The 71,146-nt window shown below is 45.8% G+C and overlaps 6 protein-coding genes across 7 annotated transcripts; 2 read left to right on the plus strand and 4 right to left on the minus strand.

The window, feature by feature from the left end:
* Positions 1–11,531: 11,531 nt before the first annotated feature.
* On the minus strand, positions 11,532–13,238 carry KPRP (keratinocyte proline rich protein). Of its 2 annotated transcripts, XM_087827980.1 has the most exons (2): positions 13,026–13,238; positions 11,532–12,986 (listed from the first exon to the last, which is right to left on the minus strand). In XM_087827980.1, the coding sequence occupies exons 1-2, from the start codon at positions 13,236–13,238 to the stop codon at positions 11,532–11,534; spliced, it is 1,668 nt and encodes a 555-aa protein (XP_087684106.1). The 2 variants fall into 2 exon arrangements, with proteins under 2 accessions (XP_087684106.1, XP_016075612.2); XM_016220126.2 differs by having other exon boundaries at positions 11,532–13,238.
* Positions 13,239–27,795: 14,557 nt separating this feature from the next.
* KPLCE (KPRP N-terminal and LCE C-terminal like protein) lies at positions 27,796–28,596 on the minus strand. Its single transcript, XM_016220133.1, has one exon. The coding sequence runs from the start codon at positions 28,594–28,596 to the stop codon at positions 27,796–27,798; it is 801 nt and encodes a 266-aa protein (XP_016075619.1).
* A 10,619-nt stretch (positions 28,597–39,215) lies between these two features.
* LOC107542701 (late cornified envelope protein 3D-like) lies at positions 39,216–39,515 on the minus strand. Its single transcript, XM_016220136.2, has one exon. It carries the CDS (start codon positions 39,513–39,515, stop codon positions 39,216–39,218), a length of 300 nt encoding a protein of 99 aa, XP_016075622.2.
* Positions 39,516–46,224: 6,709 nt separating this feature from the next.
* Positions 46,225–46,524, plus strand: LOC107542702 (late cornified envelope protein 3D-like). Its single transcript, XM_016220137.2, has one exon. It carries the CDS (start codon positions 46,225–46,227, stop codon positions 46,522–46,524), a length of 300 nt encoding a protein of 99 aa, XP_016075623.1.
* Positions 46,525–50,954: 4,430 nt separating this feature from the next.
* Positions 50,955–51,254, minus strand: LOC148090860 (late cornified envelope protein 3D-like). Its single transcript, XM_087828072.1, has one exon. The coding sequence runs from the start codon at positions 51,252–51,254 to the stop codon at positions 50,955–50,957; it is 300 nt and encodes a 99-aa protein (XP_087684198.1).
* An 8,194-nt stretch (positions 51,255–59,448) lies between these two features.
* Positions 59,449–59,748, plus strand: LOC148090861 (late cornified envelope protein 3D-like). Its single transcript, XM_087828073.1, has one exon. It carries the CDS (start codon positions 59,449–59,451, stop codon positions 59,746–59,748), a length of 300 nt encoding a protein of 99 aa, XP_087684199.1.
* Positions 59,749–71,146: the final 11,398 nt, after the last annotated feature.

The following is a 71,146-nucleotide window of genomic DNA, read 5'->3' on the forward strand; positions in this document are numbered from 1 at the left end:
ACTCTACAATCCATTCCAGCATAATCTAGTGATCAGTGTTTTTATTCCCTAAACCAAAGAAACACATCCAGCAACTGAAAACAATTTAGTTTCTGTAAACCTCTAGCACTAGCCACACAAATCTTCCCAGTTACTCATGGTCTCTCTCATCCATTGCACCCTTGTCCTTCTCCTTCAGATTTTCTGGGCCCTCACCCTTGCCAACCACAACTCTGGCCCCCAAAATCCTGCCCACCAGCCCTCCTGCTCTGGTCTGAGCTTCCCACTGTGCAAGGCCCTGCTCCATTCCCAGTGGATACTTACTGGGTATACAAGCAGCACCGGGTTCGTCAGGAGCAAGTGGATGGAGGTGTTCTGGTCCCAAGGCCCTTTTATGCTGGGCTTGGGCTTTGCCCCAGCATGTGAGACAGGTCCTGGGCATGAGAAGACTGCCTCTTGCCACCCACATGGTCCTGTGACAGGTGATGACTGGCCGCTCCTCCCCTGCTTCCATCCATGGGGTTCAGGGCAGCTGCTCTTAGCTAAAAAAGTACCTGCTTAAAATGGAGGATTGTGGTGAGTAGAAATGGACATCATCGATCCTCTGTTGCCTTATTTTCTATGAAAGATGGTTCTCCATTCACACTAATGGACCCTGGTCACACAACTCCTTCTTTCCTGCCATCCTAGGTATTAATTTTCCATCTAGAACTTTAAATCTAGATGGCTTGATGTGAAAATCTGTATGTCTAAAGTGTGTGTGTGTAGCATAGAAGTAGAGGAAAGAATCCTTGATGACCTCAACAAAGTAGTCAACTTCTTTGAACCTCAGCATTCTGACTTTTTAAATGCTGATCATAGAAATGTCCTCTTTGCAGGATCTACAAATTAAGATGGCAAATGGGAAGTAGGCAAGATAATATGCAGCATTTGTAGCCATTCAAGAGATAGATAGATGATAGATGATAGATAGATAGATGATAGATTAGACAGATAGATAGATGATAGATAGATAGATAGATAGATAGATAGATAGATAGATAGATAGATAGATATAGATGATAGATGATAGATAGAGATAGATAGATAGATAGATAGATAGATAGATAGATAGATAGATAGATAGAGTAATGGGTGCAGGCATGGGTTTTTAATAGACAGTTGGCTTTTTTTAAGCCACAGCCACCTTTTAAAGTAGGTGGAACTAAATGCCATTTTTCTCTCCTATATACGTCAATGAGTTTGGCTTTATAAAGGTAGATCAAGAATGAGTATAGGAAAATGGGACTAAAGATAGGCATATTGCCCTGAATTATAGCCTGAAAATAATTTACAGTCTTCTGGGGCAAATTTGAAGGGGTGAGGTAGAATAAGCACAAAAAGGGTTAAGAGAAGAGAATGGCTGAAGAGGTGGCCTTAAAAAGTGGGTTCAAGTGGTGTTGCTGGCATACTTAACAGACATATTGAATATTCAAATTTAACTTGTTTGCACTGTTGCAATATAAATTCCCCATGTTTCCCATGTTCAAAAGTAACCAAATGGAAATTCTAAAAATGAAAAACACAATATTTGAAAAAATAAATGTGTCAAAATTAAATATAATGTTAAAATTCATTGGATTGTCTTAGCAGATAGATGATCATTTTAGTAAACTACAAGAGAACAGGTTGGTGAAGTTGAACTTGAAGAAAATTATTCAAACTGAACTGAATAGGGGGGAGAAATATTGAAGAAAATATACAGATGATTGATAATTTGTTGAGCAATAGCTAATAGTCTAACATTCATGTATTCGAACTCCCAGAAGGAGGGAATGAATAGAATGGAGGAGAAAACATATTTTAAAATATTGGTCAAATTTTTTCCAAATTTCATGAAAACTATCAACCCATAGAACCAAAACATTAATAAATAAAACAGGATAAATAAAAAGAAAGCCAATAAGTGGTACAACATGTCCAGAGGGATAGTACAAGTTAGTCTTGGAAAATAAATGAATGAGAAGGGAGTTCTGAGGAAGGGCGTCTGAGAAAAATTTGTCAAAGATGTCTGCTAGAACATAGCCTTCAAAAGGTGGTGAGATTTTGCCCTGTGGAGACAGTGGGTGAAGGAAGGAGGACATCAGTAGAGAAGCTATGTGGGAATCTGTATGGGCCAGGGGAATGCAGGTGGTCTTTTGTGAGCAGTGAGTGGCGCAACCTGACTGGAAGGTAGGGCATGTGTAATGGAGTGGGGAGAGACAGTGAGAGTCAGGATGAGGCTGAGAATAAGATTGGGTCCAGATTGTGGGGAGACTATTGCCATGGCCCATTACTGCGTTTTATTGAATGTTCACCAGAAATCCCTTGAAAGTCTTAGTTTAATTTTAGTACTGTTACTTGCAGGATCAGGATAATTACATTAATGTTGGATCCTAATATGGAAGGGGACTGAGTGGGAAATCTTGGAACAGAAGACAACAGCAATCAGGAATAGGATGCGACAATACTGTCACCAGATGTGGTAGACTCTTTGATTTGAATTCCTTAGTGTTGAGGTTGGACATGACCTACTCTGAAGTATACCTGTAGCATTGCTAATACATTCTATTAACTGTACTGTTGAATCTGAATCCAAGGTTCAACTGCCTGCCACCACAAAAGCCAAACTCATAAGACAGCTGCTGGTGAAAAAGAAAAAAGGTTTATTCAAGTGCTGGTAACCTGAGAGGATGGGAGACTCTCATCCCAAAGCCCAGTAACTCCTGCTACTTAGAGTTTCCCTGACTTCTTTTAGTCATTCTTGTATTTAAAACCAAGTAAGTGGCTCCAGTGTCAACTGAGAAATCAATCAATTTGTTCCCCACTGTCAGCTGTACCCAGGGCTCATGTAGAGAAATAACAATTCATTTTGGAATATCAAGAAGAGCTCCTGGGCCTCTTCCTTCATCATCAGTCACCATTCTTCATTTCACCATCTGCCTATGTGCCTCTTTTTATTAATTTCTTTTTTTTCTCATGCTTGTTGTTAGTATAAAGCTTTTATTCCCTGTTATACTTCCTTCCTTTAAAAAAGTTCCAAAAAATAATAATAATAAAAAAATAAAAAAGTTCTAAATTTCATATGGCACCAAGGATTTCAGGTAAGGGATTATGGTCTCTGGTTTATATATATCCTTGGGTCACTAGGGGAACACAGAAATCTAACATTTTTCAGTAATATCAACTTATCTATAATAACACTACTTTGCAGATAGTACATTGCTGTACCAGTCTGCGCAAATTTAGAGTTGAGCAAGCCTCCCCATTTTTAACTGACACCTCAAGATTTTTCTTACTCAGTCATACCACCCACCTTAATCCATAATTCATTCATATAAGGTGTGTTTTCTTTGCTTATTCTCAATTATTCCACTGTATTCAGTGGGGGACCCAAAAGAACAGAAGTATGGACACTCTAATTGAAGGCCCTCCTAAGCTCTTGTGCATTTTCCTCTCTCTTACTGGGGACCAAGACAGGCTGCCCCCATATATCCACATATTGATTAAACTAACTGACCAGCAGCCAGTGCCAGAAGGGTACCTTGACCCTCCCTTTTCTCCCTGAATGCAGGAAATAAATCTCCCATGTGAAAGATGTCCTCCCAGCACCTGGAAGACACCCCCTTATTGCTAGAGATAAACAACTCAGAGTCTAAGAAGAGTCTGTGTAATCAAATCTTACTGCCTCTTTTCTAATTTACTACTTTGTTTCAATTCCTCACTAACAAAGACTCAAACCTTGCTTAGATTCCTTTCTAAGGAGCAGTACTTTTCTTTGTCTTGTCAATTTCTCACAAATCTATTATTTCTCTGTCTAAAACATATAAAAAGGTGTTTGGTTCAATCATTTCTCTGAGCCTCATTTCATATGGTGATCATCCCGTGCATGCATATTAAATTGGTTTTTTTCCTGTTAATGCAGTCTTGTGCTAACTTATTAGTCCAGTCATAAGAACTAAAGAAAGGTACAGGAGGAAATTCTCTCCCTCCCCAAAACTGCTTTTACCTATAAACCCTATTGATCGTCGATACAAATTTCTTCTCTTTGTCCTATGTTATGATTTTTCAAGACAATGGAAATTCTTGCTTATACTTTTTTTCAGGTTGCCACAGACTTTTCTGTGCAGAGTTAGAAAGGGAGTATGCTGAACTATTGGCTAAGTTTGCCAAATAATTACAATAAAAAGTTGTAGATAACCTATCAGTCATAATAGTCATAATAGCCAAGATAACCTACCCTTCCTTAATCAGTACTCAGTTCCTTCAAAAAAAAATAATAATAAGTTTACATTAGATCCGTAAAAGCTGGAATCTCTGGCCTGTGTTTACCTGTGCTCCTGCCTTACATCCTAGAGCATTTTCATTGCTCATGGATGAGAATCTCTGTTGGATTGGGAGTGCCCTGAGGGCAAGGCCTGAGCTTCTTTCCTCTAACTCAGTGGCTATCAAAGACAGAAGGTGAGTGGGTTTGGCACACCCCACCCCCAGGGAGAACATTTGACAATCTGGAGACAGGCTTAGTCCTCACAGCTAAGGGGGAGGGGGTTGTGTTTGATACAGTCATCTAGTGATTAGAGGCCAGGGATGCTGCTCACACCATACACTGCACAAGACAGTGCTCCCAAAACAAAGAATTATCCAGCCCAAAATATCACTAGTGCTGAGGGTGAGAAACCTTGTTTTGTTATAGGAGGATTAAGACTGTGCTCATTGGAAACAGCTCTTGCATTTCTGATGGCACCAAACAACCCTCTGAATAATGCTGATGAGTGCTGTGGAAATAACTGCTTAATTAAATGATTGCTAATCCAGCCTTTTCATCTAGGCTAGGTGAGGTCAAAAGGTCTTGCAATGACTAAGGGCCCAACCCAATTTAAGCCTAAAAGATATTTCTGATTGACTAAGAGCCTCCCCTTCCTGGTATTCCCTGTCCCTCAGACCGATCCAAGGAGCCATGCCAATGGCAAACCGGATGGGTAGCATCCATACCAATGACCATTTGTGATAACTGTTCACTTCACTATCCTTAAACATTCGTCCTGATGCCTGAGCTTCCTGTCCCCCAAGTCTTATAATCCTTCTAGATTCAGGATTTTGCCTGAGCCATTTTCCCCACCAATCACCCAGTCAATCTCCTGTCTGCCATTCCTTGTCCCTTCACTCCTTCAATTCCTCCTCCGTCAAGCCTTCCTCACTTGCCCCAGGTGATCACATTTATTTCTATTTGTGCTTCTCTTCCACTTTTCTGGCCTCTGCTTGGGCCTTGACTTGACCTGCCTCTGTGACCCAACCTGCTCATCAAATGGGCAGTTCCTCAGGGTTGAGCATCATCTTTTCCCTCTACTCCTGTCCTTGGGGATGAAGACCTCACTGCCAAAACCAAATATACTTACCGTGTTTTATAATTTATAAAGTGTTTTTAAATAACTTATCTAATTTAACCTTTAATGTGACCCTTGAACAGCACAGGGGTCAGGGGTGTAGAGCCCTGACAACACAGTAAAAAATCCACACATGACTTTTGGTTCCCCAGAGCTTAACTACTAGTAGCCAACTATTGACTGGAAGCTTTACCAATAACATAAACAGTTGGTTAACTAACATATTTTGTATGTGATGTGTATTATATACTGTATTCTTACAATAAAGTAAGCTAGAGAAAAAAAACATTATTAAGAAAATCATAAGAAAAAGACAATACATTTACAATATTTATTGAAAAAAATCTGCAAATAAGTGAACCCATGCAGTTCAAATTTCAACTGTATTTTTTAGTTAACCACATTTTATAGATGAAGGAACAAAGTGTCAAGGAATTGCCTAAATTAGTAAGTGGTGGACCTGGGGTCAAACTCACACCTCATGACACCTCTCCTATGCCCTTTCTATTCCTGCACTTGGGTTCAAGATATCACACTTTCTTGGGCCCCTTTCTTCCACACACAGAGCTCAGTCCCCCTGCCCTTCTTATGCTGTCTGGGATGCCTGCCCACACCATCACCATTGCTATGTTTGTTCTTATTTTCAAAGTAGTTTTTATATTTAAATATGTTCTAAGTTTTTTTAAAAATGTCAAATTTTTTCCTCTGCTAGAATATCATCTCTGTGAACACAGGGGTCTTTGTTTTACTCACTGATATAACCCAAGCATCCAGAATAGTGTCTGGTACATACTACAAACTGAATTAATGTTCGAATAAATATTTGTTGAATGTGTGGGTAAACAGTACATTCTATTTTCACAAAGTTCTATTAATTCTTTTCTTTATTTCTAGCCAGAATCTTTGTTTTATGGTTTTCATTCATGGGACTTCTTAAGCTCTTGAGTTTTACCTGTTCTTAAAGAAAACCTTTCAAATAATGCAAGGAAGCAACTCCTTTTAAAACACAACATTACTCTTCCTTCCAGATGAAGGTATACCAGGTTTGGGAGCAAAATAAGCCTGGGTTTGGATTCTAGCATTATCAGGTCTTAGATGTATGACCAGATTAGTTAACCTCATGAGATTTTTTTTTGGTGTTTGTGTATGACACTATATATAAATTGGGACAGATAATAGGACCTTTTCAAATTGTGAGTATGAGGAAGGATGTGGGGTTCCTGCTTCATTTGGTGACTGGCGCACAGTAGGTCGTCATCCTATAGCCTCACTCCCATTTTACCTGAGCTGAACATGCTGCCTGGGTGTGCATTGTCTGGGCCAAGCAGAGCAACACTATTGTGCCTGTTAAGAGCAAGAGTTCATCACCATTTGCCACAGACAAGCTCACTCTTGACCCATTTTAACCAACTAAGCTTTCTTCACAAATGTGGCTAAATACACACCCACTCACCTTAAATTCAGAACTTCACGTTTATCTTAATTACATTTTATCATGTCAGATTAAGTCCATTGTTCTCATCCATGTTGAATTAGACCTCTAGTCTTCAATTTTCCCTTAAGTTGAGGCCGCCTTAAATTCAGGTCAGTTTCTTATCAAGTCTTCCTCTAAGATGTTGGTAAGAAAGTTCATTAGAGCAAGACAAGGATGGATTCCTGGGACCATACAAGTGTTAGGAACCAGGAAGGATGGTCAAGTGAGGAGGAAATACCCCGCCTGGGGCTGACCGTTATTATGTCCATTATGTTGACATTATACCTGCTGTTCTCTGCCAGGACCACTCTGCTCTTTCCTCCATTCATTAAATAACTCCCCCTTATTTTTCATATCTTTGATGTAGTTGCCTACTCTAGGCCCCTGACCCTCTCAGGCATCTTTTCTATGGGCTTCCATGATACCTTGTGCCTCCCATGTGGAAGCTCTCACAGACTCTGTTGTCCCTCAGACTTTATGCAAGCAAAACAGTGCCTGCCTAGCTCACCACTGTGTTTCCAGAACCAAGCACACCCAGTTCCTACAGAGTGTCAAATAAATGGATGTGTTGATACAAGTTGATGAGTGGTTTTCTTCCTGACAGATAGAGCACTAGAGAACAGAGGGAAGGTGTGAACCCATCTCAAGGCTCCTATGACTAGATGTGGTGATGAACGTGATGGGTGGCTTTGGCACAGCTTGGGTAATTCCTAGGCTTCTAGATACTTCTAGTTTAGTCTTCTAAGTCAGGAAGCTTCATCTTTTGGAGGAATGAGTTTGATCGGCCTTGATGATAGGGAAGCACATGGATCGTCACATGAATGTGAAGTGCATCACCCTGTCTGTCTCCCTAACTAGTCTTAGGCCACAGGCATGTGGATCCTCTGGGATGTCCAACCATGCCAGAAATCAGGAGTATGCTAGTCCTGTTCGAAGTCTTGGTCACCACCTGACTATTCTTCTATACGTCAGGGAAGTGTCCACATGTGTACTGCCTGGCTTCTGATTTCCTCTGTCCACCTATCTGTTCCATTGTTAACAGCTGAGCTACTCCCTTATGCATGACAGTTCCATTTGCTTGCTCATCAGGGCTGCTCCAGTCTGTAGGACAAACTATGAGATGTGGAATGTCTCCCTCTTAATGCTTGGGTAATGCCTAGATAAAGGAGAGATATACCAAAACTAGGGAGTAAGGTGGGAGTGGAAGGGATGACTGAGAAGGGTCAGTATTGAAGGACTGGAGGGTATCCTAAACCATGCTCCTGAGGTCACAGTCCCCATTGTCAAATGCATTTTAAAACTCCCAAGCTTTTAAAGCAGACAGACATAAAGAGCAGTCACATAGACACACACAAAGAAACATGGAAAGCCCACAGAAGGACATGCAGATGCACACACTCCTGGATACCCATTTCCTCTGAACTGCTACAAATAGGCTGTAACTTTTCACTGTGGGCCTGTCTGGAGGCTCAGGACTGGGCATTCTGCCTGAGGAAATGGAGGACCTTCAAGGCCAATCAGACTAGCCCCAGGGGAGATGAACGTGGGCCCAGAGCTTCTCTGGCTTCAGAGATGGCACTGAGTCTGGCTCTCCCTGTGAGGAGCACCAGCTCATCTGGGGTTCCCTGGCTCAGTCCCAGCCTGATTCACCCAGAAACTTCTCTATTCCCCCATCATTCAACCCCTTTCCAGGCCTAGCTATCCCTGCGACCAGAGTGTATCCTCGGAGGTCAATGCAGGTCACCGGATCATTACAATAAAGAGCCTGTTCCCTGTCCCAGGGTTAGGGGGATGGGGGTGGGGTTTGGCTTCTTAGGTGTGAATGTCCCTCTCTCACAGCTAGGGCTGTGTTTCTTCTGTACCTGGAGGAGGTGGACTGCTTTCCGCTCATCCTCCAGACAAGAGGGTCTTTGTCCAGGGGTGTGTTCAAGAGAACAGAGGGAGAGACCTAATGAGAATCTGGGGCTTCCCAGCCTCTCACCATCCTGTTCTCTCCACATCCACCCAGGAACCTGGACAATGGAAACCTAGGAATATCCTGTGGGAGCCATTTGGGCCCTGCCAAGCCCCTGGGGCATGTGCCACAGAGCAGATACAGTCCCAGAGCAACCTGGGTTCTCAGGAGGAGGCAAGTGTAATGCTGGTGAAATTAATCTGTTCAGTAAATGAGATAACTCCCAAACTGTGTTAGAAAAATGGCTGGATTAATGGCTGTGTGGCTTTGGCAAGTCACAAATATCCTGTGTTCTTAGGTTTCCAGCTGTGCAAAATGGCAAGATAATGCCAGTGTGCTGGGCTCTTGTAGACACTGGAGGATATGTGTATATGCGTGTGTGTGTGTGTGTGTGTGTGTGTGTATCTGTGTGTGTATATTTACTTATTTATACAGTTGACCCTTGAACAACATTGGTTTGAACTATGGAGGTCCACCTACATGTGGCATGTGGATTTTTTCAGTACTATAAATGTACCACTTCCTTCTGACTTTCTCAATAACATTTTCTTTTCTCGAGCTTAATTTATTGTAAGAATACAGTATATAAAATAAAGAACATACAAAATGCATGTTCGTGGACTGTTTATGCTATTGGTAACGCTTCCAGTCAACAGTAGGCTCTTAGTAGTTAAGTTGTGGAGTGAGTCAAAAGTTATTTGCAGATTTTGACTGCAAATGAATCAGCACCCCTAACTTTCACAGTGTTCAAGAGTCAAATATATATGTAAAATGTTCATATTCTACTTGTGTAAGATATTTTACTAAACTAGTTACAACCAACTATTACTGGGCATCAGAAATACTTGGAGGACAGGCCAAAACAGCTTTCTGAGTCTCACTCCCAAAGACTCTGTGTCAGTAGGTCTGGGGTGATGCATTTGTATTTCTCACAAGGCCCTAGGTGATGCTGATGCTGCTGGACCAGGTACCACACTTTGAGAACCAGTGTGCAAGGCCGCAAGCTCTCAGAGGCTTCTGTCTGTCCCTTTTACCAGTGCCTTCCTAGCGAGTAAGCAGTGAGTATTTGTGAATCAATAAATAAATGAGTGGATTTCACTTGAAGAGCCTCAGTTTTTCTTTATACAACACAGGGTTTACCAGGTGGTCTCTTGGGTTCTCTGCCACTGATATTACAGTACTAGATCCCTGGGGCAAGGGAAAGACAAATTCAGAGCCAGCCCTGGGGCTATGTTGCACAGTGATGGTGCTGGAGCTGTGGGACCCTCTGGGGTTATGGACCTTGAGGAGGAGGGCACTGAATCAGACCTTCAGGGCCCAGACTAGAGCTGCCTCCCCTCCATCCTGGTGGCCTCAGGCACTCTTTCCCTCTGGGGCAGGGATCTCTGCAGGAACACTAGTTCCTCAGCCAGCACTTATCTCATCTGGGGGGGAGTGGAAGGAAGAAACACCCCTGGCTCTACTACCCCTCCAAGCCCCACCTTCATGCTGCCAAGACTCACATGCCTAATGGGATTTGGGAGCAATAGAGGAATTCAGAGTCAGCCCCAGATGTTCCCTTTTCTAGTATGTCCAAAAAAAAAGTGCAAATAGTTTCCTCTGAAATAAAGGAAAGTGTATCCTGTGCTGTGTGTCCCAGACAGCCTAGGAGGGATCCCTTCTCTTCTCCTCTGACTCCACGGCAGTGACTATGCCCCCAGAGCAGAGCTGGGTGACCTGACCAACACAGGCCTGATGACTTTTGCCCTTAGACTGAGGAGCAGGACTTATCTTCCCTGCTCCCTCATTCCGTGTGCCTTTTCATCCATCCTTTCCCAGCAGGGGCCAGGGACACTGAAGAGAGACAGAAAACACAAAGCAGCCCACCTGGGCTAGTCTAAGGAAAATTTAGCCGTAGGTAACAATAAACCCAAGAAGAAAAATAATAAAGGAAACAAATAAAAGCTCATCCAGGGAATCAGGAAGGAGTAACAAACAGGTATCACATAAGACTCAGGATCTGAGTGTAGCATCATCTTTATTGTTACATGGACTCCTCTTGTCCTAGCCTTGGGGTTGCCCATCAAGACAGATTGTGGCTCAAGCTGCCAACCCACAGGCCTTGCTGAGTAGCTGCCTGCCCCGGGAGAAACAAGGGAATTAAGGGACATTCTGACTCCACTCAAATGGGAGTTCACAACCTAGTTAGGCAGGTAAGACAGACACACCTGAAAAATAAAATAGTTCAGGAGAGATGTTGCAAGGCACTTCCCAAGCGGATGGTGTGGACGATTCAGTGAGTTCTAGGAGGTCAGAACAGACTTCTGTGAGTAGAAACAAGCAGAAAAGATTCCGAGGAAGAGGTCTTGAAAGGGGTTGGATTTCAGATGCTGGGAGTAGCAAAGCAGTGGCCCCGGGATGGGGGGAGGGGTGGTGAACAGAGACCGAGAGGCAGGGACGTCTAAGGTATGTCCTGGGGAACACCCAGGACGTGTCCGGGTGGTGAGACTGGTCTGGCTAGAACTGAGGATGCACAGGGGAGAGGAGTCGGATGTGAGGCTGCAGAGGTTCTGAGACCCAGGCGTGGGTCCCATGATGACATGCAAAGGAGTTTGGACACCACTCCTGCAGCAGGGAGCCTCCGACTACCTTTGGAGTGCTGTAAACAAGAACACAGACATTGCGGCTGCTGGGAAAGGAGCATTTTCGGGGCAGGAGGCGGGAATGTTTCAGCCAGCTGCCTTTAAAAATAGGCGCTCTTGGTTCCAGCATAGGCCCCGCCTTTCACTCCAACAGAGGCGCCTCCTTGGTCTCCTTTAGCACCCTGACCCCGCGGCTCGGGAAACACATCGCAAGGTCCATAGCTGGCACCGCTCTCTCCGCACGGGTAGTAAGCAGCTGGGCCACAGCTGGGGGCCTCGATGTCCAGGCGGCCCGGGCGGGACTCACGACAGCCTAGGTCTCCTGAGCGTGGCATTGGATGTGGGCCGGAGCACGGGCTGGGACAGCGCCCAGGCTGCGCACACGGCTCTGGGCTGGAGCAGGGCGCTGGCAGGGGGATGGGCTCCGGACAAGGCTCTGGGCGCTCGCAGGCCTGTGGATGTGGCTCTGGAAACTCACGCTGCATGGGGCGCGGCTGCGGGACTGGCCGCGGGGCTGGCCGTGGTTCGGGACTCAGCGGCCGAGGGGGCGAACACCGGCGGCGCTCGGGACTGGCGCAGGGCGCGGGGCGCGGGTATGGGCGCGGGGCAGGAATCGGACATCGCGGCTGCGGCGGCTCCGGACATCGGTCAAAACTCCGCGGTGGACAGAAGCTTGGCAGCGGACGTGGCTCTGCGCGTGGTCTCAGCTCCGGGCAGGAGGAGCCCCAGGAGGGCCGCGGAGCACAGCTCCCAGAGCAGCGTCGGATGGGAGGGATCTGAACGGGACACCGCTGGGGGGGCACCTGCCTGGGGCAGCAGGGCGAGGAGATCTCTATGCGACACCTGGGGCCGCGTCTCTGAGAGCAGCTTGCAGCCGGACGCCGAGCACAGCCACTGTTATAGATGGGCTCCGAGCGGCGGGGTGGGGTGCAGTAGTTATAGGAACCCGAAGCGCATCTTGAGGGCTCGCAGCTGCTGTAGTAGGGGGGGGAACAGCTGCGGTAAGAAGGCCGCATCTGGCGCGGCGGGGAACAGCTGCGGTAAGAAGGCCGCATCTGGCGCGGCGGGGAACAGCTGCGGTAAGAAGGCCGCACCTGGCGAGGAGGGGGGCATCTGCTGGCGCTCCTGGCGCGGCGCTGCGCGGGGCAGCCGCCGTAAGAGCCCTGGGCCTGGCCCTGGGGCGCAGAAGTGCAGTAGGAAGCCCGGGACTGACGCTGGGGGGCGCAGCTGCTGAAGGAGCCCTGATACTGGCACTGGGTGGAGAACCTTCCCTGAGCCTGGCATGCAGGGGCATACGGGATGAAAGTCTGGACAGGCTGGGGAGCTGGATAGGATAGGTAGGTTTGGACTGGGCATTCCACATAGCGCGTTTGCGTATAACACGCTGGAGCACATTCTACGTAGCAGGTCTGAACAGGGCATGGGGCTTCACACTGCACGTAGCACACCTCAGTCTGGCACGGAGCCTGGCAGTTCACCTGTGTGGTCTGGGACTGGCATGGAGCCTGGCAGTTCACCTGTGTGGTCTGGGACTGGCATGGAGCCTGGCAGTTCACCTTGGTGGTCTTAGACTGGCTTGGAGCCTGGCCTTTCACCTGCGTGGTCTGGGACTGGCAGGGAGCCTGGCACTTCACCTGGGAAACTTGAACTGGGCATGGTGCAGGACACTCCACAATTTGCATCCCACAAGGGGCTTGAACTACCACCTGGCCCTGGGGACAGGGGGACGGGGCAGGGCAGAAGGAGGAACCCTTCACACAGCACTGGGGGAGCGGCATGCAATACTGAATCTGCTGCTGGTCACACATGGTTCCGATGCAGAAGGGTCAGCAGACCTGAGGGTAGAAAGACAAGCTTTAGGAGGGTGAGAGTGGGGAGGAGGGGCCAGGACCAAGAGGAAGACACCCTGCTTCTTCCCTGACCTTTCCTCCCCTACCCTCGACCTTCATTCGAGAAGACTTACTAAGTTGTCTGGACCCAAGATTAGTGACTATTGCCCAAGAGGACTCCCTTGCATCTGCCAAACTACCTGACAGAGGTCCTGATCTGAGATAACTTCAACAGCACAGTCAGGGTTGCAGGTGCCCGGGCTCTTTCCCTGGAGGGTGGGCATCCAGTGTCCAGCACAAGAAGATGCTAATAACAAGAGGGTTCCTATCACCTCCTGGGGTCCTAAGTGGTGGGAGGGAGCTCTATGGAAGTAGAGGTAACCCGTGCTCCCAAGGCTGTTGTCCAAAGTGGGGACTCCACACCATAGGAACTTGAATTTCCTCACACATTTACTGTGCAAACATGAAAAAATGCATATATGAGAACAAGCCTCGTCTGCAATAAAGCATCCACTGGAAGGTAAAGAATCCAATTAGTAACCGGGCAGCTCAAACTCAACATAAAACGTCTGTTTCTCTATATTCAATCTTTTTTAGGTGAATTTGTTTAAACTGGCCCTTGTGGGCATACACAAAACACGCACATACAAAACATCAGCCTTGGAAAGGCTCGGGACCAACAACTTGCCCTGGAGGGTTGCTGCCAGCTTCAGAAAGGTCACTCTCCAGCCCCTCTGAAAGGCAGGTGGAATCACTTAAGAGGGGTAACCTCCTGATTAGGAGACTGACACTCAGCCACACTTAAAGCCCATGCAGCAGGAGCATGACAAATGTGACGTGGGGGACACAGGCACACGGTCCAACACCACACCCAGCCAGGGAGAAACAGAGGGCAGTTCCCCCACCCTCCCCAAATCCACCTGTTCATATACCGGCAGCCCTGTGATCAGCACAGCAGGGAGGCTGGTTTGACAATCGGCTCACCCAACCAAACCCTTCTCAGTAAGCTCCTGAAATACTGAAATGCTTCCCGTGAAGGGCAAAGCCTTCCATTCTCCATGTATAGAGAACATCTAAATACATATGCCCTTGGGGAAGGTAACCCTCCTACACCCAGCTCTGCTCATGGGATGCGATTACTAATGCATTTTTTCCAGGGAGAGAGGTCCTGAAGACGGAAAATGGTCCCCAAGGATGAGGCCAGAGTTATCGAAGGTAAATAGAGTTCAGTGCCCCATTTCTTCACACAGACTCCACAGATATTCTTCTCATGTCCCCTAACAGTCCACCGGACTTTTCTCCTCGGGCTGCTCTCCCGCTCTTCCTTTGCTCCCAGCGTCTCCCCTCACTATGCCTCACCCCTGTGAATCTGAGCACCCCCTGAGCATCACCCCCACCCCAATTCCAGGGCCCAGCCCCCAGACCTACCTTCTTCAAGGCAAGCAGTCATTCAGGCTGAGGCGTCTGGACAGAGGGCTGTCTTTATATAAAGGGCTCTGGGCCTGGCTCAGACCATGAGACAATTGGTTGGCATCTGCCTGGCTCATCACCCAGGTTGGCATTCCAGCAGCTGGTCCCCTCCCTGTGTGCCTGTCCTTGCAGTCACCTACAGGAGTGGGAGTGTCTGGCCTCAGTGCCAGGGCTGCTGGGCAACGGAGGAGCAGGTTCTTGTTTTCTCTCTCTTCTCTCGTCCTGTCTGTTTCCTCCACCCTGACAAGGGCTAGTGGTGAGGGTGATGGGGGTGACAGAGGTATCTCTTCTCCTGGACGATGGCTCCAGGCCCCTGTCTCCTTCCTTGTCTGACGCTCTGACCAGATGGAAATAAAAGGAGAAAAGCTCCCTAACTGGAAGCAGTTAGAATCACCTCGAAGGTATAGAGAGAAAAGGTTGGGTCGGAGCCGATCCTGACATCCCAGGTTGGCTACTTTAGCTGTGTGCCCTTTATAACTGATTTGAGTATTAATTTGCTCATCTGCAAAGTGCAGATATGAAACCTTTGCTGAGCTGTTGTGAGGATTAAGGCAGCTATTTTATGCAAAAGCATCTAGACAAGAATGATATTCACAATAGCTCACATCCACGCAGAGGAGCTGGAGACCAAGCAGCAGTCAGGGCTGGGTGGCTGGCTGCCTGTGGTGTCGCGGTCCTCGGCTGGACAGCCTGAAGTCGTCACAGAAGGTGCACAGCTAGTGCTATGGGGTAGCCCTTCAAGAGAGCAGCACCGTGCAGGACACAAATAATGAACTGGCATCTTGTGAGCCAGATACAGTCCAGATGGATATCTTCTTATGTTTCACCTAAATCATTTTTGCTTACATAATTTTGTAAGTAATCATTAATATTTAGAAACAAAGAGATTTTTTTGAAAGATGATAGACATCCAGTTTTCTGTTCAAATCAAAATATCTGGCATACGTGGGTCCACCTGACCTCAACTTCATTAACATCTGCCGCTCTTAGGTAGGTCATATACTTTGATGTTCTGTAAATGTCCATCTATTTTTTACTGTATCCATGATGCAATGCAAAGGATAAACTTCCTTTTATTATTTTACCTGTGTTCTTTTCTTTGGTGAAATTAAAACGGAAGTGAAATAATTCTTCCACCTGGATAATTTCATTCATTTGTGTAACTGTCCAGGCCCTATAGGCATTTCAGATTCTGACCAAGCTCATGAGCAGAGACTTTAGACTTAGAGAGGTTTGGGTTGAACCTGAGCTCTAGTACTTGCTAACGGCTAAAGCCTACTTAACTTTCATGAGCCTCGGGCTCCTTACTTATAAGACAGAAGAAAATTAAGGAGGGGAAGGAAGAGAAAGAGGAAAGAAAGAAGAAATAGAAAAGTCATAGGATTATTGTGTAAATTAAATGAAATGAGTAACCTAAAGGACTTAGCATTTAATTAACCATTTTGCACTTTGGGCTTTAGTTTCCTTGCAGAACGATGGGAGTGAAGACACTTCAACAGGTCCTCACGAAGTTAGAATCTGACAACGGGAATGAAAGTGCTTTGGGACCTAGGTGCACATGCCAATTACATTGATGAAATCCCTCCCATGAGGAAGCCTCTGTCCAAATCAGCCTGATTTCAGAATCTAAGTTCTGGATCCCACCACTCATTACAAAAGGGTGTCCAGATACCATCCCAACTTGAGTAGGATCAGAGATTTTCAGAATGCCAGAGCAGCAGGGACCACCAGGAATTATCTGGCCACATTCTGTCACTCTCAAGATGAGGATTCTGAAGCCCAGAGAGAGATGAATCTATGTGGAGACCTAAAGCTAATGACTGCCTTGGAGGAAGCAGATCCTAGGTAGCTCTAATCCCAGACAAAGACTCTTTCCACTACAACAGAGAAGTTATTTCTTGGATCACACAATTTGCCAAGGGGCTGTACTTGGATAGCCCTGGGGCTTGATGCTGGCCTAGAAGCTAATCATGAAAGCAGTGAAATAGGAAAGCTGAGAACATAGACCAGCTGGCCCAACCAGAATGTGAATTACTGAATCCTAATGGCTGTATCTCTCCTACTCATCTCTTGATAGAATATGCAGTTCTTGGAGGAGGAATCTCTATCTTATGCAACTTAATATCTCTAGATTGCTCACTTAATATGAATCTGTTAATTGATGGGTAGATAGATGAATGGAAAGATGGCAGAAATGGGCTCGGTCCATGTATCTTAAACCACTGGAGAATGAATTAATATTGTTCAACCCAAAGACTGAAGAGCCCTGCAACTCCTGTTACTTCCTGTTTCTTGCTCCTGCCAAAGAGAAGGGGGGGGGGGGGAGTGTTAAATTTTGCAGCTGGCAGTGAGGCTAGGTGATAAAGTTTTCAACCGTATGATTATGACTTTAGAGCCTAGTCTCCAGGCCAAAAAACAAAACATCTAACTCCTGATGTTCTTCCTTCTTTGATATGAAAAGTCCTAGAATTGGACAGTTGTCATTGGTTAAAGATGGAATTAGTACTGAGATTTACTAAAGGCAGCGGTAGATATAGTATATTCTCTTGTTTCCCCAGGGAGGTTTAAAACTCTTACAAAGGACATTCCTTATTTGGAGATATCTTCAAACTAAAGTGTCCCTTTAGATGAGCTTTAGTGTGGCATTATAATTTCAGAGCCTATATATGTTTTTAGGCTTTTTGCTTTTGGCTTTAACGAGCTCAATGTGGGCAAAAATAAGTCATTGTCTCCCTTTATAAATATCCTCCTCCTAAATCTAGAAATCTTGGAGTCACCCTTGATCTTCCTTCTAACTCACCGCAACATATAATCCCACACACTGTTCATTCCGCTTCATAATTGCTCTCAACTATATCCCTATGTCCATACCCACTGTCCCTGCTGTATCTCAAGCCTTCATGATCTCCTGTATGGACTGGTGCAATAGTCTTCACAGTTTTCTCTGCCTCTTGTCTTCCCTTCTTCCATGTAACTTTAAAAATAACCAATAAGTGATCTTTAAAAAATGGTCCCAATCTTCGACACCCCACACAACATCAAAAAAATATATCAAATGAAGCCATATTATGGTTTCACTCTCCAGGCATGTCTTGTTATTGACTACAACAGACCTTTGCAAATGTCATTTCCTCTTTCTGGGATGTCCTTTCATCTCTCCTTCACACATGGGACTGTTGCTCATCCTTTGAAACAACTCCAATGTCATTTCTTTTGTAATGTTTCCTGACTCCCCAAAGCCATGACTCACTTTAGACACGCCCCATCATTAGAGCTATAATGTGTTCTCTGATTATTTACATTCCTGTCTTCCACTCAACCTATGAGTCCCTCCAGGAAAAGAACTCATGGTGTATATATCCTTATATTCCAGAAACAGGCACTGTCCCAGTGCATAGTTTTCATTTCACCTTGTTGATTAAATAATTTAATTTTCATGCAAGCAAATACACACACCCATGCACACTCATGCATACATATAAGTCTAATGTATGTATATATTATACTGCATTTTATAAATTAATTTGTCTCATCTACTGAAATGTAATAAATGGATATATGATAATATAAAAGCCACATTAAAAGTTGCAATGAGGAGAAAAAGAGATAGAGAATTAGAGATGGTAGGTAAATAGATGATGATAGATGATAGATGATGATAGATAGATAGATAGATAGATAGATAGATAGATAGATAGATAGATAGATAGATAGATAGATAGATAGATGATAGATAGATAGATGATAGGTAGACAGACAGAAAAGATGTGCTAAAGGCAGCAGCTATCTCCAAAGAGAGGTCATTACTTTTAGGGAAAGATATAAAGGCTATTTAGATAGATGGAGCTATTAGAATAGCAATGTAGGGCAAAATATAAATGGTTAGAAATATAATGATATAAATCTAGGAATATGTGATATAGAGATTTACAAAAGTGATATAAAGATATCAAGAGAGCTGAATATATAGTTATCTATAAAATTATAAAAATAGAGATATATAATTATAATAAAATATAGAGCAAAAGATAAATATTAAGTTATAGGTTGTGGGTTTTTTTAAATACAGAAGTGTAAATGGTACAAGTTGGGAGTGGGATGGATCATGTGAAAGAGACATAGAGGAGCAGGGATAGCGGTCCATGTGGACACATTAATAAAAACAGATGGAGGCAACTTGAAAGCACACATAAATCTAGCGATGACTCATTGAGCACTTGATATATAATTGTCGCTTGGCTGAGAATTTGGCATATGTTAACTCTCTTAATCTTTAAAATAGCCCTGTGGGAGTACATATTATTATCATTATTTTATAACTGAGAAAAGAAAAGTTTGAAAAGGAAGTAATTTGTTGTATGTCACAAGCTTAGAAATGGCAGAACCAGGAACTTAAAGCCAAGGCGCCTAGAGGAAGAGGCCGTGGGGAGTAAATATAAAATGAGATAAAGTTACTGTGAGTTACGGATACACAGAGATGCACTCTACGTCTTACTAAACTCTGAGACCTTTCTCAGGAGTTACAATCCTTTGGGGCCCTGGCTTGCTGAGCCTTAAAAGAGTTTACCATTGTCTCAGGGATGCCTTGGTCCTGAGAACTAAGACATTCACATTTACCCTCGGTTTGCAAAGATGTGTGTTTCCAACAGATTCAATAAGACTCTTCTAGCTTTGGATCATTTCACAAGCTTCTTTTCAGTTTAGTTCCCCTCATATCACTATAATAGCCGGAGGTAAGAAAACATATCCCTGAAAGGGATATAAATTCTTAGTATCTTATGATCTCCACCCTCAAGAATGGAAGTACTCAGGGTTTTTCCTTGGCACAGGGTACCACTGGGTGTTTTTCCTTAAGCCCAGTTTCAACAGACCTGATGTGTATTCAAACCACAGAGTACCTATGTGTCAACTAGGGTAAAGGTAATGGCATAAAATACTATCACAGATTGTCACCATGTGGCTGTTTAATCAATGAAGAAAGAAGGACACCTAAAGGCTATGTCAGGGAGAACAAAGAAATGTTAATACTAAACAGAGCACACAGTGACACAAAACAGAGCGAGATATATCTTCTGTAAGTGTTTTAGGCATTTTGCAAATTTGATAATGTTGCCTCAGTTATATAGAAATATATATTCATTGCTAGGATAAAAACTAGGCTAGGCAAGTTGTAATCTGTTGTACAGAGAATTTGGGGTTTTTGAAAGGTTTTCTGACTACCTTGCAATACTGATAAAATTTTAAGACAAGTACAGAACTAAACCAACTACTTTTTAAATCATAGTAAACTCTTAATCATCAAGGTAGCAAATGGAAATTCCTGCTTAACCAGATCCTCAGCTTCATGGAATGTGACCAATATAGCACACTGGGTTATCGATATCCAATGATCTAGAACACAGTAAAGGGGACCCATTGGCAAAGCTACATCAAACACTAATCTTCTTTGGTTACTGAGAAACCTTCAGCTGCATCTTAACTCCTCACCGTCGCTCCCAGTGTAGTCTGGTGTTTCATTTCACTGTCTTTTTTCAGAATTCTTTCCTCTGCTCAGAATACTCTCTCCTGCCCCTCTCTCCTGCCCCTCTCTCCCCACCCATCTCTATTCCTAGTGTATGCCAAACATCTCCTAATATTTCCCATATTAATATTGAGCTAAAGATCACATTTAGCTCAAACACTATTGTCTCCATCAGTCTTACCTGGTTCTCCTCACACCACTGTCTCAGGTGAAATGGGTCACCTTTGGGTCCCCAACATCTCTTTTTATAAAACCTACAAATACTGCACTTCTTTGCTGATGTGTCGGGTTTCTTCACTAGATAATGAGCATCTTGGTGGCAGAAGACGGTGCCCAGCAAAAAGCCAGGTCCCTAGAAAGTGCAGTTCACGCACCTTAAATGTGCGTTGAATGTGTTATGTTATGTGTTATGTGTTAAATGTTTGTTGAAGGTTTTATGTAAATCAGTCTAGCAATAAGTCCTAGGGGCCAATTAAAAGATTTGGTTGTCTGATAAGATACCAGGAAAGACTTCGGCAGGGTTGACTAGAAAGATGAGATTCATTTATTAAATTGTAAGTAAAGATAGAGGTTAAACTTTTACGTTTGAATTATTTGTTTTCTATGGATTTCAAAGGTAAACTACTTTCCAGTTTAGAGATTTGATAGCTTATTAAATATATATTTGACCTAAATTTAATCCTGAGGTTTATTTATTCATACATAGTAACTCATCTAATCCTCACAACTACCCTATGACTTATGTGATTGTGTTAGCTTTTTTGACAGAAGAGAGCACTGAGAACAGAAAAGTTAACAACTTAAGGATACAAACTAGAATTTCATTGAGATGATACATGTCTCTAATGCATATACAGCAACAATGAGAGATTATTCTCAATAATGTAAAAAAACACGTAAAATTATCTACTTAAAGTGAAATAATCAGTATTTCCTAAAAAACATTCTTGAACATTGCCTGAGTATCATTTATTTTAATGACATGTCAGCCTTTCCTTAGCCAGTAAACACCCAAGAGATGGGGGATGGGATCACAAGAAACAGAATAAGACCAAACCGTTTCAGGTTCTCAACTAGGCAGATAAAGATGCTGTTCACCAAGTTGAAATTCCACAGGGAGGTGGTTTAATGAATGAAGGGCTGGAGAATGGTGGTTTATTTTACTTTGAATTTGAGATGAGAATGGAACTGATGAAACTTGAAAGGCAGCTAAATGAAGCACTTGGAGGCTCAGAAAACACACAGGGACTTAAATATTGACCTGAGAGCTATGTAGCCAGAACATATTTTTCATGCAACCCCAAGATTCCGTTCTGGATGCTAAAGAGAGGACACTGGGCAAGGTAACGAGGTTTGGAATCTCATGAAGTTTACATTCAAGTGGGAAGAGAAAGACACAGGAAAGGTAAATAAATAAGAGGCCCTTGGTTGGTGATTAGTGAAACGGAGAAAACAAAGCAGTGACGTGTTTGAGTGAGTGCTTGAATGACAAGGGAGCTATTTTAGATCTAGGGGTCAATGAAGGGCACTCTAGGAGAAGCTTCTTAAACATCAGCATGACAATGTTCACTGAGGCCGCAGGAGCAGATCAGATTGCCCAGGAGGGGTGCAGAGAAAGAGAGAAGAGGAGACCAGAGGAGACCAGGCAGTAAAAGGCACAGATACCACAGGGATCTGGCTTTGTTCTTACTGTGTAAACTTGGGCAAATTAGTTTACTTATATAAACCTCAATTTTCTTATTTGTAAAATTAAAGGGAATCAAAATTATATATTTTCAAAAATTGCGAGAATCAATGAGAACATTATATAACTTATGAATATGACACACTTTTTGTGGAAAACCAGGACTTCAGTCAAATGGGAGAAGTCAGAATCCTTGGACCAGACACGCTGCCATATCATTGCTCGTGCATGACCCACTTACTTATTTATTTTGTCGATCTGTCTGTCTGTTCACTAATTAATTCACTTGCACATTTTAATAACATAAAAAGAACCAAGAACCCACGGAAATGAGAGCTGAGATGTGGACAGTATCCTACCTCTAACCACATGTTCCTACCCGCACACCGCACTCTGCTCTTTCCCACCAAAACTACTTCTTATTCAAAAAAAGGTTTTCATCCAAATCTCATTTTCAATTTCATATACTTTATTTCCAATTGTAAGTACAACAGCCTAAAGTATCCATTTTCCTGTGTTTTTCATTTATAAAAGGGCCTCTCTATATGCAGCATCCTGGGAGGCGCTGGGAAGCTTCGGGAAGCTTCCGGAAGCTTCGGGAAGCTTCCAGACCGATGCTGCCGCACAGCCCTCGCCCGCCTCCCACCGAAAGCGCCCTGGGCTTGCTCCCAGGTGCGTGTTGGTGGCGCACCCGGAGCCTGCGACCAAAGCAGGCGCCCTCGGCCGGAGCTGAACCCGGGACCCTTTAGGCTGCAGGCTGACGCTCTAACCGCTGAGCCAAACCGGCTAAGGCGGTGCTAGCACTTTTTAATCCATCACTTAATATTAGTAATTAGGAGCATTATTAGTGCTATTATTAATAAAGATAAAGTAGAGGAATAGGTATAAATTTGCAGAACACTCAATGTGCCTGCAGAGGTGAACATCCTCAGCCAGAAATGGGGACCCTCGAGTGGTCCCGGCTGCTTGCAGGGGAGGTCACAGCCCAGGCCTCTCCAGGGACGTCCCACAGGCGGGCCCAGCAGGCTTCTGTCCCCAGCAGGGCAGGCTCCACTTGCTAACATGAGCTGCGGGGGGCCTGCTGGCAAAAATAAGCCAGAAGCATGTGGGCTGAGCGGAAGGCTTTATTATTCTGTAACTAGAGGAGAGGGGCCAGAAATGGGGGGAAAGCAGAAGGTTTCGTTGAGAGGTTTCAGCAGCCCCGACGGCAGGACCAGAGCTGAGAAAATGAGGGGGGAGGAGCTGCGGGCTGGGCGGGCCGCCAGCGCTTGGTTCTTCCCACCCTGCTTGTTGGGAGCCCTCAAGGCTGAGGCCAGCAGCCAGAGCCCCCAGACTGCTGGCGACTGCCATTGCCACAGCCACCAGAGGTGCGGTGTCTATGGCGGTGGGACCTGCGGTGCCTGCGGTGCCTCAGGCAGCAGCCGCCACCCCCAGAGCTGGGCCACGGCAGGAAAAGACTGGAGGTGGCCATGGGGCTGGGCACTGACTAAAGACGGGCAGGAAATATTTCAGAGTCAGGGAGACGTAAGTTGGCATCTCTACCACTCTGTGAGCAAGCTGGGCCATCTTAAGCGAGTTATATTTTCTAAGCTATAGTTTCATTATCTGCCAAGTAGGGACCATAGTTCTGCTCATCTGTAAGCAAAAAATGAGATATTGCCTCTAAAGCATGGAGCACAGGGCCACACATGTGGCTGGAGCTCAAAAAGTGGTAGCTACTTCTACAATGACTATTACTACCATTCTGATTAATATTATTATTTCACGTTTTGGTGTTTTACTAGGTATTATTCTGCCTGGCACTGAGGAGAACTGATATTACAGAAGTTTTATATGGGCATGTTAAAAAGGATGGAAGGAAGGAAGGAAAAAGAGGAGGGGAGGGGAGGGGAGGGGAGGGGAGGGGAGGGGAGGGGAGGGGAGGGGAGGGGAGGGGAGGGGAGGGGAGGGGAGGGGAGGGGAGGGGAGGGGAGGGGAGGGGAGGGGAGGGGAGGGGAGGGGAGGGGAGAGACCAAGCTCATAAATACAGAGAACATATTAGTGGTCAGCAGTGGTGGGGAGGGGGAGTTGAAATGAGTGAAGGGAGTCAAATGTTCAGACTTCCAGTTATAAAATAAATAAGTCACAGGAATGTAATATGCAGCATGATAACCACAGCAGATCTTAAAAATTCTCATCACAAGAAAAAAACTTTTGTTACCATTTATGGTGACTAACGTTGACTAGGTTTATTGCGGTAATCATTTTGCAATATATACAAAAGTTGCATCATTATGTTTATTTATGCCTGAAACTAATAAAGTGCTATATGTCAGTTATACCACAATTTTTTAAAAAGGGAATTAAACATTTTTTTAGGTACTGCTTACTGAACTAGCAGGTAGTAAAGATAAACTTGTACTCTAGAAGCGTTTGACTCCACAACTTGTGCTCTTTCCACTCTACCACACTGAGGGGAACTTAAAGTGTAAACTTTATCCGATATGATTTATATTATAAAAGGATTAGCATTTAGATTGTTGGAATTGGTAGGATACCCATCCGTTGCCTATTGTAGGGAATTTTTATTATTATAATTGAATTTAAATAATGAGAAAACACCCGGCCAATGTCCAGCACGTAGTAGATACTCACTGGTTTTGTTCCTACATCAGTGATAAACATCAATAAATATTTTCATAGCTGTGTCATGAGATGGCTGCATTAAACAACCAATGGCCCAGAAACAGCCCACGTACGTGAAACTGTGTGACAATTTGAAGGTTATTAGCATTGGAAATAATGTGGATCCTTTCTCTGATCTCTATTGAAAAAGTAGCTCAGATCTTTAAAGACGCAGCACTTTCTGAGGCCACATTCCTTCATGGTGTGACATGAAGGATGCAGCTGTTAGAAACAGGCGTCCTCTTTGGGAAACTATAGTCCATGTGTTTAATGCAGCGTTTCCGTAAATGCACAGCTAAAGGAAACTGAAAGAAAATAGATACTAGAGAGATTATAGCAGAGTAAGGAACCTGCTTTTGCCCTAGGGGTAAAATCAACTTTTTCTTTTCTTACTTTCTTTGGTGGGGGAGGCAAAGGTCAGAGCCCAGGCCCCCGCAGGGTGGGAGCTCTCCCGGAGCAGCCTGCGGAGTTAGCGGGGCTAGCGCAGGGTAAGGCGGGACCAGAGGCCACCAGCTGTGCAGACTCGCTGCTGTGCTCCAGGCCCCTTCACCTGGACCGGGGAGGGTGGAGAGCTTGGCCCAAGCAGGATCTGAGTCTGGTGGTTGGACAGGCTCAATGAGCAGTAGGTGGTATCAAGTTGACATTTCTCTGGCTGAGAAGTCCATAGAAGCTATGCCTATGAACCTTCTCCACTGTTCCCTAGGTAATCACACTGGATTCAGACAATCCAGGGAATTCCCATAGGTTAGGCCCATAAATAAGCAAATTCATTTCTTTTTTTGACAAGAATATATTGAGTCCCACTTTGTGTCAGGGTCTAGGGACATAAAATCAAATGGAACCTACTTCTTAGTTCCTACAGAAAGCCTGGTCCAGGAGGTTAAGATGAACAGGTGTCCCAGCAGACCATCCATGTGAGCTGAACACAAGGGCTGGCCATGAGGATCTCAGAATATTAATCACTGTCAATCTTTCCCATCCCTTTGGTGTTGTATATATTATTCCACCCCCTTTCTTTTCCCCTGTGGCCCAGCCCCCTCCAACACCCACCTGCCTCACACAGTCGCCTTACTAATCAAGTTGTCAGCAAACATCAGCTGGGTGGAGATGGTTACACCAATGACAATGATATCTGATTGTGCTATTTTCCACGCCAACTTCTGTCTGAGGACCTGGCCTATATTCCCTTCTTGTCAATCACTGAGCCCAGCAGAGGAGCTGTCATCGTACCTGGGTACCCGACTCTCTGTGCCCATTGAAGGGATGGAACTAGTTACCTATCAAACTGTACCCCATTTCTATGTTCTTGGACAGATACTTCTCTGAACTTTGAGGTAGGTTCAAAGAATTGGAACTAGACTGTCAGAGATAGAAAGGTCCTTAGTGATTGTCTCGTCCAACTTCTTCATGTTCTAGGGGAGGAAATGGAGGCCCACAGAGGTGAAGTGATTTATTCAATGTTACAAAAAGAATTGTGGCAGAGCTGGGACAAGAACAGAGGTGGGAGGAGCTGAGGGACAATAGGCATTTGTAATGTTGAGTTACATATTTTCATAACTTTATCCATCAAGAAAACTCTCCCTCATTGTAGTTTACTTTAGAACCATAAAATTCCAAACCATGAGAATCAGTGCTAGGCTGGGCTTCTGGGATGCCATTCTCTGCAAAAACTAGACCAGGAAATGTTTAGCTCTGTATGGTTTATAGATAAGTGATTCCTAGACAAAAATATAGATGGATGTAATCCAAACTCAGTAAGGTTACCCCTGGAAAGGGGTATGGAATTGAAAGTCGAAAGGTAATGTTTAATTTTTATCCATAAATTTCTGTACTAACATTTTCCACAGTTCATGCCACTTATCTAATTTTTAAATAATAAATATAAAAAGCATCACATGCTCGTGTTAATTGCTGAATAAGCAGCATTTGACTTCCTACATCTCAGGTGCCACCTGATGATACAAGAGAAAAGCACGGTCCTGGGCCAGGCTGTCCCCAGCTCTGAGTGTCCAGTGACCGGGCTGTGAGTTCGTGGGGCTGGAGGGAGGGAGGGAGGGAGGGAGGGGGTCTGATTTGTGCAGCCTCAGGCGATTTAGATGTTCGCAGGCAGCACAGCAGTCAAGATGACCCTCTGTGCATGTCCCAGGGTGACTCAGTGGAGCTTGCTTAGAGGCGAACTCGAGACCGCCTGTTCTTGTCCATTCATTTGTTTATGCATTTGCCAAAAGTTTTGTCTCCTGTGCTCATGTCCCAGCCCTTATTGGGTTGCTTTGAACAACAGTTGTCTCTCTCCCTATATTTTTAATGTGTATTTACAGTTTCTAGTTATAAAAAGCCACCCCAAAGCCTCTAGAGTTAGCAAAGCAATGGAGAACATGCTGCTGAGGAAGGGTCACTGGCCTTCGGGCCCAGGTGCTTGTCCCACGAGGCTCACCTCCCTGGCGGAGAGCTCTCACCTACCCCCAAGGCTACCTCGCCAGGGCTGGCAGGGAATGGCCACCTGCTTCGGGGAGTCCTAGCCTCTTCCCTCGGGCCTTTGCCCTTTGACCTCCGGAAGGCAAGCCTACCAGGTGAGAAAATGTAACGCATCCACCACCATGAGTTCGAGCCCCGCACACAGCAGCAGGGACGCCGTCCAGTGAGCCTCCTGAACAGATGTGATTTCACTTTTCCTTCAACACCCAGGAGGATGAATTTTGCATTTACTTACATTCGGAGAACACGCTACGGTGAGGACCTCGACATGGCCAAGCCCTCCCCTCAGGCCAACCAGAGGGCAGGCAAGAAGCACCCTTCACCCTTCAAATCTCCACCCTCACATCCTGCGGGCCTGCAGAGGGAAGGTCGCATGGGGACCCCACACGGGCACTGCACCAGCTCGGGCTGCTTGGTCATGTCAGCGCGGGCCTGTCCTCTAGTCGACAAGCAAGAGTTAGAGAGGAAGGTAGAAGAGGTTCGGGTGGAAAAACAGGGACCAAGTAAACAGGCAGGAAGTCACTGAATTGCATCCAAAGCTTTATTCTTGCCAAAGTGTGGGGGTCGCGCTAACTCTGGCAGGCGGCCTTGATAGAGAAGCGAGGTGGGGAGGTGAAGAGGTGAGGCCCTAGGCCCCTGGGCAGACGGGGAGGGGCAGGGGCTGGGAGGCTGCTGAAGGGAGGGCAGGCACCGAATTCGGGAGCGGGGCTGTCTTTCTGTATTTAACAGCAGCAGTCATCGTTGCGGTGACAGCACGCGGGACCTCGGGAACTCATGGGGATAATTCCCAAGCAGCAGCACCCAGAGCAGCAGCCAGAGCTGCAGCACCCAGAGCTGCAGCACCCAGAGCTGCAGCACCCGGAATCCTCACAGCAGCCAGATGATCCTGAGTTGCAGTCCTGGGGCCGCTGGACCCAGCGTCTCAGGGGACTCACCCCGAAGGTCCGGGGAGCCAGGCAGCAGTAGCTGGTGGAACAGGGAGCAGAGCATGGATCAGGGACACAGGACTGGGCGGCAGAGCCACTTCCAGAAGACTGAACATAGTAGGTCTGGCTAGGAGAAGGGTACTGGACATAGTATGTCTTGGTCTGGCAGGGAGCTGGGCATTTCACGTAGGTCGTCTGGCACGGAGCTGGGCACTTCACATACGTCTGGCAGGGAGCAGCACATTTCACATAAGTTTGAGTTGGGCACGGAGCTGGGCATTTCACGTAGGTTGTCTGGCATGGAGCTGGGCATGCCACATAGGTTTGGGTTGGGCATGGAGCTGGGCATTTCACGCAGGTTTGAGTTGCACATGGAGCTGGGCATTTCACGTAGGTCGTCTGGCAGGGAGCTGGGCATGCCACATAGGTTTGGGTTACGCATGGAGCTGGGCATTTCACGCAGGTTTGAGTTGCGCACGGGGTTGGGCATGGAGCTGGGCATTTCACAGAGGTAACTGTGGTACTTTGCACAGCCCCCAATCCCGAACCCTTCACACAAGATGGAGGGAACTGCGCCTGCTTCTGCTGGTCACACATCTTTCTGTAGCTTTGCAAAATCTGAAAAGAAAGGTTTCGTCAGAGCTAGGAAGATCTCAGGGGCACCTGCAGTGTCCCCTTTGGATAGAGGGGTCTGCAAGGAGTAGCCTGTCAAGAAGGTCACAGGGGCCCTGAAGCTGTCAACCTGGCATTCAGGTGGACTCTGCTGCCTTAGGCTCAGCTCTTGTTTCTTCATGTGGCTGTGTGGCTTTGGGTAAGTCACCACTCACCATTGGGCCTCAGTTTCCACAATGGAAAAGGAAGGGTTTGCAAGAGTGACATCTGCGTTTCTGCCCAACTCTCTAAGCCTCCTCTGCCCTTGCTCACTTCAGTGTCTGCATGATGAATTCTTCTTGGGAAACTGTTGTTTCCCACTGAGTTTACCTCACCATCAATTCATTCAAGAGGGGCTTGCTTTCCTCCTGCCCAGCCAGGCATTTCCAGGGAAGGCAATTTCAAATCAATAGACCCCAAGCCAAAGTGAGTCTCAAGCTGAGCCTGACAGAGCCTAACAAGGTCAAATTTGAGTATGTTTCCACCATTTGCTCTTTGGATCAGCTAGACTGTCACTTTATCTCATTAGTGGATCCAAGCGAGGACTGCACAACTGCACTCAGAGAGAGGATGGCGACCTAGTTCTCTGAAAATCCCTCGTCCCATCGGCCTAATGGCTCAGTTCACACCTCTTCGTCTCCTCCAACCCTCCAGGCTCGTTTCCTACCAGCTACTGCCATCAGCTTTCTTCAGCAGCTGCCCTCAATGCCTAGCCCTGACCACCCTCATCCCACAGTTTTCCACGCCAACTCCATCAAGGCTCTTTCATACTATGTTGTTATCCCAGGCACCAAGACTTACCCTCTGCCGACAGGAGCAAGGCTGGAAGAAACCAGTGATCTGAGGATCTGGCAGTTGGGGAGACCTTTTATAGGCAACAGTGAGGCAATTTAATAGCATCTGAATGAAGCACCAGCGATCACGAGGACAAAGGCCAGCATTGCATTGGTGAGATTCCTCCCCAGTATGCCTGGCTCTTCAGTCATAGGCAGGGCATGTCTCTGCTTGACATTGAATTTTCCTAAACATGAGATAAATGATTCCTGTTACCTTCTTCATGAAACAAGTCATTCTTCTTTTACCAGAAGTTAGGAGAGATACCAATGAGATCTGTCCCCATGGTGCTGTTTCTGGGTCATTTGAGTCTTCAAGGACTTGTCTAAGATGTGATTAGTGGCTCAATTTTTCATACATTGTGCCAAGAGCTACACTGCATTTTCCCAGACTAAATGGAATGTTCTTTCTAAGGACTTCCATGGTGGCTCCTGCTGGTCTGGGATACTGCACATAGAGTTTGGCTCAGTGGTCTCTGCCTCAATATGGCAGCAAGGCCCTCAAGCAATGGTTTGTTCCATGGATTGACAGGTTATTCTAAGTTTATTTGGGAAACTAGATGAGTTCTTGGTGATCCAAAACTCCATGATCTATATCTAGGCTGTCTTTTCTCACCTTCTCATGCCTTATGACCTCCCTCATCCTCGCCTTTCTGAACCTCATTACCATGCCTAGATCCCCAAGAGCCCAGCAAAGGGGGAATTCCAGCTGAATGAACACTGTGTGATAACAATAATAATAGAATCCAACATTTAGTTGAATTTTCTTTATGTGCCAAATAGTTCATGAGACATGTACACTTACACAGGGCCCTGTCACTGAGGCTCTGAAAGACTAAGGAAGTTACCCATTGTCACAAGCAAATAAGTAGAGAAGCTAGAATTTAAATGTAGGCAGTTGGCTTTCATAAGCCATGATCTTTATCACTATAATACATTGCCTTTTATTTCTGGTTAGAGCATTGTCCCTGGATGTCTTTCTCCTTTCCTTTCCCCAGTGCAGTGCAGCAAGAGGGGGAGAACTAATATGTATTGAGAACTTACTATGTAATAAAACTGTCCTACTGCTTTATCTGTATCACTTCATTTGTTCTTCACAATAACCCTGTGACATAGGCTATGTTAGCTCTAGTTTTACAGAAAAGGAAACTAAGACCCAAAGGCCTAACTATTTCAACAAGGTCATCCCATTGGTAGGTAGGGGGGTATCATTCGAAACCAAGCTTGTCTACTTTCGGAGCCCACACCCCTCCCACCAAGCCATGTTGAGTTGCCCAATGTAGAGGGTTATCTTGCCCCTGAGCCTAGCACTGGTTCCAAATAGCCACACCCTCAAATCAGCCAGCCAAGGCCCCACCATGGCCCCTGTGGCCTCACAGGTGAAAGATGCTTCTGTACTTGTCCATAATGGGTCCCCCAATTCCCCAGGACCCTTAAGCCCTAAGGCTCCAAAATTTCCTAAATAAAAAGATAAAGAGCACACAACACAAACCCCCACTACTTTTCAGGCACTTCCACTCCAACCCAGGTCTTCCAAGGTCCGTCCCTGAATAATTTGGAGGAGGCAAGAAGGGGAGATTCTGCCCCAAGCTTGGAAAGTTTCCTGCTTCCTCCTGCCATTCGTGCTTCTGGTGGGCTTGTAACACTCCATAGCTTCCTCTGTGAAGCCCACTAGTCCCTCTCTCCATGGCGATGGTGAAAGTGGGGAGGAATATGGCTTCAGGCCACCCCAGTGCCTGCTCTTCTAAGCATCCCACATCAGTTAATACCCAGGCCTGATGTTTTATGGAGGAAATGGAAAAGGGATGACCTTTTATTGGGGCCGGACACTTCACATGGGATAGCTTATCAAATTTAGTCCCCATAAGAGTGTCTTAAATAAATAAGTAAACAAACAAATGTGCCCAAGTTCACATACTAGAAGTGACAGATTCAGAATTCGAACCCAGGTATAAGAGACATCAAATTTTACTGTTTTTTCCACCATAACATGCTGCGTCTAGTGTTAAAATCCATGATGTTTTAGGAACCATACTTTTCAGCACCTAACAGACACAGTTAAGAAGCCACAGTCTTACACGGAGGGTGGGGCAGCCCAACTTTACAGGGAAGAAATTCCCTAGAAAGCCAGCATTTTAGGGCATGTCAATGAAACAAGAGAAAGAGTTCAGGGCACAAATGGAACTAAGCCCTTGTCCTGGTTCTTTCACTGCTTCACAGGGGGATTCCACTGTGCTCCCCTGTCTCCTCCACTCCAAGTTATTTTTATTAAATGTATTGGGGTAACACTGGTTAATAATATCATATAATTTTCAGATGTATAAGATTATAATTCAACATCTGTGTGCTCTAATGTGTGCTCCCCACCCGAAGTCTAGTCTTCTTCCATCACCATATATTTGACCCCTTTACCCACTTTGCCCACCCTCTGTCCCTCTTCCCCTCTGGTAACCTCCATTCTGCTGTCTGCACCCATGAGTTTGTTTGTTTTATTAGTTCCTTTGTTACTTTTTTTCATAGTCCATACATGAATGAAATCATATGGGTTTTGTCTTTTTCCATCGACTTATTTCACTTAGCATAATACTCTTAAGATTCATATATATATACACACATACATACACATTATATACACGACATGCACTCTAAAATAAAGAGTTAGATGAAGCCCTCCTGGGAGATCACCTGGCTCTAGCACAGGACCTGGGGACCACTGACTAGATAAACATATAAATGGACGCATAAATGGGGATGCTTTACACTGACAGTGCAGCCCAGACCAGCTTCCTTCCCCATGTGGAAGACCCCATTCTGCTATTAGCCAATCTGTGTGTCTTGTGCCATCTGTGAGCTCCGATTGGGTCACTTCCTGCTCTGTGGGGTCAGGCTCTCACTAATGGGTTTGACATCTTCAAGTAGCACTAACATCCCTGGTGAGAGATGCTGCTTTCATGTGCCACCAAAACAGGTGGGTGGGTTATGCCCCACCCATTTCATAGACTGGGAAGGCAAGGCATGGCAAAGTCAGATGACTGGTACAAGTGCCAGGATGAATCACAGGGTTATTCCCAAACCTATCTTTCTCTTTGGACACGAGCTCATAAAATCAGAGACTTGTGGACTCATGCAATAGTAGTCCAGTAGACTCACAGGGTAAGAGGGACTGACAACCAGGAATTCATAGAATCAGAATCCTGGCATCTCTGAGGTGGAGGGGACTAACATACATCATCCGTCTGGCCCCTGCCAGTAGAGACAGATCATCTGACCTAATGGGCTATTCTTCTTAGGAAGATCTTCTGGTCTTTAAAAGTTCTCTGCAGCCCCTCTGGTTAGCTCATTTCAGGACTTACTACCAACTTCAGAATCAGGAACTGTATCCTAGATTATCTCTAAGGTCCCTTATAGCATCAGCATCTACAAATCCTGACATTAATTACATGTTTGAAGCTGTGCTCCTCATTGCATGAACCAAACTAAGATTTTAACTCAACGGTACCACCAGCCCCAATCAGGAGATCAGAGTGGGAGATGCCCAAGTAGACCTGTTGCTCCCTGAAGTCAGGGCCTGGGTCTCCTCTCATCCTGGAAGCTTCCTTTGACCAGGGGCTAGGGACGCTCTGAGGACAAAATCTGAGTCCTTCTTTTTGTGTGTGTGAAAAAGAATTGGAAGGAAATGAGAAGCCACGCTCAAGGAGAGAGAGGACACAGGAACACTGTATCCAGTAGGAAGTCTTATTTCTGTGTCTGAGACTAGAAGATAGTGCAGAGGCCCCTCCTTCAGAGCCCATGTCTGTGTGTCTCTCTCTTCTGGGCTCAGCTCTGAGACTTGCCCCAGAGCCCCTGCCCCATTATTTCAGGGACAATCAGGGATTTCTCCAAGATTATCAAGACATTATATTGTAGAACCACAGAATGTACAGCTGGCAAAGACATTTACAAGCACTAGGCTCAGCCCTTATATTGTAATAGGCCCACGAAAGAGGGAAAAAACTTGCTCAAGACCACACAACTAGGTAGGAACAGACACCAGACAGGAATTTCTGAATCCCATCCAGGGCACAGTCCATTACAACATGTGGTCACTGGACAGGCTTGCTAGGGAGCTCCGTCACCTGGCCACCTCCTTCACTTCGTCCCCACCCACCAAACCCACCACAAGAAGATCCAATGAAAATCCTCTGTGGACTGGAGTGTTTTCACATACGTGGGGCAGGGTGACAGGGGACTCCCATGTGTGCATACGTGAGTCATCAAAACACGAGAACCTCAGCCAGACCTGGTTCAGAGTCCCATGGGCTGTTCTGGGCCAGAGACACAGGGCAAGACAGCATCAGGGAACCTCTTGGCTGCAGAGTCAGAGAACACTGGTGCCCAAATATTCCTCTTTCTGCTGGAATGGCTGGGTTTTTTGACCTTCTGCCAGCCCTTCCTTAACACATTTATTCTCATCCACACAGGAAGCAGCCAATCAATGACTCTGATCATTGATGTTTCTCTCTCTCTCTCTCTTCCTCTCTCTGACATCAATAAAGACATGTTTAAAAAATAAATAAAATAAAATTATAATGCATACCCATCGCACTCCCTGTCCCTTTGCTAAGCTATAGAGTTTATAATCACCTAACACATTATATATTTTATGCATGTGTGTGTTTTCTATTTTCTCCCGTCAGAATGGAAGACCTGTCAGGTAAGAACCTCCATCTCCTGTGCTCACCGCTCCAGCGACAGTGCCATATTCAGCGCTTGGCACATGCAAAACGTTTCTATTGAATGAGTGAAAACACACTTTTTTTCTTATTCATTTGTTTGTCATCTGTTTTCCTTTCTTAGAACAAGTTCAATGAGGCAGAAATTATCATCTGCTTTGTTCACACCTATATCCTTAGATCGTAAAACTGCTCTTGGGACAGAGTAAATAACCAATAAGTATCTTTTGAATGAACAGCCCAAGCAAATATTAATGTGAAATCAAGCCCGCGCCTTACTTCAGGAGCGAGCGCCGACCGACTGCTTCCTTTTGCTCCCTGTTATCCGCCACCCACCACACGCATAGCCCTGGCTGCAGTCGGTCCTGCGAAAAAGACTCAAGGCAGGTGGGCAGGAGGAAAAACAAGGCTTTTTTTTTTATTTAAATTCAGAAGACTTGCATCTTAGAAAGGCTGTGACGCTGTCACACTAGCCCCTGGCCAGGCCAGATGCTACTTTTCTGGAAGTTGCTGGACCATCGGCATCTGTCTCCTTCCTCCTTTCTCCCTCAACGCGTCTTTCTCTTGCGCACACATACATGCACACGCACGCACATGGGCACGCACACGTTGCGGTAACCATTGTAGAAAGCGAACCTTCTCAACATACAAGAAAACGAGTGTACAGAAGGAATTCTTCTCACAATTCAAAACAAACGATTGAAGAAAACAAAGGCAAGAACAAACCCCACAAAACCAAAAACATTTCCTTCTGTCCCAGACCATTGATACCTAGGAAGAGAAAATTTAGTGTTGGATGTTCCCACTTACAGAAAGTTCCCTCTGGTAGCCAACTCTTTTTATATATTTCCTAAGATATATTTTTTATTCGTCTTCTCACAAGGCACTTCTAGAAACACCTGTCTTAGGAAATATATGTCTCATAATGATAAAGCTGATGCCGGTGTTGATGACAGATTTGATAACAAGGGCATGGGGATGACTCATTTCCAAGCTTGGATTTCTACCCCTGAAGGACCAGGAACTAACTGCCTTTGTGACAACTTCTGCTACCAACTCAGAACGCCGGCATTGGGGTAGGGGTGGGAAAAGAGTTTCCTGGCAGGTACCTCTCTCTAGGAATGTCCTCCTGTCACCCCATGTCTCCCCACTAATACAATGTTGCAACCGTGGCACTCAAAGCTCAGATGAGAGTCTCACGGAAATAGGGATGAGATCATGCGCTACAGGAACAGTTATCATAACAAATAACTTCAACCACATCTGGGCCTTTAATCTGGGACCAACACTGCCCCAGTCCTGTGAAAAATAGACAAATAAACTTTAGCCTCTGCCTTCTCTCCTCTCAGAATTGAATTGGAGACAGAAGCAGAGACACCTGAGAACTTGGATGGTAATGCTGACCCTCAACACAAGAGAAACCAGTAGACAGGGCATGACTGAAGGCAAATTCGGGGATCCACACCTTTTAAAATGCTGCCAGGACAAGACAATAGAGCAACTAATTTTGAATTTCTGTGTATTTCCACATCAGTATTTTTTTTTTAAGATAACTAGTTGATTGTATCTACAGTCAGAGATAAAACACAGTGATCATTCCAGACACAGAGGAAGAAATCCATGTTAGGTGAAGAAATCTGTTAAGGCTTCACGGAAGAGGCAAAGCAGACACTGGGTACTTGACGGTGTACGAGAGAGAGTCAATGGTTGTCAGACTGTGTTCCCGTAGAGGACTAGCATCAGAGGTGCATAAATAAGGGTTCTGTTTTTTAAGAAAATGAAGAGAGAGCAGTTCTTTTCTTTGCAATGCACAAAAATATTATGCTCAACATGCTCTTAATTGTATGTAAAATATATTTTTATTTATACCTTTGGCATCCCCTAATGCCTGCACAGATAAGCTTCATAAACAAAATAACTGCTAAAATGGAAAAAATAATAGGAAAACTCAAGAATGTGATAACTTGCACACAGGATTGTGTCTGAGTTTCCATAATATTTAACCATTAAAAAACTCTTGGTGTAGATTTAATTTTTAAATAACACATTTATAGACTTAGTAAAGAAAAAAAAATACAATAATTTATTTGAAAATAGTTAGAATTAGAAAATTCTCTGAATTGATCATGGGCTATATTTAAGCAAACTCTGGGTTGAATTTATGAGTAGAAACGGCCCTTTACATAAGCGCTACTAAACATGAAATATTTAGAAATCACCTGAATAACAATTATTCAAGACCCATATGAATAGAACTACAAAATGAGTAGTAGCACAAAATACTGAAAAAGAGGTGAATTATGAAAACTCATGCCATTCTCCTAGAAGGGAATAATAATTTACATAATAAATAAAATACTCAACAAAATTTGTAGGACTTGCTGGGAACATGAATGACTAAACTACTCAAGTTAATAATTTTCAAAATCCTATGTCATCAATAGGAGAGCTCAGAGACTAATGGGCAATAGTTACTTTTTTAAATGACAAAGTAGAGAATTCAAAGGAACAATAAATATTTGGAAAAACAAATATCAACTTTGTCATTGTTAGACATCTATGTTCAAAGTCATCTGGCCCCTTGCTCTTGGAGGAAATGTCTCTGCCCAGAGGCCCGGCCCAGCCTGCTTTGGGCCCCCCCAGTGTCCAGACTATTCTACCTCTCAGCTCCTGCCCTGCCCTACTCTGCTCAGCCCTCCACCTGGGGCTCTAAGATTCTGCTTCCCTCCTGTGCAGCCCCTGAAAAACTACCAGGGACATGTGTACCTTTGGCTGGTAGCAGTGGCCACTGGAAGAGGCAGAAGGAAACAAAATTAATCCTCTAGCTTACTGTTATTTCAGGTTTCTTTGACTAGAAGCCAAACTGAATTTCTAACATAGACACATAAATACGAAATCAAGCTACGATACAGATACAGACATGCCAGAGCTTATACCATATGCAGAAAAGGCGGATGAATAAAGGAGCCTCTCATCACAAAAGAGGCCTAAGAGGCCGCAGGTAACACAGCGGGTTAGGGGGTGGGAGGGATGGAGCTGTTGTTCTTGCTGTAAATGGACCTGGGTAATGCGAACCCTGAGAGAAAAAAGCAAAACACCACCACCAACAACAAAACACCTACTAACTAGGGCTCCTGGTGTCTAATTGAGCTCGAATTTTTTAAAAAATCATAACCTTGTAGCCGTTTCTGTACAGGGGCCTCTCAGGCAAACTGCATCCTGCAGAGAACCCACTGCACTGCACTCAACTGCCTGCCTGCATTGTGTCCCTGCCCCTGAGCCAGCCCTTATAAAGGTTTCCTGGAACCCTCTCTCAGCCAGTAGGACTGAGGCTTTCCCATCCAATCAGCTACACAGCTCTGACCAATCAGAGCAGCTCGATTCTGGCCAATCAGATCAGTGCCTTTTGGATCCTTCATTTGCATGAGGACAGACCAATCAGAGACCAGGGGCAGGGACTCTTGTTAACTTGTAATTAGATACTGAAGATGATAATGGTGATGCTGGAGACGGCAGTGACCAGATTCTGAGTCAGCCTCTGCCTGCTCTTGCTTCCATGAGTGACACCCGGTGGAGGTAAAGTGCATGTTCATTGAAGGTCACATCCTTGACATTGAGCCCTTCTCTTTCCCTTACGAATATTCCTTAAGTGAGATGTCAGTGTTTATGTATCTCTCCTCTTAATGTTAGACATTTGGATTAACTAATGTTTCCTTAACTATAAATGCTGCCGTAGACCTGCTTTAATAATTTTCCTTGTGTGCACATACAAGTATTTGATGAGTTAAAGTGAACATTTTAATTATTGAGACAGAGAGTATGTCATTTTTGTTGTAATAGTTATGGAAAGTGTAACTCCAGTGAACTACTCCAACTGATACTCCCACTGTAGTCTATACAAATATCTCTTATGAAGCTCAGCTAGTATTTAATATCATAAAACTGTTGGTTTTAATATTTGCCAAATTAAAGGGCAAAAATGATATCAAATTGTTTATTTTACTTGTAGTTCTCCAAATACTTATGAGTTTGGCATCTCATTTTACACGTTTGCTACATGAATATCTTCTGTTGTAAAAGGCCTGCCCATACACTTGTCCAGTTTTCTTAGGATAATTTTTCTGTTTTATATTAATTTGTATGAGTTATTTCTATATTCTGAATTTATTTCCTTGGTTATTATGTGTGCTGGAAATTTTTCCTCTCAATCTATTGCATACAGGAAACAACAGAGTGAAAAGGCAACCTACAGAATGGGAGAAAATACTTTCAAACCATATATCTCAAAATAGGTTAGAGAAACATACAGGTTTCCAATCTGTAACCCCCTGAGACATTCCCTATGCTCTCTTTCTGCTCACTTTTCTCAGAGCCTCCTTTTGTTGAATGCCCCCACCCCCACCCCCGTCCATTCTCTCAGGGAAAACCCTCAGTTCCTGTTTCTTTAGACCTTTCTTTCTGCTTTCAAGTCCACCATCCTCTTTGGTCTTATTTTTCTCAATTTCTGGGCCTCGATATCACCCTCAATATAGACAGGGGATCTGATGTTAGATCTTCCCTCCCAACCATGTGACACAAGAATAGTCAGCCCTTTGCTGAGTGTTCTCAGCAACCACTATCCACACCATGCCTCGCCCACCCTCAAAGCCACAGGGCCTCTCCCTGTGAGAAAAATCTGACCCATTCGTGCTGGACCTTCAGGAGCTGCAGGAGGAAGGCCCCCTGAGCATCCTTGGGTGGAGCAGTCAAACAATGAGTGAGAGGAAGGTGGAGAGAACAGGCTTTTATTTTTCTACCTGGTCAGACACAGGTGATAACACTGAGGGGTAGGGAGGACGGGGTGCCCACGGACTTAGAAAATACATGTGCAGTGACTTCTGGAGAGCGCTCCACCACCTCTCCCCCAAAAACATTTCAGCAAATCAGCCTGCGGTGTCTGGGAAAGGCTGGGTCCTGCTGCGGCTTAAACTTTGGCTTCTTGTTTCCTCTAAAGTCGCTTGTCTCAGCATCAGAGGCCAGGTCAGCAGCAGCCGCCAGAGCCATGGCCACAGCCAGAGCCCCCGGAGCTCTGACCACTGCCCCTGTCACAGGAGCTGGACCTCTGGCGCCTGCACCCGTGGGACCTGCGGTGGTGCCTGTGGTGGCTCAGGCAGCAGCCTCCCTCGGAGCTGGGGCCACAGCCGCCCCCAGAGCTAACAGCACAGCCAGAGGCTGGGGGCAAACACTGTGCTGGGCTCTTCGGGGGGCACTTGGGGGAGGGGCACTTGGGGGTGCACTTGGGAGGGGGCTGGCACTGCTGCTGGTTCTGCTGGCAGGACATCTCGGTAGGAATTTGACCTTGAACAAATAAAAGACACAATTTGAACACACAAGCTTCAGAAGTTCCAATGCCTCCTCCCCACAGGTTTTGTCAAACACTCGTCCTCCGTGACCAAGCTGCCGTCTAAGCCCAGCTCCGTGGGAAAGGCATGGGAACGCAGAGGGGACACGTGCAGTGGGATGAAGCATCTTCAAGGGTGCCAGACGGACCCCTGTGCATGTCTGACAGCAGACTCTACAGGAATGAAAAGGAATCCTCGGGGCCTGTGGCTTTGGGGGTCACAGCCCGACAGGTGCCTGAGCGGCCCCTCCCTCACCGCCACCCTCCCCCCCCCGCTGCCCACTGTGGGCCTCTTCCTGCTGCTTCCATTCAGACCTGAGCCCGCCTTCCCTGCTCTCCCTCCGGAGGCCTGTCCCCTCCCAGACACTCACCAGATGCGGAGGAGGCAGGAGAAGGCTGTTCCTGAGGAGGCTGTGGATGGGGAGCCCAGGGCAGGAGCCCTTTTATCCTGGGCCGGGTTTGTGACACAGGGCCCGAGCATGCTGCTGCTTTCACAAGCAGGGGGAGGTGACAGCCTGGTCCACCCCCAGGACTAGGGTTCCAGCCTTTTTCCTGAGCACTTGCATAATGTCCAGCTAATGAGGTTCAACCAGGAAGCATGACAACTGTCTGCGTAACGCCCCCAGGGCTTCCTGGGAGCCTGGCGCTCGCCCTTCCTTCCCTTCTCAGGTGCCTTGGGCGGTCTGTCTCAGGCACTTTCCTGTTAGCAGGGGTGGCTATGAAAGAATCCTGTTCCTGCATTCTACCAAGACAGACCCACAGAGACAAATGAATAAATGAAAAAACTATTCCAAGTGATATGTGTAATTTAATGTGTAGAAGGCCTTCAGGCTGCTGGAGTGGCCTTGACTTTCAGAGAGAACCACTGCTGCCTCCTGAGCTCCTGGCAGTGGAGGCGGGCAAAGGGTGGGGAGGGAGCCTCAGCTGGCCTCATGCTACCCGGGGAGCAGCATGGAGTTTCAGGCTTGAAGGGAACAGACCCAGCAGGTATAGATACACAAATAAGGACATTGACCAGAGTTAAAAATGTGTATGGGTTTTTTTTAGTGAATTCATCTAAACTCAAAACTATTTGCACATTTGAGTCTATTATAATATCTAGCTATAGTCAAAAAATATGTAATTAGGGCTACAAACTTTAATAACTTGTATATAATTTAAGTAAGTTTTAAGTAAGTTTGTAAAAATATTATATGCTCTTGGGCTTTTGTTAACAGCTGAAAAGCAGGTGATAAACAGTGCACACAGTTAATTAAATGATTTTGAATGTACTCTTTTTTACAGGATATGTGTTTTACTCTTTAATGCCATTAAAACCTGTAGGACTGGCTTCCTGCCTTTAGACAGTTTTGTTTTTCTCGCTTCACTCTAAAACTCAACCACACTGAAGCATGGAAATCCCGTGAGTTATTTTTCAAGGCTCTAGTGAGGAACGACTTACATTGGGCCTTCAGAGTGTTAGCTCAGGAAGGAGGTGGTGCACACAGCGGGGGAAGAAACTACACCCTCACTGACATTCTCCTGTCTCCAGAAGAGACTCTTCACCACCCCATGTCCCCCACCCCCAGACCACACTTTCAGTTGCAGCCTGCTATCAGCTGTGGCACTCTTTTCCTCAGGTCATGAGAACCCCACAACTAGATACTGGGCTGGAAAGGGAAAAATATCCAATATTAAGTCACCATAAAAACTCTCAGAAAACAGGGAGTAAAAGGGAGCATCCTCAACCTGATAAAGGGCATTTACTAAATACTCTACAGCTAATATCACACTTAATAGAGAGAATGACTGGCTTCCTCCTAAGATCAGGAGCAAGGCAAGGATAAGTGTATGGAAAAGAACATAGAGTCCAAAATAGACCCAGAATGTATGACTAATTTATTTTAAACGTTCAAAGGCAATTGAATGAAGGAAGGACAGTCATTTCAAGAAATGGTACTGAAACAATTGGGCTTCCTTATGCATAAAAATGATTTGTACCTGATATACCTGATACTGCATATAAAAATTAATTCAATATATATATTGTTTCGAAATGTAAAATATAAAACTTCTAGAGTAAAACAGAAGAAAAAAATCTTTGGGGTATGCAAGAATTTTTAGATATGACAAAAATGAGGGCGTTTCAGAAAGGCCTTGATAAATTAGATTTCATCAAAATTAAGAATTTCCACTTTTCAAAGGACCCTGTTAAGAAAATGCAAAGAAAATTCACAGACTTGGAGAAAATATTTGCAAAATACTTATCTGATGAATTACTTATGTCCACATAATATATAAAAATGCTAAATGTCAATAATAAGAAAATAGACAAACATTAAAAATGGACAAAATATTTGAACAGATACTTCAATAAAGAAATATAGATGGCAGACAAGCACATGAAAAGACATTCACCTTCATTAGCCATTAAGAAAACGCAAATTGAGAACAAAAGGAGATACCACTTTACACACATTAGAATGGCTAAAATAAATAATAACAATAGTAATAATTGACAATACCAAGTACAATCAAGGTCGTGGAGAAACTAGACCCTCAGTCGTAGCTGGCAGGAATGCAAAATTGTACAACCACTTTGGAAAACAGTTTGCCAGTTTCTTAAAAACTGAAACATACACTATTTGCTCCAGAAACCCTATTATTTCTCTTTTATCAAGAGAAATAAAATTTATGTTCACAGAAACACCTGTAAGTCAGTGTTTATAGTAGCTTTATTCATAATTGCCCTGAACTAGAAACAGCCCATGTCTTTCAACAGGTGAATGGATAAAAAATGTGGTACATCCATACAATGGAATGCTACTTAGCAATGAAGAAGGAATGGACTACTAATAATATGAAACAACAGAATAAATGTTAAGTGTATCATTCTATGTGGGAAAAAAAAGCCAGGCTTTAAATGAATGCTATGTTGTGTATGAGTCCAATTATATGACATCCTGGAAAAGGCAAACTTATAAGGACTAAAAATAGATGAGTAGCTGCCAAGGCCTGGCATGGGGGAGGGGTTGCTCCAGAGGGTCGTGAGGAAGTACATTGGAGTGATGGGACTGTTCTTTACCTTGTAGTGATTTTCACACAGTGCTGGGTGTTAGTCAAAGCTCATAAAATTATATACTTTCAATGGGTGATTTTTTTCTGTTTGTAAAATATACCTCAAGAAATCTGACTTAAAAATAGAATAAAATAATACTTTTTAGGAACACATATATTAAATGTGATAAAAATATATAAAAAGGAAGCAAAGAATGATAATTATAAGATTCGGGATGGTGGCTACATCAGCAGGGGCAGGGAGGGGATCAGGGAAAACTAGGCACAAATAACTTACGATCAACATTCTCATTTTCACTTGTGTGGTGGCTTTTCGTGTCTGTTATTTAAACAATAGATAGAAGGATAAATAGATAGATGATGATAGATAGATCGATGATAGATAGATAGATAGATAGATAGATAGATAGATAGATAGATAGATAGATGATAGATAGATAGATAGATAGATAGATAGATAGATAGATAGATAGATAGATAGATGATAGATGATAGATGATAGATAGATGATAGATGATGATAGATAGACAGATGATAGATGATGATAGATGATAGATAGGTGATAGATGATAGATAGATAGATAGATTAGATAGATAGATAGATAGATAGATAGATAGATAGATAGATAGATAGATAGATAGATGATAGATAGATAGATAGATAGATAGATAGATAGATAGATAGATAGATAGATAGCAGATAGAGAAATTAATTAAGAGGGCCTTGCATGGACCAATGATGAATATATATTACAAATAATGGATTTGTTCACCCAAACCCACACACTTGATATCCAGTAAGATAACTGAATGACGAACTCCAGGGATAAGTGTCTCCCTAGCACCCTGCTCTCAGGCTTGCTCAACCCATCTTCCCCTTTCCAGAGCCTCAGTCATAAGTCACAATGGGGAGGGGCAGGCCCTTACTGTTTGTTGCTCATTTATTACTAATAGGCCTCGCTCAGAAGGCTCGCCCTGAGGTGGACCTCAGAAGGCAGCTCCTGCTCCAGAGCTGGCACACGTGTTACTGGGGCACACGGTGCAGCTTTTAGGCAGCCGGGTAAACGTCGCCTCCACGTGTTACTCCAGGTTCCCCAGGATGCCGGGGCTCCTCAGACATCCTCAGAGTGCCCCACTGTTGGAGTCACTTCATGCTCTGGGCCATGGGTTCAAGGACCTTCTGTCACCTCAGGCTCACCGTGGACTGTGCTCTGAGGACAGGGGGGTGTAGACTAAGGCGCTCCACGTCAGGGAGGGAAAGAACAGGAACCTCGGGAAGTGGGGACAGGGACTGAGACAGTTTGAGCCACACTGACCGGGGAGAGGGGTGTCACACCCAAAGTGTAGCCCCACAGCAACTCAAAACCGCACACCACTGGGATTAAAAATGGCCTCTGAGCTTTTTTCTGGAAATCCACATGACTTGGAAAAATAACTCTTTCCTTCTGCAGCTAGGCCTGAACCCTGAGACCACATCAGTTCCTGCTACACCTACATTGTCGCCTTGGGGCTCAGTCGTCCCAAAGGCAAATCCGCATTTAGAGTGCATCTTCTCTGCTGGGTTGTGAGATCCCTGAGGCAGCAGCCGTGCCTCCTGGCCGTTGAAATCCCCGCTGAGCATTTAGACTGAATCTGAAAATTTGCCCAGAGGGGCACTGGGGTCTCATTTTTAAGCAGCGAGGACATGGAAACTTGCCCAGCTCTCCCCTGCCCACTATCGCACACTCTGTTCTCTGTGTCCAGGGCCACTCGCGTCCCCAGGCACATCTTGAAAGAACTTTTGGAATCACTGACTTAAAATAAGTAAATTGTAGATGGGGGGGAGGGGGAGAGAAACGGTGGCCTTTACTATTAACTTAGCATTTAAGAGCAGATAACCAGTCCTTTAGGCTTGTAGTGTATCAAAAACATAAGCCGTAATAAAGTTTTATTTCATTTCATGTCATTAAATTTAAATATATGAATGTTAAAATCCCAATGATGTTTTATTTTGGTAAATAAATGTGAAGCATTCTATTACCATTATTTGCGATAAAATTCGATGAGGAACACATCTGTAATATCCCAACGCAAGAAAATGGGAAAATAGTATTCAGTTTCCATGAAGCTTAGCAATTTCGAGGCCTTGGCCCTTAGGAGGTCAAATGAGGCTCGCAAACCACCTCCACCACCGTCAGCTGCACAATCATCAACCATGTTTGCAAAACGGTTCATTATCATTTGCACAATTTTTCCTTAACTCTTCCAAGCACACGAACCATTCCTTCCATCAGCTTCTTCAGTGTTAGAGTCGATAGGACATATGCCACAGTCAGGGAGAAATGGACACACGGGCCGCAGAGAAACAGAGAATCTTCTCCCCACCTTTCTCCTCCTGCTGCTCCCTACAGCTCTCCTTAGTAATAAAAACTGTGAAGCTTGTCACGACTGGAGCTGCCAGTCCCCTCCTCACTCGAACGCCCCCGCTGCTCCCCACGCTGCCACCTGGGGACCCTGAGGTCCTCTAGGAGTTTTTCTGTCTTAGACAGGACCTGGCTCCAAAACTCCATCCTTTAGCCCACATCACACTCCCACAAGACAGTGGCCTTGTCTTGTCACCCCCAGAGAATATCTGAAGGCTCCATCTCCCTTTGGGATCCCCAGTAGGTTGGGGCAGCGACCCCCAAAAGCTGGACTCTTAGGCTTGAGGTCTTTGTAAACATTTCTGTGCTAGCACTTATTTCATCAGATCCAAGATCGTTCTTTGTCCAAGTGACAGTCCATTTAGGCTGAGGTACTCAAGGGAAGAACACGTCATAAGTATCTCTACATTATTACTGCGAAATGGAGTAAAAGAGCCTGCGTCAAGGCATGGAAGCGAATGAATGAATAAGGCGCAGCAGCGGGTCCTAAGCAGACTTGAACGGGAAGTAGTTGCCAGTCACAAGGACATCCTGTTTCCGTCTTATTAAAACTTTAGGCTCCTGCCCAGGAAGACACGGGAGGCAGGCTAGTAGGAAGTGTGTGGCCCTGTCACCTCCCTGCTTGTGAAAGCAGCAGCATGCTCGGGCCCTGTGTCACAAACCCGGCCCAGGATAAAAGGGCTCCTGCCCTGGGCTCCCCATCCACAGCCTCCTCAGGAACAGCCTTCTCCTGCCTCCTCCGCATCTGGTGAGTGTCTGGGAGGGGACAGGCCTCCGGAGGGAGAGCAGGGAAGGCGGGCTCAGGTCTGAATGGAAGCAGCAGGAAGAGGCCCACAGTGGGCAGCGGGGGGGGAGGGGGGGGGGGAGGGTGGCGGCGAGGGAGGGGCCGCTCAGGCACCTGTCGGGCTGTGACCCCCAAAGCCACAGGCCCCGAGGGTTCCTTTTCATTCCTGTAGAGTCTGCTGTCAGACATGCACAGGGGTCCGTCTGGCACCCTTGAAGATGCTTCATCCCACTGCACGTGTCCCCTCTGCGTTCCCATGCCTTTCCCACGGAGCTGGGCTTAGACGGCAGCTTGGTCACGGAGGACGAGTGTTTGACAAAACCTGTGGGGAGGAGGCATTGGAACTTCTGAAGCTTGTGTGTTCAAATTGTGTCTTTTATTTGTTCAAGGTCAAATTCCTACCGAGATGTCCTGCCAGCAGAACCAGCAGCAGTGCCAGCCCCCTCCCAAGTGCACCCCCAAGTGCCCTTCCCCCAAGTGCCCCCCGAAGAGCCCAGCACAGTGTTTGCCCCCAGCCTCTGGCTGTGCTGTTAGCTCTGGGGGCGGCTGTGGCCCCAGCTCCGAGGGAGGCTGCTGCCTGAGCCACCACAGGCACCACCGCAGGTCCCACGGGTGCAGGCGCCAGAGGTCCAGCTCCTGTGACAGGGGCAGTGGTCAGAGCTCCGGGGGCTCTGGTTGTGGCCATGGCTCTGGGGGCTGCTGCTGACCTGGCCTCTGATGCTGAGACCAGCGATTTCAGAGGAAGCAACGCTGGACGCTGCCCTTCCCAGACTCTCCATTCTCGATGTTCCCAGGGAGGGTTTCCACCTCTCCCCAGACCATCTCCCAGTCTGATGTCCAGGATCTCCCATTCCTCCCAGCCGCTGGACCTGACAATAACTGGCAGTGCCTATGCCTGACCCTGTGAAAAAAAATAAAGCTTCTCTTCCTCATTCCCATGGGCTGCTCACGTGTCATTTCGCTCTGTCTCTCCTCTCAGTTCCTTGGCCAACACAACACAGCTCTGGGAGCAGAATCTTACTTTGGACCAGGAAAAAATACATCCATTTTCCCTCCGCACATAAAAGGGCTGTGGGGAGATTTTAGGTTGGAACAGAGATTGAAAGAAGGGTGAGAGTCATATTGCCTTGAGTCCCTGCAGCTCTCAGTGAAAGGATTGACTTTTTCCTGTGAAACCTGAGTGGATATTGATACAATCTGGGAACTTCCAGTGTATGATATGTGTTTCTTTTGATAAGCTGTTTCTGGGTACTAATTAAGAAACAGAGAATCAGGAGGCAAGAAAACAGAAAATCGGCAGAGAAAGGAGATGTATGCCTTAGGAAGGAGAGTTAACTCCTTATGGACTTATGAAAAGGCAGGAGAGATGGAAGGTGGGAAGTATTTACTTCATTGAGGTCTAGGGGGAGCAACATGGCTGGGAGTTTAATCAATGAGATAATTGGTGTGTGTGAAATGAAAATTTTAGAAGAAAAAGAGAACATGAGAAGTGTTGCTGGAATTATAAGTGGGTGTAATCTAAGGAGTAAACATTTGTTAAATTTTGAACTCTACACAACCATGAACCTCATTGTAGACCCTTATTTTGGCTTAAATTATAAAACCCAGATGCTGCTGAGGTTGAAATAATGTTCCTACATGTGAACCAAGACTAACTTCTCACCTGGACTTCCAGAGCCAGAGAAATGTCATAGAGCTCAAGTGACAATCAAATGGCAAATATTAAAAAGAAATTTATGTTAGGAACTGAGTAGAACAAGCAGGAGGGGGGAAGAAAACTGTGGATAACATCATAAACTCATTAAATTAAAGATTTTATCAAGCTTGGAAATTGTTAAAAGTTGGGGATTTAAAAGACCCTGAGAGGAGTTTAATACCAGACATACCACCTAGGTCTGACAAACGGAGCCATGATTCCTTGAAGTAGGAACCACGTTTCTAGCCATGAGTTTAAGTTCAGTTCGAAACCACGAGAGGGCGCTCAGCCTGGGCAGGAACAGTGTGAGTCTTGGCGAAGGGGAGGCCAGGCCTGGCACCCAGGAGGAGCTGGGCCTCGCCCGACAGGATCTGCAAAACCTCGAACGCGGGTGGGAGCACTGTCAACACACAGGCCCAACAGCTCTGCGCAGACCTGCAACAGCCCGCCACAGACTTGAAAACCTGGAGAATTAGAACACACCATCTGCCAGGGGCTACAGAAAAAGACTCGGAAGCTCAAAAGTCACTCAAAGTGATACTCTAAAGGACTGACATTTACGGCTCATGGTTGAGTCAAATCTGAGTGATGGGAAAAGAGAGCAGGGTCAAGTTAGAAAGCTCCTGGCTGGGACAACCAAAGAGATCTCGGGAAGCTAAAAGTAATAAAAACATCTTAAAAATGGAGCCAAAAGGGGAAGTCCCAGCAGCGGGGGAAAAAATAAAAAGGGTCCCCATACCTTGTCAGGGTGACACCAAGTCCTAGCCTTGGACTCATATATTCACTCAATACATTTTTATTGAGCACCTATTATAGGTGCAGTTCTAGGCACTAGGGGTACAGCAGAGAATCCAAGAGACAACATTTCTTCTCTAGGAAACTTACATTCAAGTGCATCTGTGGGCAACAGTTCCCAGTTTAAATATAATGCAGAGTGGAACACAGCACTGTCTATTCAGGTGGCCTCTCATCCTCTGGGGCTGAGTGGACACTGGTGTTAGTTTAACACACGCAGAGAAGACCCGCAGCTTGGGCAAAATATTGACACTTTGAGATAGCGGCTTTGGTGGTGACAAAAGAAGGACATGAGTATTTCCCTGCTTCCACATCAAAAGTCAACAGCCAAGGAAAGCGAGGGATATGTTGTTCGTACTAATGGGACAGTGCTAGCGCATGAGCAGGCCCCTGTCCTCATGCCCTTCCCAGTCCTCCCCCTCCTCATGCCACAGCCACAGTGAGAAGACATCTCCCCGGGGCTGCTCTTTTCTTCCCAGGAATTTTACTTATTTGATCACCTAAAAATGGGCTGTTACACCTATAGGTCTTCCTATGACAGGATAACCAGATGCACAATTTTCATCAATGTTTATAAAAAACAGTAATGCTTTGTCATTATTGCAATAAATATTTGCAATTTAAAAGATTTGCCTTTTTCTTAAATGTCATGCTTCAGAGGGCAGTGCATCCCTAATGCTAAAATAAAATGCGATGGAAAAATACCACACAGCTTACATAATGGTAATTTCCAAAATTCTTAGTCAATCGCTCCTACTTCGGTGTACACAGGCTTCACCAGTCCACCCTCATCATCACTACACCCATTAAATCTGATTCATCGCTCAGCCAACCTCCCTAAGCCACCCCAGCCAACTCGACACCCTCCCTCCCCAACTACTCCCAGAGCTCTGAGAATAATTGTCATATTCACTATGGTACTGACGCGATGGTCCTCAGATGTGTCCTAGTCAGCCAGCCATGTCACCACAGCTTCCACAGATTTCTTGTCTCTATCTGAGATTGTACTTCTCACGTCTTTGGTCTGTGGTGCCCCTGTCACTTCATAGCTTTTTCTTTCTCCAGATCCCAGCTGTTCACTGGAGAAGCAGGAACTCAACCCCAGGGGTGTCTGACTCTAAAGAGTGCCTAACAAGCCCATTATTTGGCCCCTTACAGGCTGTCTTAGACCCCTCAGTGTCCCCTCAGCCCCATCCCCCTTAGCACCACCGTTACCACTCCCTCCTGGAGAGGACCCCCAGGTTCTATGAGCTCCTCTTGGCATTGACATCAGGGCTGGCTGGCCGCAGCAGACCAAGGATCTCACCTCCTCTCCCACCACTAGTCCAAGCACGGTTTTGACAGACTCAGGACTTCATTCCACCTAAAACTCCTAAATGATAGCAGGTGACAACATCTGGATGCGCCCCCCCTCAGAGTTACTGTGGGCAAAAAGGGACTGATGCCCAAAGGCTCTGCCCAGGGGCCTGTGGACACCACACACGCATGTTACAGCACTGATCATGTTTATTTTATTACTTGCACGTTGGTCCCACTGTACTGTGAGCTACTCAAGAACAGGGACCAAAACTTACTCAGTTCCCACTCTCTTGTGTACAACAGAATGCATGGTGTGTGCAAAACATCCTGCTGGAAAAACTGAGGGGAGGGAGGGAGGGAGGGAGGGAGGGAGGGAGGGAGGGAGGGAGGGAGGGAGGGAGGGAGGGCGGGCTGTTGGGGGGATTAACTGAAGAACCTTGTGCCAACACCTGGAATCATGCCTGGCTCATGTAAGTGCTTAGGGAATATTTGATATTATGATTATCTTTGGTTTTAAAACCAGCACCATTTCTCAGATCCACTTTTCTCTTCTTTCCAAGTTTCTCACACCAGACGCTTCCTCACGGCCCGGTTCTCCCGCATCTACAGCCTCTTCAGTTCCCGCCTTGTCGCTGCCCCCAGCTGCCTACCGAGACGCCGAGTTAATCACCCCGAGGCCTTTCCTCCCTCCCTGTCTCTCAGCAACTTCTCCAGCAGCTTCCGACTCCTTGCTCCCGACCCCGTCCTTCGTCGGGGATCCTGGGACACCCACCCCCTGCGCTCTGATGGTGAAGTCGCCCCCAGCAGAGTCTGGGGTTCAGTCAGACCGTTCCCCACACCCTGTTATGGGATCCCCTCCTTTCCTCGGTGGGGTTGAAACCAGTACCTTCCTCCTCCTGTCCCACCCTAAAGTGTCCCACAGCCCTTTCGGGGGAAAGGGAACTGCTGTTTCTTCTGGTCTAGAGTCAGGATCTGTCTCTTCCCCAAGCTGGTGGTGGCCTGAGATACAGAGGGGACGACAGACCCCAGAGCAACCTGGGTTGGAACAAAGTCAAAGAGCCAGTGGTGCTGAGGAAACAAAAACTTTATTTTGCACAGGGCCAGACAAGGGCGATGATAACTGAGGGGGTGATGTTGCAGGTCTGGCAGAGCTAGAGGCGGGCGCTCTGTGGGCCCTGGACAGAGGATGGAAAGAGCCACCGAGGACACTCAGAGCTCTCCAGAAGCATCTCAGCTCGGGCCAAGGTCACAGAGATGCAGCGACTGAGAGGGAACACGCTCGGCAGAGGCTGGTCCCCGGAACTTGGTTTCCTCTGAAATCGCTGGTCTCAGCATCAGAGGCCAGGTCAGCAGCAGCCCCCAGAGCCATGACCACAGCCAGAGCCCCCGGAGCTCTGACCACTGCCCCTGTCACAGGAGCTGGACCTCTGGCGCCTGCACCCGTGGGACCTGCGGTGGTGCCTGTGGTGGCTCAGGCAGCAGCCTCCCTCGGAGCTGGGGCCACAGCCGCCCCCAGAGCTAACAGCACAGCCAGAGGCTGGGGGCAAACACTGTGCTGGGCTCTTCGGGGGGCACTTGGGGGAGGGGCACTTGGGGGCGCACTTGGGAGGGGGCTGGCACTGCTGCTGGTTCTGCTGGCAGGACATCTCGGCAGGAGGTGAGTGAGCTGCGTGATTAAAGGGAAAGGTCAGTGCCAGGCTCCAGGCCAGCGAACCCCCATGAATGTCAGGAAGCCCCTGCTCCTCCCACCAGCCGCCTCCTGAGCCATGATGTCAGGGGAGAAAGAAACGATATCAGGTCAAAATGACCTGAGAAGACATGTCCCTCACTTGGCCTCCTTCCAAAAATAATTCTGATCTCCTCCCATGGCCCCCACATCTGTCTGTCCCACAGGAACATGGAAGCAAATGTACCCCAGCAGCACCTCCTGGGGAATGCCTGTGGCAAGTGGGCATCTTTCAGGATGAAGAGGGGAGGGACGCTGACAGCAGGGCCCCGGCAGGTCACAGGCCCGGCCGCATGCCACACAGCTTCCCTGCTCAGGTCCCTGCTCTGTCCCCTGCTCCCCTCCAAGGTCCCCTTCCTGCTGCCTCCCCACCAGACACCGCTGCTTCCCTCTCCCCCCTAAGGCCCGGGCCGCCTTCCCTGCTCTCCCTCCGGAGGCCTGTCCCCCCCCAGACACTCACCTGATGCGGAGGAGGCAGGAGAAGCCGTTGCTGGGTGGCTGTGGATGGGGAGCCCAGGGCAGGAGCCCTTTTATTCTGTGCTGGGCTCGTGACACAGGGCCCGAGCATGCTGCTGCTTTCACAAGCAGGGGGAGGTGACAGTGTCACACTCCCATCCCCGGTCTCCAGCTTCTTCCTGCACACATGCCAAGAGGCCTGGCAAGAGGGAAGCAGGAAACCTTGATGACTGCTCCCAGGTGTGCCGGGGACCTGCCATTTCTCCTTTCGCTCTTTCAGCTCAGATGCTTTAGCTTCATCCCTGCCCTTTGCCTTTTGCTGGGCCCTGAGGATGTCGAGATGGATGCATATGACACATTTCCTGACCTTGGGCATTTCAAGTTTGACTGCACACACACCAGAGAAGTAAACATTTATGCTGGTTACCACGTGGTCTGTCCTGGATACCTCCGTCTCTGGGCTATTAGTTTCCTATTGCTCGGCATAGTCCAAGGGTCATGACTTGTTCAGGTAAAATCAGCTCCTGATCTCTGGGGATGGTGGTGATCTGAGACCACTGCACCATGGGAATGAGACGTGGTGGGAAATGGATGGAAGATGGGATCCAGGCCCTGTCTGGGGCAGGTGGGGCCCCTAGCAGAGCTGAAGCTAAAGTAGGATTATATAAATGACAAGACAAAATACCAGAATTGCCTACAATACTTGAGATCACAAGACTCATGTTTAGTATAAAATATCCAGTTCTTTTCATATTTCGTTTCCTGTGGCATGTTTGGTATTGATTACAAAAATGATCTATGAGTGTGAAATACTTAAGAATATTATTGGGAGTCACGAAGATGATTTTGATGTGTAGCCAACAGTGAGCTCGATGGTGGTGGTGATGTTGTGTGCACCGCTTCTAATAGAACAGATCTGATAGTTTCTAAGGTTCGTGTATGACGGTATTTAATAAAATCTGAATCCTATTTTCTCATTGGATTTTATTATAGTACTAGAGATGAATTTTGGTTTGACTTCATCTCTACTATCACAATGAGTGCATTTTGCTACTTTTTTCCAAAAGGTTACATTCAGAACTGCAACAAACATTAATCATTTATATTTCAATTAAAGGGTAATTTTTAATGAAATATTTTAATGAAAATATATGTTATTCTTTTCTGTACTTTGTGGTTTATTGCTGGTAGACACAAAATTCCTTTTACACATTTGTACTTTACAACTTGTCCACTGTGAAGCAGAGGGAGTCCATGATTTATTCTGAAATACCTGTAGGTGATGGACTGCACTGGGTCACAAGAAATGGTGGCTTGGGATGGGGAAAGGGGAAGGGTTCGAGCTGGCACTGACCCTCCCCTCTGATAATCTTCCGTCTCCAGAAGGACTCTCTTGCTGAGGGGACATCTGTAGGCGTACCCCGACCTATGCTCGAGTGTCCACTTCCTTCCCAGTGTTGGGGACCCCAGCAGTTGATACTGTACTGGCAGGGATTACTCATGGAGGGTGGAGCGGGTGCTGCTTTCTCATATCAGGCTGGGTGATGGAGCTGAAGAGGAACATGAGTGTTGAAAAGCACATGGCTCTTTCCCCCTGTTTCATTGCAATGGAGGCTAAGAGGGAGCCAGATGGGAAGGGGGGTCATTCTAATAAACGTGTGCTCTTGGGGACCTCTGGGCCTTCTAATGTGTTCATCCTGGTCCCTGTCATGACTCTGGACTCTGCCTCTGTCTTTCCCTCATAGGCCCAACATTTGCCTGGAGCCCCCTCTGCTTCCTGACTGCCACCACCAGCCACCCCTCCCCCCTGAAATTCCTTCTCTTTTAAGTCACTCATTCCTATGTTCCTTCATTTAATACTTTTCTATTGAACATCATGAATATTCCCCATCCAAAGCTCTTAGCGACACACTTATAGGAGAGCAAAGAGATGGAGCCCGCAACCCGGGCAAGTGCCCTGACTGGGAATCAACCGAACCGTCAGCCCTTTCAGTTTATGGACCGATTCCCAACCAACTGAGCCACACCAGCCAGGGCCTTAGGAAATTTTAACATATCATTATTCAGGGGACGTATAGATCTATTGTTACAATAAATGCAATGAGAAAATGCCTCGCAGCTTATGTAAGAGCACTTTCCACAGCCTTGGCCCGCAGTTAGGTCAGGTGCTATCAGACTCTATCATCACACCTGCCAATTATCACTCACCTTAGGGCTCAGCTCTCTTAGCCACCCAGCCGACATGAATGCTCTCTGCTCTGAGTTACTGCTCCTGGCTCTTTTAGAATCAGTACTACAGCCTCTAAGATACAGACACAATGGTCCTTAAATGTTTGTTAGTTTGCAAGGCTTGCACCACAGCCTTCGGAGATTTCTTATTCCAGCTCTAGTTTTACCTGTGATAGTCTGGCCCATTGTGCCTCTATATGAATAGCTTTTCTTTCCTCAGACCCCTCTGCCTTAATACAGCTATCAAGAGAAGATGGAAGGGATCCAAACCCCACAGTTTCTGTCTCCAAAGAAAATGCCCTTAATGAGTGTCTTATTTTGCCACCAAGGTCTTAGAAGCCTCCAGTGCTTCCCCTCACCCTCTCCTCCCCTCCACACCAGCATAATCTCTTCCTCCTGGTGGATGCCCAGATGCCTTTTGGGTTCCACAAGCTCCTCTTACTTGCCCTGCCTGGGTTTTCTGTGCTTGGACAGATGACAGGCTCCACATCTCTGTTCAATCATCGACCATCCCAAGTGATTGCAGGTGACAACATCTAATGCGTCATTCACTCAGAGTCACTGAAGGGCAACAGGGCACTGACGCCCCAAAACTCTGACTTCAGGCATGAGGACTCCCCCCACACATGTGTATTACGACACCCTCAGCTGGCTCATGCTTATTGCATTACTTGCCTGTCAGCCTAAGAATGGAGTAGCATCTTCATTCTTGAATTTCCTTTGCCCAGCACAACATGTACTATCTGGGTATAAATGGTTTGAAAGGATAAATGATTTTTGTGAATAAATGAATGAAAATCAAGAGAGGCTCCTACAGGAGCACTGAGGTACAGATATTTGGACCATCTTGGGAGTTCTTAGGTTCCTTCTTTCCTCAAAACTCTTGACACCTTCCATGGAGATGCAAAGGGCCTGGGACTGGAGAGTGTAACAAGCTGCCCTCTAAATAAGACTCACCTTTACCCCCTTCTGATCCCACCACCCATTTCCTGTCTGTGAACCAAAATAAGAAAAGAGCTCCAAGATTTTCTCAGTTCTCACTGGAATCAGAATCCCTCAACTCATTACTTTCTCTTTCCCTACTCCTCTTCACTCAAGGATTTTCCCTATGCTGTGGGTTCAGAGCCACAAGCTCTGAAAGAACTACGGAGTCACTTTTTTTTTAAAAGTTGATACAATCACATGCAATTATTTGCCTTTTTGCTTCCTCTAGAGTCACTAAACTTCCCCAAGATGTTCTAGAAGCAAAACTAAGAGTAGCATCAAGACCCTCCCAAGTGTCGCCCCAAGTGCCACTCAAATATCCTGCTCCGGGCCCACCTGCAGTCTCTTCCTGCTGGGCCTCAGCTCTGGGAGTGCCTCGCTTCAGCTATGAGAGGTTAACTGGCATCTACATGAGGTCCTTAGGTACGCGGCACCTTCTGACTACCTCTTCCCATTTTCCTTAAGAATGACTCAGCTGATTGCCCTAGAATGCAATCGTCATGGGGGAGGGAGGAGCCCCAGCTGACAGGAGCTGTGAGGTTATAAGCAAAGGGAGGATTTTGTGCTTTTTGACCTCTGATATGGAATGTCCAAAATGTACTCCAAGGAACGAAACCTGAGATCCTGCACTGCCCACTCCTATAATACTGATCATAATGATGACGTCATGAAATTCCCCCAAGATTCATCCAGCCAGACCAGTCTCTGTATTTCCTTGATGTCTCAGGAACCTACGAAGCCATTGCTCCTTGGGATGGGACTCCTGACACTGTGACTCTTGGGGAGTTGCCTTCATGCTCTGGGAGAAGTGACCAGGCCATGATGATATTGTGATCCTCTGTCATCACAGGATGGCTGCCCTGCGTGTAGGACCTGCAGAGCACCTGATTTCATGGGGAAGAGGAGGGGTGAGAGACAGGAGCAACTCATTAAGGTGGGGGTGAGATTAACGAGCTCCATCTGCAGGTCTTGTGTGGAATCTTCCAAGACAGGCATCAGGGATGGGACTTGGGCAAAGCCTGAGAGACATCCACTGATGTTTCCGGAAAGGCAGGGAAAAGTGGCCACTGACAGCCATTGACTAGGACGTTTTGATCCTTTGAAACTATCCCAAAGTGTGTATGTGTTACTTTTTCAATTACTACTCCCTCTTCTCTCCTCCACTGTCCCACCCCACACCGCTGTCTTTCACCCCCACTCCCACCACCGCCACTTAGGGTTGCAACCCATGGTGAAAAAATGGCTTCCATCCTTGCTACTGTAAGGATAAGGCTAGCTTCTGATACTCACAAGGTATGGGGAAATATTCATTTTTGCAGCAAAGCCTAAACTCCGGCATTTTTTTTCACATGCCCCATGGCACTTGAATTCTATTTGGGGGCCATGTGTCTCAGGTGTAACAAATTCTTCCATGTTTGTTTGCTCTGTTAGACTGAAGAAAGTTTCCATACCTCTCCTTTTCATTGCTCTGTTCCCACTGCTGACCATGGGGCCTGGCCCATAATCATTGCCAAGAGAAGGGAAAACAGCCCCAGATTGTTGGCAACAAGCAGGGGTGGTGCTAGTAGCTCCGCCAATCTTCTCTGCAAGTTCTCCAAAACACAACATCAGACAAGCTGACTTGTGACCAGGAGGGAGCAAGACAAAAATGGGACCACTCTGAGCACCGAAACAAGAGCATTGTCCAAACCACAAAAATGACCAAACATCCCCATTTTCTCAGCGAATATGAGGCACTGCCACTTCTTTATCAATTGCAGCTTTAGTCTTACCCCACTAATCCTGCTTTCTAGCTAAAAATTATTGATACCTAATCACAGAAATGCCCCCCCTTTCTGAAAGCACCTAATCCAGAGCAAAACTTCACTTCCTTGAACTTTCACCAAAACCACCTAACACAAGCCCAAAGCCTATGACAAGCACCCCTTAATGGTTCCCCACGGTGTACTGTCCCTCATTTCAACAAGCCGATAAACACAACTTTATTCTACCACAGGCGTGTTGCGAGTGGTCTTTGGATGGGGACTATTGATGATGTTTGATAGAAATGTATTAAATGAAGGAACATAGGAATGAGTGACTTAAAAGAGAAGGAATTTCAGGGGGGAGGGGTGGCTGGTGGTGGCAGTCAGGAAGCTGAGGGGGCTCCAGGCAAATGTTGGGCCTATGAGGGAAAGACAGAGGCAGAGTCCAGAGTCATGACAGGGACCAGGGTGAACACATTAGGAGGCCCAGAGGTCCCCAAGAGCACACGTTTATTAGAATGACCCCCCTTCCCATCTGGCTCCCTCTTAGCCTCCATTGCAATGAAACAGGGGGAAAGAGCCATGTGCTTTTCAACACTCATGTTCCTCTTCAGCTCCATCACCCAGCCTGATATGAGAAAGCAGCACCCGCTCCACCCTCCATGAGTAATCCCTGCCAGTACAGTATCAACTGCTGGGGTCCCCAACACTGGGAAGGAAGTGGACACTCGAGCATAGGTCGGGGTACGCCTACAGATGTCCCCTCAGCAAGAGAGTCCTTCTGGAGACGGAAGATTATCAGAGGGGAGGGTCAGTGCCAGCTCGAACCCTTCCCCTTTCCCCATCCCAAGCCACCATTTCTTGTGACCCAGTGTAGTCCATCACCTACAGGTATTTCAGAATAAATCATGGACTCCCTCTGCTTCACAGTGGGCAAGCTGTAAAGTACAAATGTGTAAAAGGAATTTTGTGTCTACCAGCAATAAACCACAAAGTACAGAAAAGAATAACATATATTTTCATTAAAATATTTCATTAAAAATTACCCTTTAATTGAAATATAAATGATTAATGTTTGTTGCAGTTCTGAATGTAACCTTTTGGAAAAAAGTAGCAAAATGCACTCATTGTGATAGTAGAGATGAAGTCAAAACGAAATTCATCTCTAGTACTATAATAAAATCCAATGAGAAAATAGGATTCAGATTTTATTAAATACCGTCATACACGAACCTTAGAAACGATCAGATCTGTTCTATTAGAAGCGGTGCACACAACATCACCACCACCATCGAGCTCACTGTTGGCTACACATCAAAATCATCTTCGTGACTCCCAATAATATTCTTAAGTATTTCACACTCATAGATCATTTTTGTAATCAATACCAAACATGCCACAGGAAACGAAATATGAAAAGAACTGGATATTTTATACTAAACATGAGTCTTGTGATCTCAAGTATTGTAGGCAATTCTGGTATTTTGTCTTGTCATTTATATAATCCTACTTTAGCTTCAGCTCTGCTAGGGGCCCCACCTGCCCCAGACAGGGCCTGGATCCCATCTTCCATCCATTTCCCACCACGTCTCATTCCCATGGTGCAGTGGTCTCAGATCACCACCATCCCCAGAGATCAGGAGCTGATTTTACCTGAACAAGTCATGACCCTTGGACTATGCCGAGCAATAGGAAACTAATAGCCCAGAGACGGAGGTATCCAGGACAGACCACGTGGTAACCAGCATAAATGTTTACTTCTCTGGTGTGTGTGCAGTCAAACTTGAAATGCCCAAGGTCAGGAAATGTGTCATATGCATCCATCTCGACATCCTCAGGGCCCAGCAAAAGGCAAAGGGCAGGGATGAAGCTAAAGCATCTGAGCTGAAAGAGCGAAAGGAGAAATGGCAGGTCCCCGGCACACCTGGGAGCAGTCATCAAGGTTTCCTGCTTCCCTCTTGCCAGGCCTCTTGGCATGTGTGCAGGAAGAAGCTGGAGACCGGGGATGGGAGTGTGACACTGTCACCTCCCCCTGCTTGTGAAAGCAGCAGCATGCTCGGGCCCTGTGTCACGAGCCCAGCACAGAATAAAAGGGCTCCTGCCCTGGGCTCCCCATCCACAGCCACCCAGCAACGGCTTCTCCTGCCTCCTCCGCATCAGGTGAGTGTCTGGGGGGGGACAGGCCTCCGGAGGGAGAGCAGGGAAGGCGGCCCGGGCCTTAGGGGGGAGAGGGAAGCAGCGGTGTCTGGTGGGGAGGCAGCAGGAAGGGGACCTTGGAGGGGAGCAGGGGACAGAGCAGGGACCTGAGCAGGGAAGCTGTGTGGCATGCGGCCGGGCCTGTGACCTGCCGGGGCCCTGCTGTCAGCGTCCCTCCCCTCTTCATCCTGAAAGATGCCCACTTGCCACAGGCATTCCCCAGGAGGTGCTGCTGGGGTACATTTGCTTCCATGTTCCTGTGGGACAGACAGATGTGGGGGCCATGGGAGGAGATCAGAATTATTTTTGGAAGGAGGCCAAGTGAGGGACATGTCTTCTCTGGTCATTTTGACCTGATATCGTTTCTTTCTCCCCTGACATCATGGCTCAGGAGGCGGCTGGTGGGAGGAGCAGGGGCTTCCTGACATTCATGGGGGTTCGCTGGCCTGGAGCCTGGCACTGACCTTTCCCTTTAATCACGCAGCTCACTCACCTCCTGCCGAGATGTCCTGCCAGCAGAACCAGCAGCAGTGCCAGCCCCCTCCCAAGTGCGCCCCCAAGTGCCCCTCCCCCAAGTGCCCCCCGAAGAGCCCAGCACAGTGTTTGCCCCCAGCCTCTGGCTGTGCTGTTAGCTCTGGGGGCGGCTGTGGCCCCAGCTCCGAGGGAGGCTGCTGCCTGAGCCACCACAGGCACCACCGCAGGTCCCACGGGTGCAGGCGCCAGAGGTCCAGCTCCTGTGACAGGGGCAGTGGTCAGAGCTCCGGGGGCTCTGGCTGTGGCCATGGCTCTGGGGGCTGCTGCTGACCTGGCCTCTGATGCTGAGACCAGCGATTTCAGAGGAAACCAAGTTCCGGGGACCAGCCTCTGCTGAGCGTGTTCCCTCTCAGTCGCTGCATCTCTGTGACCTTGGCCCGAGCTGAGATGCTTCTGGAGAGCTCTGAGTGTCCTCGGTGGCTCTTTCCATCCTCTGTCCAGGGCCCACAGAGCGCCCGCCTCTAGCTCTGCCAGACCTGCAACATCACCCCCTCAGTTATCATCGCCCTTGTCTGGCCCTGTGCAAAATAAAGTTTTTGTTTCCTCAGCACCACTGGCTCTTTGACTTTGTTCCAACCCAGGTTGCTCTGGGGTCTGTCGTCCCCTCTGTATCTCAGGCCACCACCAGCTTGGGGAAGAGACAGATCCTGACTCTAGACCAGAAGAAACAGCAGTTCCCTTTCCCCCGAAAGGGCTGTGGGACACTTTAGGGTGGGACAGGAGGAGGAAGGTACTGGTTTCAACCCCACCGAGGAAAGGAGGGGATCCCATAACAGGGTGTGGGGAACGGTCTGACTGAACCCCAGACTCTGCTGGGGGCGACTTCACCATCAGAGCGCAGGGGGTGGGTGTCCCAGGATCCCCGACGAAGGACGGGGTCGGGAGCAAGGAGTCGGAAGCTGCTGGAGAAGTTGCTGAGAGACAGGGAGGGAGGAAAGGCCTCGGGGTGATTAACTCGGCGTCTCGGTAGGCAGCTGGGGGCAGTGACAAGGCGGGAACTGAAGAGGCTGTAGATGCGGGAGAACCGGGCCGTGAGGAAGCGTCTGGTGTGAGAAACTTGGAAAGAAGAGAAAAGTGGATCTGAGAAATGGTGCTGGTTTTAAAACCAAAAATAATCATAATATCAAATATTCCCTAAGCACTTACATGAGCCAGGCATGATTCCAGGTGTTGGCACAAGGTTCTTCAGTTAATGCCCCCAACCCTCTGGGACGCGGGGACCTTTATTATCTCACGTTTCAGATGTGGAAACGTAATCATCGCAGGTTTTCTCCACTTCCCAAAGTGGAGGGACCATCGATACAACAAACATACTATCCTGATTCCTGACAAAGTAATAGAATTGTCTCTAAATTTCTTTCTTTCAGCCCAGCTCAAAGTGTTTAATGTTGCTTTTTTAACTCTGTCTCTGAGATTCCAGACTCTACAGGTCATAGCTGCAGTGGGATCCTATCTGGGAAAGAAAGGTTGTCCCTGATTTTAGACAAAGCGATACAATGAACAGACTACATCCAGCTGGACCCAGCCCCAAGTCAGCGGTACCATGAAATCTCTTTTCCCTGGCCCTCCACACATTCCCAACCCCCAGGTCCATACCAAGCAGTGGTCCCATCATCGAGCCCTGTGTGTCGATGGCTACGCATATGTACTTTAGACCTCAGAAACCTCTGTGCCAGGATATGCCCCACAGCCACCCAAAGGGACACACATCGGCCCCAAAACTGTTCAGAGGCGCAGAGGCCAGGGAAAGGCAGACCTGGGTCAAAGACAGAAATCAGAAAGGCAGGTGAGCACAGCCATGAGGGATGGGCCTGACCACAGCTCTGCCCACACCAGTTGGCCACTAGGTGGCTGGCCGCTGGCTGCAAGAGTGACCAGAGACACCTAGTGGCCAACTGAGGTGTGTGTTCCTCAGTCACACCGTAGACGTTTCCAAATCAGGGGGGAGCTGCCCCACCTGACCACACAATTTCCAGCTCCAGGTGGGGGCAAAAAATTACCCTAATAAAATTTTAAATAGTTTGAAAAGTTACTTTTTTTTAAATTAACAAACTATAGCCCTGGCCGGGTGGCTCAGTCAGCTAGAGAGTGGTCCAGTACATGGAAAGGTTGTGGGTTCGATTTCTAGTCATTGCACATACCTGGGTTGCAGGTTCCATCTGGTCAGGGCATGTACAGGAGGCAACTGATTGATGTTTCTCTCTCTCTCTCTCTCTCTCTACCTTCCTCTCTCTCTAAAATCAATAAAAACATATCCTCAGGTGAGGATTTTTTTTAAATGAACAAACTATAAATGTTCTCAGCATTTATTCCACATTATCATTATTACATGTTATTAGTGCTCCATAATTCCCATGTAGCGAAAATACGGGAAACCCTAACGTGTTAAGGAATAAAAAATTATTTCCCAGTTTTGAAAAATTGAGAAAGCACAAAGGCGATTCACAAAAGAATTTTAAGTGACCAATAAATACAGGTTCGACTTCTTTAGCAAACAACAAAAACATTATTTCCACCTGTCTCTTTGTAATTATCAGACCTGGGCACTGAGGTCCTAAGGAATAAGCACATGCAGGGCAGTGGCAATGGCCAATTTAGTGGCATTTCAGAAAAACCTAAAAAGTCATTGGACTTCTAGGAGAATGCCCCCAGTTGAATCATCAGAGATTTTTTTTTTTAATGTGTGTGTCATTATTTAAAAGAGGAGAGGTAGAACCTGCCTCCACGTCAAACAGTAAAGGAGTCATTAACTAAACTATTGTGCATCCATAAAATGGAGGAAACACTGGCCAGTCATTAAAACCACCTTTAAAATTGGGCGCATCACATGACATAGTGTGGAAGGGAAGCACACACGGCGTGCAACTGGTGTCGACTTTGCACTCACCCACTCAGTTTTGCTCATACATCCATGGTTTTCACAAATTTAGCAAATCCGCATTACCTGAGTTATTACAGAAAATAACTTTCATTTTGAAACCCAATAATTAGGCAGGGTGAGGTTACTGAGAACTAGGGGTCCTGCGCCTCCCTGGCCCAGAGGAGGTAAGGACTTCAAACATCAGCGCTGTAAAGTCAGCCCTTTAGTTTTACGATGAAGAAACAAGCATCTCTGCTCTGCCCTGGTCACTCGGGCGGTGGCCACCTGCTGCCCCTTAACTGGAAGGAAAGAGAAGGGCCACTGCTGCTGGGCGCAGGCTCCCCTAGGTCCCTGCCAGAGCTGGGAGGGCCCTAATCTGGGCAGCCCCCCCCCCACTGGCCTGCTCCACCCCCAGCAGATTAAGGGCTGCCCTGCTGGCCCTAATTAACCTCAAAATTAATTGATTTTTCTGGTCCTCTTTGCAGCAGGGCTTCTCACCATCCTCTGATGCCCTTAAAATTTCACTGTTTTAAAAATAGTAATAAATTTTAGCACATACATGTGAACTAACTAGGGCATTGAAATGCTCTGCTTTTGAAAACTTATTTCAAACGAAACCTCAGCTGTCATGGGGGCCTGCCTAGGATTTTGTGTGAGCGGAGGAGGGGTGCTGGGAAAGCCACCTGGGGGGGGGGGGGCTTCCATGGATTTCGAACAGTCGCCTTCTTCGAAGGCTGCAGGCATCTGCGGCCAGCGCGGGGGGGCTCTACCCTGGGGCTCGCGGGGCTCTAGAGACGGGGTGGGGCAGGGGGGTTCCGAGGGGACCCTTTGGTGATAATACCTTAGGATTTTTACTCTCTCACACTTGTGCTCTCGCCCACTTAGGAAATTCGTAGTCTCTGTTTTCCTCCTGTCAATACCATTTAAAATTAAATTAAATCAGAAAGAAAAAACCCAACCCTACCGTCATTTTAAACGCATGGACCAGTTTACGGGGTTTTGCTGTTAAACGCGCCCCGTCTACAATTAGGACTTCACAGTCTCCGCTCTGCTGTTTTCCGAACTGTCGCCAATAATGTCAAAACTGCTTTCTTCTTGCAAATGGCCTGAAGGGTGAGGTCATGAATGCCACGTGCGCCTGCCTCTGTGCCACCCCGCTAGGTGTCAGCAGAAGAGGGAGCTCTAGGGCATCGTCTGTCTCCCTAACGACACACACACACACACACACACACACACATGCACGCACGCTGATTCACACATATTTACCCACGTGCTTTCCTAGCTCCGGACACTAAGTGTCACTTGGAGTCCAAAAATAGCCGCCGCACTTACTTCACGTAATTTAGAGGCGGCGGCGGAATCTGGGGCGCAGGCCATCGGCTGCCCCGCGAAGGGCGGCCGGCGGCGCCGCGCCCTGATGAAAGCCTTCGGGGCACCTCTAGAGGGCGCTGCGGGCAGAGGGAGCGGCCGGGCTCCGGGTTTAAACAGCCCAAGGCCGCTTCCTCTGCCAGGGAGCCCGCAACAGTGCCCATCCCTGCCCGCCTGGCAGAGGCGCTGAACGGAAGATGAAGGGTTCAAGAAACTGGGGGCCCAACTACAAATTGATAAAAATGAGTATGAGTTAGAGAGCGAGGTGGGACAAGGGGAAAAGCTGAGTTTTGTTAAATGTGCCTTGTTTTAGACTTTGGACTTCAGAATAATGTAAATGTTTCATGCGTAAATAAAAGCAAAAGTCTTAAATTTGAAAATCTGTAACCAGTGAAGACAAACTATAACAAATGTATCTAACTGCATCTGAGGTTGATGATATAACTACAATGAGAAAATTACTTCAAGTAGCTTCGAAACACAGTATTCTGACTACATCTCTATTCCAAGGACAGAGGAGTCTCAAAGAAACCTTAGGAAGCACTGAATGGTCTTATAATTAGTAGTAATATTGGCATTGGCATTTGGAAAATATTACAGCTATATTGCAAGATAAAACAAAAAAAGACCAAGATGTTCAATATAAGAGGGAAAACTTCAGAAATAATATAAAGGAAATATATACCCCAAAATGTAATTTAAACAGAAATATCATTATTCATTCATGATTTTTTCTTTAAAAATGTATTTCCTAATGTTGTCCACTAAAATACCTAGAAGCAATGAAAGCTTAGTAGTATTTTTCAGCCATGCTGCCCATATTAAGGTCCCTAAATAACTAAAAGAGAGCAGAACTCCTTGGAGAAATGCCTGAGGCCAGATCTGAGGCAGGCGATGCACAAGATGACCCTGGGGTATCTTATTTTACCAGAAAGCAAGGAAGCTCTGGCAGACCACCAGGGCTGTGTCAAAAAAGACACAGGGAGCTAAAAAAAAAAAAAAAAAAAAAAAAAAAAAAGTGATGGTGGAATTTGAGAATCAAAAAGCACAATCATTACAACTTATCAAGGCACATCAAAAAATAGAGAAATCCATGGGTCCATAGTGATACTTCCTTTAAAAAAAAAAAAAGAAATGCTTATTGCCCTGGCTGGGTGGCTCAGTTAATTGGAATATCATCCTGTACACCAAAGGTTACAGGTTCAATCCCGCTTGGGGCACGTATGGAAGGCAACCCACTGATGTTCTATCTCACATTGATATTTCTCTCTGAATCTCTCTCTCTCTGCCAAAGTCTCTCTCTCTCTCTCTCCCTTCCTCTCTCTCTAAAATCAATAAAAAACATATCCTCTGTGAGGATTAAAAATAAATAAATAAAATAAACTTTTTAAAATTTTAAAAATTGTTATCTTTGGAAAGTGCTAGGCCACCGGCACAGTATTCTGAAAACTGGCAAGAGAAGATATTTAGCATTTTTTCGGTCTTTCCTGTCTAAACTGTATGTCAGGTTACCACACAGTTGATGAGTAAAGTTCTTTTGAAAAAATAATTTCAGTTAATAAATAAAGAAGGAATAATAGAAATAGAAAATCACGATTTATTAATCTTGAAGAAATAATGGCTCTAGCAGCAACCATCAGTATGTGTTTACAGCATTAGGTGAAAGGTTCATGGGAAACTTTAAAATGAATGGACGGATCAATGTTGGCATCACTAAGGTAGCACGTGCCTGCTGTATGGTACAATAAGAACCTCACATCACATTTGATGTATGTTTGCCGCACACACACACGCACATACACAAAACTTGAATTTAATTCACGCTTCTAGATCTAATGACCAGTTTGCAAGAAATACTGGGGAATATAGGGATATCATAAGAAAGTTAAATGGCACCAGAAAGAAGCAAACAGATGAAATCAAAATATGAGAAATTCTTCAAGCTGAATAACCTGTTTCTTTGAAAAGTAAATAATGTTTGCAGATCTTGGCTATTGTAAATCACGCTGCTATGAACACAGGGGTGCATAGATTCTTTTGAATTAGTGTTTTGGGATTCTTGAGATATATTCCCAGAAGTGGGATCACAGGGTCAAATGGCAGTTCCATGTTTAATTTTTTGAGGAAACGCCACACTGTCTCCCACAGTGGCTGCACCAGTCTGCATTGCCGCCAGCAGTGCACCAGGGCTCCCCTTTCTCCACACCCTCGCCAGCACTTGTTTGTTGATCTAGTGATGGAGCCATTCTGGCAGGTGCGAGGTGATATCTCTTTGTGGTTTTGATTTGCATCTCCGATGATTAGTGACGTTGAGCATGTTTTCATGCCTCTTGGCCATCTGTATGTCCTCTTTGGAGAAGTGTCTCTTCAGATCCTTTGCCCATTTTTTAAGTGGATTGTTTGTCTTCCTGGTGTTGAGTTGTATGAGTTCTTCATATATTTTGGAAATTAATCCCTTATCAGATGTGTCATTGGCGAATGTTCTCCCATGCAGTGGGCTCCCGTTTCATTTTGCCGATGGTTTCTTTTGCTGTGCAGAAGCTTTATCGAAGCAGAGGCATGGATGCGTGGAACAGACTGACAGCTGTCAGAGGGGAGAGGGAGGGAGGGGACCGGATGGAAGGTGAAGGGATTAACCAAAGAACACGCGTAACCTACAGTCACAGACGACTGTGTGGTGACGGCCAGAGGGAAGGGGGGCAAGGGCTGCATGGAGGTGGCCAGAGGTAGAGGGAAGATGGGGACATCTGTAATGGAATAAATAACAAAAACAAAGTTAAAAAAAGTAAATTATGTGAAAGAGGAGGGGGGCTGCCACAGGTCAGAAGAAATGTAAGAGACATATCACTCCAATGCGTGGTCCTCGTTTGCATCCTGATTCGAAACACCAACTTTAAAGCACCGTTTTTTTAGGTAATTGTGGAAATGTGAGCAAGGGTGAGGTGCTGTGTGGTATTAAAGCAATATTGTTACTTGTTAGGAATAGTAATGGCATGGAAGCTATGTAAGAAAGAGAAATCTCTTATGTGTTCAAGATACATACTCCAGCATGTATGGGGGGGGTAATGTGAAGTGTGGGCTTTGTTTTAAAAATAGTTCAGAAAAAAGCGTGTGCGTGTGTGTGGGTGTTGGCTGGGGGAGGGCAGGGGAGCGAGAAATGAAACAATGTTGACAAAATGTGTGTTTTTTTATCTGAGCGTTGGGTGATTGGGCCTGACTACCCTGTTCTACCTTTGTGCGGATTTGAAATTAGGGCCAAAGAGCAGTAAAGAGGAAGGCGCGGGACGGAGCCAGCGGGGGTGCGGGCGCCGGGGAGCAGCCCTCGGCGCCCCGACGGGAGGGGAGCTTAATGCAAAGCGCAGCACCTCCGGGTCCACGTGCTTCTGCCGTTCATCCTGCGGCCCTGCCCGCGGCGCCCGGGCTCCCGGCCCGAAGGACAGATTCCAGCCTGTCCCTTTCTATCTCGTTACCTCGTTCTCCTGTCCTCATAATGATTATGTGATTCTCCGATTGGGGCCTGCTTGTTGTTTCCCTTCGCCCCCGGGCCTGCAGAGGTTGAGGCTGAGGGCAGGCGCTTCGTCCCCATTGGGAAGCCTCAGCTGCGGGTGCAGTGCGGGGCAGCTTGACTGCGGCGAGCGTCTGGTGAATGAATAATGAAGTGCGTCACAGCATCTTTAATTACGGTAACAAATCCAAGGCACGGCGATGCCCAGCGGCAGGGAGCTGACTAAATAGACGGTGAACTAGTTGTAAAATGGGGGACTATTCTGGCATCGAAAATATCCTATGAATGAGCGCTTACTATCATGAAAAGATGCTATATTGTTGCGTGAAAAGTTCAGATGAAAAATAGCATTCACATCCTGAATATAATTTTGTAAAAAGAAAAAAAAAAGTTTGTGTAGAGAAAGAGCTGGAGAAATACACAACCAGTTGTACAAATGAGTATCTGTAGATGGTAGAATTATGAGTTGCTTCATCTTTGTTTATTTATATGTATATATTTCTACAATGAACACAATTATTCAATAATTTTTTTAATAAAATTAATATTAAAAACTTAATACAAAGATTTTCTAACAAATTACAATTTTCAAAATAAAATAAACTATCCTGTGAGGCCAGTTACTCTATATAGAAGGGACTTTTTCCTGCATTGAATGAGCAACCCAACTACATGTTCCCAGGTAATCCTTTCAAATGTTAAAGATACTGTGAAGCCTAGCTTAGCCGGCATGGTTCAGGGGTTGAGCCTCAACCTGTGATCCAGGAGATCAAGGTTCGATTCCCGGTCCGGGTTTCAGGCTGGACCCCCAGTGGGGGGCGTGCAGGAGGCAGCTGATCAATGACTCTATCACTGATGTTTCTATCTCTCTCTCTTCCTCTCCCTGAAATCAATAAAGATATTTTAAAAATTTTAAATAATGTGCTTAAAAAAAAAAAGATATCATGAATTTTGGACTATTTACCCTTAATAATTTTTTTAAAACATATTTTTAATTAAACAAGTAGTACATGAATCCGATTGCTTCTACTTTATTACTAATTGTGAATTCATTACAGAATGGATATAATGTCAGAAATGAGCCCAAGCATTTTTCACACGTTTCTGAACTGGGTGGAGCGTAGGATTAATGTGGTGCTTTGTGCTGAGAATGCGCCACACCTTGATGTAATTTCTGATGAGTACAAAGTACAAAGCAAGGATTAAATTATAGAGTTTATGCTGTCAACAATCAATCAACAATTGTTTTTGAACAACTTCTATATACAAATCATAGTGCTGAGTGGACAGGGAAACACTAAGACATATAGGACACAACCACTGTCCTCAAGAATCTTAGAGTCTAGTAGTTGTATAAGAAATCTACCTTGCTCAGGAATGGAATGAGAACGGACAATTGGTCCCTGGGTTGGGCTTCCCTTTGAGATTCTCTTGAATCAAGTACCACTGATCCTTCCAAAATAGTTGCCAAGGCAGACTTGGCCCCAGGAAGAACAGAAATTATTTCTTTGGATTTCCCGCAGCACAGTTGACTGCCTAGAAATTTCCAAGAACCAAATACTGGTTCTGGAAATATTGCTATTTAGATAACTTTAAAATCTTTATGCTATAACCATCTCAAATGTTCAATAAAATACAATAAATATCCTTTTGGTTCATATCTATGCTTGCAAGCAAGAAGAATTTCCAAGTTCCGTAATTGAAGGAAGAACTGAAAACCAAAACCAGAACAGGAAGCCCATGAGCGGACAGGGCAGCTGCCTGATGACAAGAAGAGTCATTTTCTGGGGTTTGAGATCTAAGGTCATGAAGAGAAAGAGACAACATTGGAAGCAATGGACGAGCCATCCTTAGTGGAAAAGGTGGACTAGAAAAAGATACCATAAGACACAAGGAAGCTTGTCTGCCTTAGCCCAGGCTTATGGGAAGTGGGGAGAAAATAAACCTTTAAAATTAATAACCAAAGGTCTGTGCCTCATATCAGTTTGCTGTTCTTCCAAAGTATACTACACATGTGGTCTGCAAATCCAAAAGCTAAGCAATTAAAATAAAAATTGGTCCCAGGCCAGTGACCTGGGATATTTGACAAAAACAAGCCCAAAATTAATCAAGAGCGACTTGTGTTCAGGATAAGTTACATAAGATGCCCACAATAAAGTTCCATTGAAGATGAATTCATGTTGGATTGTTTTCTTGTGTGCTTTGTAATTTTGAATTATGAGTTCATCTTCAGTGGAAGTCAATAAATTCTATAAAAAGTAGGATTAGACTACCAAGAATTTTCAGATTAAAGAACTATCTGATACATTTTAGAAAAATAAGTATGTTTCAAATTATTAATGGCAATAAATAATATATTTAAAATGCAATAAACATATAGACACTATAAAAAATAACCGAAGAACTATAAAAATTAAAAATATAGTCACTGACATTTAAAAACCAATGAATGGTGTAAGTAATGTTTAGATTTGACTAAGCGTAAAAGACAAAAAGATGATGACTTAATAAATTATAAATTTTTACATAAAATTAGTTTTGTTTCTCATATAAAATTTCAGATTGTGGCCACCTAGCACTGACACTGCAGCTCCACAGTCCTCTGGGATTGATTTGTCTCCTACCTTCCTGTTTGCAACTCCTAGAGGGTGTCACTTGTTCTTTTGGTTTAATGTGCAGTTCCAGCCATCAATACAAATCTCAAGCAGGGAGAGGAAGAAGGGGATGAAAGGGGACAAAGGGTATTGGCCTATCCTTTACAAAAGTATCCTGAAGATACTTCCACTGTCATCATGTTGACCAGAACTTGGTCACATGCCCATGGTTACCTGCAAGGGAGCCTGGGATGTTTATTCTGGACAGCTACGGACCCAGCTAAAAATGAGGGGTTTTATTAATCTGGAAGGATGGAAGAATAGATATTGGAGTAAACAAGTGGCAAACAATATATTTAAAAGAGCTAAAAGGAGAAATCATGAACTGGAAGATAGATGTGTTGAATGATTTTCAATGGCAGTGGTTTCTAGAATATAAAACAAAAATCCTACACGCATCTAGTAAGAATTCCAGAACAGGGGAGGGAAGAATGAGTAAGAAAAGTATTTGAAGAGATGTTGGCTCTAAATTTTCAAGAATTAATGAAAGTTGTGAATCCTCAGGAATACAAATCTTAAGGGAAAATTACTAAAAGCACCGGAGGGATGAAGCAGATTACAGGCATACCTTGTTTTATTGTGCTTTGCTTTATTGCACTTTGTGGATATTGCATTTTTTACAAATACAGTTCAAGGTTTGTGGCAACCCTGCATTGAGCAAGGTGCCATTTTTCCAACAGCATTTGTTCACTTCGTGTCACTGTGTCACATTTTGGTAATTTTCACAATATCTCAAACATTGTATATTTTGGGCATAATGCTATTGTACTTAACAGCCCACAGGAGCATGTAAACATAACTGTACATGCAGTGGGAAACCAAAATATTCATTGCGATATTCACTTTACTGCAGTGGTCTTGAGCTGAACTGGCAATTTCTCCAAGGTATGCCTAAACCTCCAAAAAAATGAAAATTAGGTTGCACTCTTCCCAACCACTACTGCCAAAAAATAGTGGGAAAATATCTTCAAAGTAATCAGAGGCAATATTTGCCAACCTGGAATTCTATACCAACTAAAATATAATTTAAGGGTGAGGCCCAAATTAAGATATGTTCAGATGAAGATTGGTTTTTATCACTGGTAGTTGTGTTTAATATGAGGTGTATCTGAAATACCCAAATGAAACTATTCCATGAGAATGAGATTCCTTTTTTTTTTACCTGTAATTTGCAGGAAATATCATGGCTGGAGTTAGAGGTTTTGGAGATATCCACGTAACAAAATCACCCAGATTGCATCTTTCTGTCTGAAATCCTAACCAAGAGCCCAGCACATAGTA

Source organism: Miniopterus natalensis, chromosome 19 (assembly GCF_054644295.1).
Source record: "Miniopterus natalensis isolate mMinNat1 chromosome 19, mMinNat1.hap1, whole genome shotgun sequence".
NCBI classification, from domain to species: Eukaryota; Metazoa; Chordata; class Mammalia; order Chiroptera; family Miniopteridae; genus Miniopterus; species Miniopterus natalensis.

Bases quoted from the DNA above. Each gene is read 5' to 3' on its own strand.
- LOC148090860 (XM_087828072.1), bottom strand. From the start codon at position 51,254: ATGTCCTGCCAGCAGAACCAGCAGCAGTGCCAGCCCCCTCCCAAGTGC.
- LOC107542701 (XM_016220136.2), bottom strand. From the start codon at position 39,515: ATGTCCTGCCAGCAGAACCAGCAGCAGTGCCAGCCCCCTCCCAAGTGC.
- LOC107542702 (XM_016220137.2), top strand. From the start codon at position 46,225: ATGTCCTGCCAGCAGAACCAGCAGCAGTGCCAGCCCCCTCCCAAGTGC.
- KPRP (XM_016220126.2), bottom strand. From the start codon at position 13,238: ATGTGTGACCAGCAGCAGATTCAGTATTGCATGCCGCTCCCCCAGTGC.
- LOC148090861 (XM_087828073.1), top strand. From the start codon at position 59,449: ATGTCCTGCCAGCAGAACCAGCAGCAGTGCCAGCCCCCTCCCAAGTGC.
- KPLCE (XM_016220133.1), bottom strand. From the start codon at position 28,596: ATGTGTGACCAGCAGAAGCAGGCGCAGTTCCCTCCATCTTGTGTGAAG.